This window comes from Pistacia vera, unplaced genomic scaffold (genome assembly GCF_008641045.1).
Source record: "Pistacia vera cultivar Batoury unplaced genomic scaffold, PisVer_v2 Contig570, whole genome shotgun sequence".
NCBI lineage: Eukaryota > Viridiplantae > Streptophyta > Magnoliopsida > Sapindales > Anacardiaceae > Pistacia > Pistacia vera.
Window position 1 is genome coordinate 35,775 of NW_022196413.1, and position 72,089 is coordinate 107,863.

The 72,089-nt window shown below is 36.9% G+C and overlaps 3 protein-coding genes across 4 annotated transcripts in view; 1 reads left to right on the top strand and 2 right to left on the bottom strand.

The window, feature by feature from the left end:
• Positions 1–21,568: 21,568 nt before the first annotated feature.
• LOC116108905 (peroxidase 7-like) lies at positions 21,569–28,767 on the bottom strand. The gene is made up of 2 exons (XM_031395151.1): positions 28,540–28,767; positions 21,569–22,093 (listed from the first exon to the last, which is right to left on the bottom strand). Exons 1-2 carry the CDS (start codon positions 28,765–28,767, stop codon positions 21,569–21,571), a joined length of 753 nt encoding a protein of 250 aa, XP_031251011.1.
• A 13,041-nt stretch (positions 28,768–41,808) lies between these two features.
• LOC116108977 lies at positions 41,809–52,381 on the bottom strand. 2 transcript variants are annotated; one of them, XM_031395214.1, is made up of 5 exons: positions 51,626–52,381; positions 50,202–50,947; positions 50,031–50,120; positions 42,403–43,134; positions 41,809–42,277 (listed from the first exon to the last, which is right to left on the bottom strand). In XM_031395214.1, the coding sequence occupies exons 1-5, from the start codon at positions 51,732–51,734 to the stop codon at positions 42,215–42,217; spliced, it is 1,740 nt and encodes a 579-aa protein (XP_031251074.1). In that variant the 5' UTR covers positions 51,735–52,381; the 3' UTR covers positions 41,809–42,214. The 2 variants fall into 2 exon arrangements, with proteins under 2 accessions (XP_031251074.1, XP_031251075.1); XM_031395215.1 differs by lacking the exons at positions 50,031–50,120; positions 50,202–50,947; positions 51,626–52,381 and adding exons at positions 46,323–46,412; positions 46,494–47,316.
• A 17,893-nt stretch (positions 52,382–70,274) lies between these two features.
• Positions 70,275–72,089, top strand: part of LOC116108974 (mitogen-activated protein kinase kinase kinase 1-like) — a 3,430-nt gene continuing 1,615 nt past the window's right edge. Inside the window, exons 1-2 of the mRNA XM_031395212.1 lie at positions 70,275–70,433; positions 70,612–70,674. Coding sequence (XP_031251072.1) covers positions 70,290–70,433; positions 70,612–70,674 — 207 coding nt within the window. The 5' untranslated portion in view covers positions 70,275–70,289. The remainder of the gene's footprint in view (positions 70,434–70,611; positions 70,675–72,089) is intronic.

Here is a 72,089-nt window from a genome sequence, read left to right on the forward strand (position 1 = left end):
AAAACAAATAAACAAAAACAAACAAAAATAGGTGCTCCGGCTCATTCTTCTTCTCCTTCTTCCTCACTCATCTTTATCTTCCTCGGAGTCCATCACTCATCTGAGTTCCAACGGCCCATTGGTATGTGAAGTGTCAACGTTGAGTCTAAAGCTATTCTCATCTCATGCATCTGAGTCTGCTCCACCACCAATCCTGACGTCTTTTCATATATTTCATTAAACCCATCATCTGCTACTCATCTCTTTCTTGTTGTACTGTGGAGATGGAAGAGGTGAGGGCCTGTTCGCTGCCTTTTTGCCTCCTGCTCTTGGTTGCGCAGCTTCACGTCACAGGTGCGTCCTGTAATATCTAAAGTCTAAACTGGGGTAGCATGAATACGGTGGCTCATCTCCTGAACCTAACTCCGCTTCTAAGGCATAAGGTTGTGATGAGATGTGGGAACCATACATTGTCGCCCTGTTTGGAAGCTGCTTAATGCTGTTCCAGATCATGTCTCTCACATCATGCTTTCCTGAGCAATTGAGTAAAGCAGTACTGCCTTCCGTCAGTAACTGTGCTGTAGTGCGATTCGGCACATTTGCACTGACAAAATATGGCCACAGTCAGAGCCATCGGTGTCAACTGAGTTCCCTTCAGAGTCTTCTTCGTTTCTTCGAATAGCCCAATCTGCATCTCGGTTTTGCAATGACCGAGAGATGACACTGTCATCAAACCTGTGATTTCTTAACTAACTACTCTCCGTGAGAATTTCAGTAGGTTATAGAACTCAATTGATCACCTTTCCGTAATGCCCATCCTCCCCTTACAAAACATGTATCTTCATGACACATGGGAGATGACATAGAACTCCCTTATGAGCGTTCTACAACCGGTTGTGCAGGAAGCAAAACATTCCCAACGTCTCCCTCTACTCCAATCCAAGGCACTGACTCCGTGCAATTGACCCGGAGGATAATTACCTTATCTTTTTGAATTGCCCCCCATACCGTACGGCTGTCATTAACAAAACGGTTTCAACATTCTTATCCTTTACCTTACTTTGATGTATGGTTGCTTAATTTTGGGAGCCATGTTCAGAATAAAATTCACTCAAAATTTTACCCAACAATTCAAACCAGTTGTTCCACACAACCAATTAACTCTTTTTTTCATTAAAAGCCACAACACTTCCAAAAAATCGGCTTTTACCCACAAAACTACAATTTTTTCAAATCACACAAAGCACCCACCATTTCAAAAACCCACATCCTCACAACACTTATGCACAAAACTACATCTTCTCTAACAAAATAATGCTCACACAACCCAAATTCCACAACTCAAACGCAACAAAAATTTTCAGATCTACAATTAAAAATTGAAATTGTGATCAAAAAGCTTTGGGTTGCGAGATCTTACCAATATGAAGCAATATTTGCCCCAATTGAACCAGAAACAAAATCCCGAACTGAAAGCCCAAAAATTTTGGATCCAAAATTTCGTGAAATTTTCGCTAAAACATGTTGTTGAAATGGGTGTTTGGTGTTAGGAGGCTATGGAGTAAGAATTGGTTTGGAAAAAGCAGGGGAAGCAAAAGATGAATTTTGAAAATGTCTCTCAAGTGAAAATTAAAAAAGTTGCATGAGAAAACGAAAAAGAAGGTGGGTATTTATAGAAGGATCGTTCTTCGCCAGCGGCGACGGTCTGCGGCATGAACCCTAAAAAAATACCCGGTTCACTGCGGCGAAGAAATATTCTTCGCCGGGGTGAAAACCCCCGGGATACAGGCTACTTCGCCTCGGCGAAATGCTTAGCCCATTTTCGAAAAAAAAAATTATCTGCTTTCACCACGGCGTCAGACAATAAACCTTCGCCAAAGGCGAAAACTTCCAGGAGCTAACTCACTTTTCGGTTTTTTGCCTGCGGCGAAGAATACTCTCACCCGACGAAAGTCGGAACATTTTTATACCTTCTTTGGCTGAAACTCACTGAAACACCAAAAACAACACACATTAAAACATACAAACTTAATGAAATCAAACAAATTCAAACAACCAAAATGAAAAAACAACAATTAAAGAAACTTGGGGTTGCCTCCCCCAAGAAGAGCTTGTTTATAGCGATAGCTCGACTCTCTCAATCTTCACATCAGCGCGGACTAACAAGGTACTCCTTCCCAGAAACCTGTGCCCTTGTATGGAAGCTTCAATTGTTTGATGATCTTTTCCACCAGTGGGCATGTTGAGAGTTTAACCACCATTTCATCCTTTGTAAAACTGTGTGCTTCGAATCTTCTACCTACCACTTGCCGTTTTCTTTCTTTACATTCACCCTTTGTATCTCAGAGACCGTCTCTATGGCTAATCCAAACTCAACTGCGGGGGCTCGTTTTTGTGCCTCAGCCCGTCCGTAATGGTCACTCAATTTCGACCTAATTCGGTTTGACAATGAGCTCTAATTTCACCTAGGATTTATTAGTGGAAGGGTTCAATTTTTGCTACCACACATCGATTATTAAATCACAACTCTCCTGGGGTGGAGTTTCATTGATTCAAGCGAATAAATGTTTTCTTCATCTTGCATACCTCCGGATCAATTTCCCTCTTGACGTCGATTTTAAGCTTTCCGGTGGCTCAGAGATGGTCGTCCAAGATAAGAGTGAATGCTCTTTTGTCTTCTTCCATATCTAACAAAAAGAAGTCGAAGGAAAAATAAACTTTGTACCACCTATCAAAACACAACCTCTACAATGCACCTTCGGAGGCTATTTATTGATCGATCTGCAAGTGCAAGCATAGGTTGCTCGGTTCTAAATTACCCAATCCTTAGTTCCTGAAAAAACAGAAAAAAGTGACATAAGACTAATGCTAGGCAAAGGTACATATAAAACTCAATCAAAGGCGATATCTCCTATAGTGCACGGGAGTGGTAAACTCCTGGATCTTGAGTTTTGGGGGAGTTCTCTGGAGAATGGCGCTGCACTCTTCCAGTAAACGCATCACCGTTCCTAATTTCTCAGCTTCATTTGTTAGATAAAATTTCTTAAGAAATTTTCATAGCTCGACATTCGTTGCAATGCATCAGCAAAGGAAATGTAATATGCAGTTTTTTAAAACATGAAGAAATTTAATAAACTGCTTATCCTGAGTTTCTTTTCTGAGTCTTTGAGGAAAGGTTAGGGTGTGTGTGTGATGCGCCAACTTAGGTGGAATCAGGGGAATGGCAATTTCTTTCCTTTTTTTTTCCCCTTATCTCTGGCTCTACTTATCGTGCCTAAACTGGGTGGTTTCTCTTAAGCTTCAAGTTCTTCAGCAAACTCTCTCATCAGATCTCATTTTTCTTTGATGAGGTTCCTTCTTTCCTTGAATTTCTCACCTCTCTTAAAAACTTCCACTTTCTCAACGACATTGCATTAACTGCTCGACGTGGGTTAGTTACTGTAGCTTGGTAAGGAACCACCTGCGGGTCTCTCATTAACTCTCGCAGTTGGCCCATTGACCATCAAGATTCGAAAATGGACGCCCTTGATTCTAGAATTCGTCTCGTTCCATTTCATGAATCCCGTTGTTCCTGCATAAATTCCCAAAATAATCTTCCCAACTTCATCACGCGTGGATCCCGGTTGATTATTCACCCCTATGGTGGTTATTGGAACTGTCTCAGTTCTCATGGTTATTTTGTGGTTCGATTTCCCAAAGCTAGATTTTGGATGGTGTCACTAACCCGGATGTATTATGTTGGAGTAGGGTGTTTGGTGCCTTTGATTCCTTGCACAAGTAGTTCACTGCTTCGGTATGAGTGAAGATGACAAGCAAATGTGTTCAAACTTGACACTGCTGCTTGCAGTTTCCTGCACAAAAATAACAAGTTAGTTGCGGTGCTGTATAGAGTGTACCTGCATAGATCCCACACGGTGTTTCTTGATGTAGTTAGTGAGCGTGGTTGTGGGCTCAAGAGGTGTTAGCTTTGAAAGGCATAATTTCATGAAGACCCGAAGATTTTCATTGGGTAACTGCTCTCATTTGTCTTTGATAATTGCTGTGTTTACTTGCTAACGAAAACCATCAAGCAACATCATAGGCTTTCTGGGTTCTTATTCTACACAAGCCCTCTGAAGTGCATCACCATGTCTTTGCACATTACACATCAATCCATTGTAGAAGTTTGCTGACTTGAAGCACAAACATGGCAACCATGGTGTGGACATTTCCTCATTAATCCTTGTATCTCTCCCAAGGCCGTCATTACATGACTGGAATCTCTTTGAAACTGATGTGATACTACATTTCTAAATTTTGAGGATTTAGATGAAGGAAAAGAGAACTTGGTAAGGTTCTATGCTAGATCATTGCCAAGTTGTTATAGTCACGGTGGTAATGACCATTGAACACCCCTTGGATTGATTCCCAATGACGAAGGGAAATAACCACAGCCTTAATAGCGTCATCTGATGAACTCCGTTCAGACTTGACAGGGTCACAATTCAAAGAATTGCAAGGTGTTGTTCGGATCATCCTTCAAATCCACCCTATTAAATCTAACCGACTGGGATCATTTGGTGATTGTCGGCTGCTCGACGGCGGTGTGTTGCTTGCACAGAGGTTCTAGACTACTCGACCCACTCCCATTCACTGTGGGGAACTAAATAATTCCCGCAGTGTCCGTAGTTTCCAGTCAGCCATTTCAACTATTCTTTGACTTCGACAATAAATCCTTCTCTTCTCTCTCTTCTCTGTTACGTCGATCTAACGGTTCTATCCAATCTCAAGATCAAACAAGAACCACTATGTAACGTCTTCTTGTTCTTCGCATAAACTGCAAACAACATAACTGAAGGAAAGTGCGATCACAAAACCAACTGAACAATAAAAAACAAAAATAAAAACTCCAATTAGCTAACTATAGACAGACTCACTGTTAATACAACACAAATCCCCTGGCAAACGGCGCCAAAACATTGTGCGTGTTCCTCAACAACATGCAATATGGTAGACAAGTATTACTAATCGAACTAACGTAATTAATGATGAGTGGAGTATCGTTCCCACAAGAATTGGTTAGCTAAGCACCTAAGTATCTATGTTTTCCAGGTGGAGAGCAACCGGAAATCTTTGGATTGATGGGATGCTATTTCTAGATAAACTGAACAATAAATCTTAAATAAAGTTATATTGAATGCAAGATGAAAAACACGGTAGTAACTAAAGTCAGGCAAAAGGTGTAGGGTTTTGACTGCATTCGGATGGTGGATGTGTAAACATACAAATTAAACCTTCGTACATTCATATGCTATGGTTGTAACCGAACTCACTGAGGTTTTAAACAACCTTTCAGGCTATGTTGTCCTATTCTTCCTTTTTAACCTTTGCCAAACAATTTGAAAGGTAACAAATCCAAACTCATTAAAGCATAAGAACCTACAATGATTTCATTAATTGCTTGAATTATCTCTAAGCATCCATACTATAATGGTGATTTACCAAGAGATACATGATCATAATTCTCCAATTCTCGGTTACATAAATAAAACATATAAAACTCAGAAGCAAAAACAACATAAAGCAGTCATATGCAACATTAACCATGATCAATAACTAACCCATAGAAATTCCGAATGACAATCAAAACCAACACAAAAGGGTTAGTTCAAGCTAATAACACTACAAGTAAGAAAAACGTAATAGTCAAGTCAAACATAATGAAAAGCAAGAGAGAGGACAAGACAAATCTCCCCAAATGATGAATACCCTGGTTCAAAATCCAATCTTCAACCCTTCTAATCGCCTAAATCTCTCCAAGCTTAATCAAAAACAATGTAAAACGTTCTAACCCTACTTCTGAGACCCTGGGCAAAATGTTAAGTGTGTCTTTTAGACCTTCGCCCCAAATTTCTCAAGACAAAACCCGCACCAAAGTAAACTTGGTGTGTTACAAAACTGGAAATACGACTGTCGTTCAAACACAACAAAATACATTTTTAATCAAATTAATCATACAAATCAATTAAACTGAAAACCCTAATCATGCCATCAACTAATCACATGATTCAAACATATAATTAAATACCATAATTTGATATAAGAGGCTCTGATACCACTGTTAAGATTTTAATCATGTTATGGGCAACAGAATTTAAATTTTTCTTTGATTAAAAACCCTAAGCCCAAAATCCTTGTAGCAGTTATGCTATTTACATGTTATAAACAATTAAATCGGACCAGGTTTGATTTAATACCTTCGTTTGACGGCTCCTTTTCTAGATTAAAGTCAATTTCGCTTTACTCCAAGTGTAGGAATGAACTTACGGTAATCCACACGAAGATAAGAAGTTCACTCAATTAATTTTACTAGAATTAATTGAATGATTCAAGAGAATTGAGGCTAAAGTTTTCAAAGAAAAATAATATCTCTCAATGGGAAAAATGGCTAGAGTTTTTGTGCTGTGAGCTATATTGAAAAAATAATTTTAGTTGTCTGTAATGCCCACATCAAGGTACGTAGCTTTATTTATGCCCTAATACCCTTAGTTGAATTTTGTTAAAGTTATCTTGAACAAGTGTGAAGAAATTCTTTAAAACGTTGTTAGGGGTAAAATGGTCATTCCACTCATAATTAGATGAAAGAGTGGGGAATGAAAAGAAGTTGAATAACATGGAGAAGATAATAAAAATGAGGCATTCTTGTCATTGACTAAGGGACATAGATGAAATTTTTTGAAAGTGTAAGGGTAAAATAGGAAACTATATATATTATTATGTAGTAATAAGAGTTCAAGAGTTGAAACCCTACCACTCCACCCATTGTTCACCCCAAATTCTCTCAAATTTCTTCACTAAATTTCCAAGAAAATTCGTAGGATTTTGGCTAGATTTTGATAGATTTTCAATTCTAAGCATTCAAAGGTAAGATTCTTGCACCAAGATGTGAGATTAAATTTTAAAGTTTTGAATTCTTATGGTTTTATATGCTTAGGGTTAAGAGGAAGGGGAATTCTACCAAAAGAGACATTATAGTGTTGGAATTGCTCAAATTCAAGGTAAAAGTAAATCCAACTTTAGCTTTGATTGGATAAACACTTGTGTAGAGAAATTTATTGTATGTTGTATGTGTGTTTGGATGATGAAAATTGTGGATTGAAATTGAGGTTGTTTGATTTGTGAATCTTATGGCCATGAGAAGTAATGTATTAGTATGTGTTGAGTAGATGAAATTTTGGGTGCAATATGAAAGAATGGATATGGCATGGTGGAGGATGAAATTCGACTAGGGTGATTTTTGGCCTTAGGGAGTTTTTGCTCCAATTTTGGTGGCTTGAGAAATATGTGGAAGTGTAACCAATTTCGGGTTTGTATGTGCATGTAAGTTGTTTGATGAAATGTCAAAGAAAGTGCATATATATGAGTATGTTAGATTATTACTTTGTTATGGAAATATTGTTGGTAGAGAATACTAGTTCCATAATGATATCTTTATATGCCACAATGCATTCTTACATTTGAGCATTTGCATTTAGAAAGAATAGCAAAGAATGAGCATATTTACATGCACATATACATGTATGAGAACATTAAAGAATAAAGAGAAAGAAATAAAAAAAAAAATTAATTGTAGAATCATTATCTAAAGAACATAATTAAAGAATACCTCAAATCTGAAATTTTATTTAAAGAAGTATAAAAAGAGAAGAGAATAGAAGGTTGTTGCAAACGGGAACCCGTGAGTGACAAAAAAGAAGAATAGTCCCGCATGCACGCAGTCTTTAGTGAGCGGCCTAAGAATAAGAAACAAGAATTTGTACAGTCCGTAAGAAGTGCATGTGGATGAGGACTGTACCCAAGAAAGAATTTGAGAATACAGTCACATGGCCAGAGTTCCAAATCCATGCCTCAACCAAGTTTGATCGGCAAAGAAAAGAATAGAAAAGAAAAGAAAAGAATAGAAAAGAAAAATAAAGAAAGAATATAATAGAATAGAAACGAAAGAAAGAAAAGAATAGAAAGAAAAAGAAAGAAAAGAATAGAAAAGAAAGAAGGAATAGAAAAGCAAGAAAAACAGAAAAGAAATAATAGAAACAGAAAAAGAAAGAAGAGAAACAGAAAAAGAAAAAAAAACAGAAAAGAAAATGCATTGCATAGAAAATGTTTGTGCATTTGTGCATAGGCATCATGCCATTTCTACTATCCCGAGTTAGTTTCCCTATTTGTGCTTACATCTCGGTAAGTGAGAAATTAGAATCGTAGAAAGAGCAAAGAAGAATCAAGAAGCTTGGTGTAAGGAAAGAAAATCCAGAATCTAAGTAACAAAGAAAGAATAGAAGTATTGTGGGTTTACTTGCTGAGCAATTAGTGCTCACTCCATTAATTTCATTGTTTTTGCAGGTAGTAGATAAGATGCGTTCGAATGGAATGTCAAGTAGCGGAGGAGAAAGGCAACACTGTCTGACTGTATTTTTGAGTTATAAGCCCTCTATTTTCATACTTATAAATAAATAAATAAATATATATATATATATATATATATATAATATTATATCTATAATATGTTTAGTGAGTTTTACTTATATTTTTCCAAAGAACTACTACTAGCTAGAAAGAATATTACATTGCCCTTTTTATAGTGCAACTAAAAACCCTATTCCTTCAAGGAATAGTGTAAAACCTATTCCTTAATTGGAATAGCCATCTATTCCTATTTGGAATAGATATTCCTCTTTCCCAAAAAAGTATTAATGGCATTTAGTAATTATTATTTATTAATTAATTATCTAATACATATACAGTAAAACCTCTCTGTAGTCATAATGGTGGGACTAACTAATTTTATTACTATGAGGAGGTTATAACTTAATAGAGATGTAGTTACAAAAATTTCTTATTTCAAAATTCATATTTTAGTAGTACAATATTAGGATTTCAATTCATGTTTTAATAGTATTAGGGTATCAATTGAGCGCTTCAATTGCCTACTTTTGAAATGGATAAAAGATTATGTCTTGAAACCAATAAAGATAAATGTCCTTGATGGAATTGTAAATGTAGTTGCTGCATGGTCAATTAATGTGAAGCCACAAACAATTGCCAATTGTTTTAAGCATTATAAAATTAAGACCCCCGATGTTGATGAATTGCAAGTTACAATTGAAGTGGATGAGGAGAATCAAAGAGTCATTGTAGAATCGAGTGTTCAGATTCGACAACTTCACCACATTAATCAAATAGATATTAATGTCTTCCTTAATCATCCAAATGAGCAACAAGTCATGTATGCTTTAACAGAAGAATAAATCATTGCAACAATTAGACAAGAAGAGAAAGGAAATAATTATGAGGATGATAGTACGAAAATACAAAAAGTTTCATACCAAGAAGCTCTAATCATGCTTTAGAAGCTAGAAATGTTTTGTCTTTATCAAGAAAATGTCCATGCTAGCGAGTAATGCACCCGCAAGTTAAAAGATGTCGAAACAACTCTAAAGCATAAATCATTGTCCCAAACAACTTTAGATAAATATTTTATTTCATCTTAAACCTTTAATGTAACATAGCATATATTTTTTTTACAATATACATAAATTATTACTATGTGGAGGCAACTTTCCTTAGGACAAGAATTAGAAAATTATAACTTATTACTACATAGAGTTTTTTCCTATATAGAGTATCACTATAAAAAGGTTTTACTCTCTGTGTATATGTATATTAATTCTAATAATAATTTTTTTTATAAATATATTTACACCAATATATATATAAATAAATATGTAACCTTACAAATTAAATTCCAATATAAAATTGGAAATGGGCAACAACCTTTCAACAAATTTAATTGTTACCAAAATACCTTTTTTATGACAAAACTGTCATTTTATTTAATCTTCTTTAAATTTTCTTCTAAGTGTATGACCCATAGGCTCCTTATCATATCGACAATGGGTAATATTGCAATTAACACCCTATTAATTGACTCATTATACACAGACTAAGATTGGCCTCTAACAAGGCATCATGGCCACCTAATAGATTCAGATTCAGTGAAATAGTTACCTATCAACGGTATGGTTACCATGCAATTCATTCCTTTCATCATCTATTATTTCATCAAGGTTTGAAGCACTAAAATAGTGCCAACTTCAAGTATGAATCACCTTGACATATTTGTATATGGTCATCAGACCAACAACCAAATAAGCAATAACTCGATTCCACAACGGCCATAGATTTAAGGTTGTTGCCTTTTACCAAATATCTCACCGAGATAATTTCTCTTGTACCCAGGAGTGATAAATCCTTTGTCGGCCCACGATAAACATAGTGTACTTCTCAATATAGCCAATCGCTACCATACTGATAATCCTAAATAGGATTACGTTTGGCTAACGTCAAACTACACCAATATTTACACACGACACTCAAGTGATCTCAAATCTAAGAATTACATGCACCACCACCTATTAGAGGACGCATTGCACAGACACTAGGATTATCATCTTTGTGGAATCCTCTATGGGCCAATCCAGTGAACTCGTGAATAACAAATACCCATGCGTCATACCAAGCTGTCACCAAACAACTTGGACTTGCGAGATCTGTCACTACCTTTTGGTAAGGCCGTTCAATACTATGATAGCTTTACTATATTATTTGTTCCCTCAGTCAGAATAACACTAGGGCTATGGACGTTTCTAGAATGGTCACCATATGTGCTCACAGAGATCTCACATTCATGGCTTATAACTGCTTGATTCCCTCACCACGGTTTCACCACTCTAAGGACATCTATTATTACATACATTATAAGATACGATTTACATAATATGAATAAAGCGTTTTACTAATAGAATAACACAATACATAGAGTCAATTTACAATATTTGATAGGCTCTAAGGCACCTACTCTAACATTATATATAAAGGTTTTCAACTTATCGGTTGTAATTATTGCCAATTGTTCAGCCTCCACCCATTTCGTGAAGTAGTTGACTGTGACCACCGCATATTTGACCTTGCCTTTTCCCTGGGGTAAAGGCCCGATCTGGTTGATTCCCCACATTGAGAAAGGCCACGGGCTTGACAGAGTGACGAGCTCCTGTAGAGGGCCCCAAAATAAGATGGCAAGTCACTAACATTTGTCACACTTTTGCGTAAAGTTCACGACTCTTCATAAATAGTCAGCTAATAGTACCCTTGTCTAAGGACTTTGTAAGCCAAAAACCAGCCTCCAGCGTAATTTTCGCATATACCTTCATGGATTTCTCTCTTAATGTAATATGCATCATTGTTGTTTATACATCGCAAAAGGGGTGTGTTGTATCCTTGTTTGTATAATTTTTCATTGATTAGGGTGTAGTGGGTTGACTTGGCACGAAGGTTCCTGGCCTCCGATTTATCTTCGGGCTAAGTCCCGTCCTTAAGGTAAGCTATGATAAGGTCCATCTAGGAAGTCTCTCATTCGACTGTCATCACCGTCTGATTTGATGCATTGATATTGGGAGATAGGAATCTAAAAGCGATGGAATCTTCACCGTTGTTTATCATTGAGGCCAAGCGAACTAAGGCATCAACCACGAATTCTACTTTTTGGGGACCTATTGGGCCAAATATAGTTTGAAGTTTTTGAGTTTTTCTTTTACTTTTTGCAAGTAGGGTATTGTTCTTTCCCCATTTTCCTAGTATTCACCAAGAATATGATGTACCACAAGCTGGAGGTCACTAAAGATATCGCTTGATTCCACCCCATTTCTCTAGCTAACCTTATATCGGCGAGCATGGATTTGTTATTCAATATGGTGAATCCAAATCTAACTTAGTCTAGAGTGTAGTCCCTATCCAGGGTAACGAGTAACAATCTCATGCCCAAACACTTCTCGTTCAACAAGCTATCGACATGTAGGCTCCAGGTTACTAAAACTTCCAACTTTTGCTCAATTGGTGGAGCATTTTTTTCATTGGATGATTCCAACGAGATTACCTTCTCCTCGGGTTGGTAGGAGAACTCCAAGATGAAATCCACCAATGCTTGCCCTTTAATAGTAGATGGATATACTTGAGGTTTGACTGGCTCAATTCAATGGCCCATTGGATCAATCTTCCTAAGGATTCTGGTTTTTGGAAAATCTAGCGCAGTGGGTAGTTTGTTAGGACTGAGATCGTATGAGCTTGGAAGTAAGGTTGTAGCTTTCGGGAAAGGTTAGGAGAGCTAATGCCAACTTTTCCATTTCGAGGTAACGTGTCTCTGTGTCGAGCATGCGTTTGCTCACATAGTATACCAGTCATTGGATTCTTCCTTCTTTGCAGACCAATGCTACACTAATGGCATATAAGGAAATGGATAAATACAATAAGAGCGGTTCACCTGGGATTGGTTTAAATAGTAAAAAAGGTTGTCCGAGATGGTCTTTTAGTTCTTGAAAAGTGTGCTCATACTCTTTTGTCCACTCAAATTTCTTGCTACCTTTGAGAACTTCAAAGAAAGGTAGGCATCTATCTATGGCTCAAGCGACGAACTTGCTGAGGGCCACAACTCATTTGGTTAAGTTTTGGACTTGCTTCGGCTTAACCAGGCTTTTCATACTTAGCAATGCTTGGATGTTTTCAAGATTTGCTTCTGTCCCGCACTAGTTCACCATGTAACCTAGGAATTTCCCTGAACCAACTCTGAAAGAACATTTCAAGGGGTGAGCTTCATCCGATATTTCCTAAGGATGCAAAACATTTCTCCGAGGTGCTCCACATGATCCTCTACCTTCTGCAACTCTACCAACATGTCGTCAATATATACCTCTANACTATGATAGCTTTACTATATTATTTGTTCACTCAGTCAGAATAACACTAGGGCTATGGACGTTTCTAGAATGGTCACCATATGTGCTCACAGAGATCTCACATTCATGGCTTATAACTGCTTGATTCCCTCACCACGGTTTCACCACTCTAAGGACATCTATTATTACATACATTATAAGATACGATTTACATAATATGAATAAAGCATTTTAATAATAGAATAACACAATACATAGAGTCAATTTACAATATTTGATAGGCTCTAAGGCACCTACTCTAACATTATATATAAAGGTTTTCAACTTAAAGGTTGTAATTATTGCCAATTGTTCAGCCTCCACCCATTTCGTGAAGTAGTTGACTGTGACCACCGCATATTTGACCTTGCCTTTTCCCTGGGGTAAAGGCCCGATCTGGTTGATTCCCCACATTGAGAAAGGCCACGGGCTTGACAGAGTGACGAGCTCCTGTAGAGGGCCCCAAAATAAGATGGCAAGTCACTAACATTTGTCACACTTTTGCGTAAAGTTCACGACTCTTCATAAATAGTCAGCTAATAGTACCCTTGTCTAAGGACTTTGTAAGCCAAAAACCAGCCTCCAGCGTAATTTTCGCATATACCTTCATGGATTTCTCTCTTAATGTAATATGCATCATTGTTGTTTATACATCGCAAAAGGGGTGTGTTGTATCCTTGTTTGTATAATTTTTCATTGATTAGGGTGTAGTGGGTTGACTTGGCACGAAGGTTCCTGGCCTCCGATTTATCTTCGGGCTAAGTCCCGTCCTTAAGGTAAGCTATGATAAGGTCCATCTAGGAAGTCTCTCATTCGACTGTCATCACCGTCTGATTTGATGCATTGATATTGGGAGATAGGAATCTAAAAGCGATGGAATCTTCACCGTTGTTTATCATTGAGGCCAAGCGAACTAAGGCATCAACCACGAATTCTACTTTTTGGGGACCTATTGGGCCAAATATAGTTTGAAGTTTTTGAGTTTTTCTTTTACTTTTTGCAAGTAGGGTATTGTTCTTTCCCCATTTTCCTAGTATTCACCAAGAATATGATGTACCACAAGCTGGAGGTCACTAAAGATATCGCTTGATTCCACCCCATTTCTCTAGCTAACCTTATATCGGCGAGCATGGATTTGTTATTCAATATGGTGAATCCAAATCTAACTTAGTCTAGAGTGTAGTCCCTATCCAGGGTAACGAGTAACAATCTCATGCCCAAACACTTCTCGTTCAACAAGCTATCGACATGTAGGCTCCAGGTTACTAAAACTTCCAACTTTTGCTCAATTGGTGGAGCATTTTTTTCATTGGATGATTCCAACGAGATTACCTTCTCCTCGGGTTGGTAGGAGAACTCCAAGATGAAATCCACCAATGCTTGCCCTTTAATAGTAGATGGATATACTTGAGGTTTGACTGGCTCAATTCAATGGCCCATTGGATCAATCTTCCTAAGGATTCTGGTTTTTGGAAAATCTAGCGCAGTGGGTAGTTTGTTAGGACTGAGATCGTATGAGCTTGGAAGTAAGGTTGTAGCTTTCGGGAAAGGTTAGGAGAGCTAATGCCAACTTTTCCATTTCGAGGTAACGTGTCTCTGTGTCGAGCATGCGTTTGCTCACATAGTATACCAGTCATTGGATTCTTCCTTCTTTGCAGACCAATGCTACACTAATGGCATATAAGGAAATGGATAAATACAATAAGAGCGGTTCACCTGGGATTGGTTTAAATAGTAAAAAAGGTTGTCCGAGATGGTCTTTTAGTTCTTGAAAAGTGTGCTCATACTCTTTTGTCCACTCAAATTTCTTGCTACCTTTGAGAACTTCAAAGAAAGGTAGGCATCTATCTATGGCTCAAGCGACGAACTTGCTGAGGGCCACAACTCATTTGGTTAAGTTTTGGACTTGCTTCGGCTTCACCAGGCTTTTCATACTTGGCAATGCTTGGATGTTTTCAAGATTTGCTTCTGTCCCGCACTAGTTCACCATGTAACCTAGGAATTTCCCTGAACCAACTCTAAAAGAACATTTCAAGGGGTGAGCTTCATCCGATATTTCCTAAGGATGCAAAACATTTCTCCAAGGTGCTCCACATGATCCTTTGCCTTCTGTAACTCTACCAACATGTCGTCAATATATACCTTCATCATTTTTCCGAAGAGGTCGACAAACATTTTATTTACCAGCCATTGATAGGTTGCCCTTACGTTTTTCAGGCCGAATGGCATAACTTTGTAACAATAAAGGCCTTAGTCTGTGATGAATAATGTATGTGGCTTGTCAAGCCCATACATCAGGATTTGGTTATACCCTGAGTAGGCATCCATGAAGCTGAGTAAAGCGTTCCCTACATTAGCATCTACCAACTGGTTGATCCGAGGAAGAGGGAAGTTGTCCTTCGGGCAAGCTTTATTCAGATCTATGAAGTTGATACATGTCCTCCACTTGTCGTTTGACTTCTTGACGAGCACGGGGTTGGCAAGCCACTCTGGGTATCTAACCTCTCTGATAAAATTTTATTTCAATGAGTCTGTCAACCTCTTCCTTAAGTGCATGGGACTGCTTCGCATCCATCGCCCTTCTCTTTTAATGGATTGGACAAGTTTTGGGGTCAATGTTGAGGAGATGACACATGACCTCGGAGTTTATCCTAATCATATCAATGTGTTCCCAAGCAAAATGTCAAGGTTTTTCCTCAAGAAGGCGACCATGAAGTACAATCGATCGCGCGTCTCTCCTTCATGGTTGCCTTTGATTCTAAGAGCATGGGAAAGGAACAACCGGTCCACGGGGATCTCATGCAATTCCTCGAGGGGGCTTATAGGAGGCTCATCCTTTTGCATGCATGGGTCAAGGGAGTCCCCGAATGATTCAAGTTGCATTGTAAAGCTAATGGCCCTTGTGATGAGGAGTCGTGTATCGTCATTGGGCGAATGAATTGTCATCAGCAGCAATGAATGCTACTGAAACAAATTTGAATCAGAATGTTCAAGGGTAGGGGCCCTCCTTCTAGTGCCAAAATGTTGTTGCGAGATTATGTGCCAACTAAAATGTCAATATGAAATTCCACACCAACCAAAGATACTCCATTGACCTAGGAGGGAATCGAGCAAGATGGATGCATGATTCTTGGGAATCAACAAAAGTAACTTGATCCATACAAGATGGTGGTTAAGGTTGAGATTTGCCTCTTGGAAAATGGTGTAGGAAGTGATCGTTTTTAAAGTGGTTCATCTAGAAAATGAATAAGGCCTACGTCCACTGATATATTATTAGGGTGTTTGATTTTTTATTATAGAGGGTGGATTTCTCCCCGATGAACAGAGAAGGTTTTTCTTTCTTCTTATGCTCTTGGAGCTGAAATCTAGGCCTCAAAGATTTAAATTCCTCTTTTCTTTAGATCTTTTCCCCTCTCCTCCTGTTATATAGCTGCTGAAGCTATTTATACAAGGTTTTTGTGAATGTTCTATTGATAGGTACATCAATTAGTTTACCCTATGTCGCATGGCGGTCAGAGGTTCACATGCCCCTACACTGTAGAGAATCATGATGTTCCCCTTGACCATAATTGCCTTTACAGGTTTCCTTGTAGCTCAACTGCATGGAGAGCAAATGGAGTTTTGCATGGTCGCATGTTGTTGATCGAGGTATGCAGCTTATACATGGTAAAATGATCTGTCCAAATGAGAACATATTTTTATGGGGTAGACCCCTTATGTCAAACGTTGTGCTCGCACATAGGTGCTAATCGTTTGGACTCTTGGTTGCTCGTTTTTGTCCTCGAGCTTGTTCGCTCCAAGCAAAGGGTATATTCCAAGCTTTTCTACTTATCTCGGGCTGTGGATATTTACTGCACAACAGAGTTAAACACCTAAAAGGTATTTTATAAAAAACATTAAAAAGGTGATAAAATTTCAATTGATTAAAAAAAAAACAATATATATACCTCTCTATAGTCATAATGGTGGGATCAAACTAATATATTACTATAAGGAGATTATAATTCAATTGAGCTGTAGTTACAAAAATTATTGTTTTCATTTCTTATTTTATAATTCATGTTTTAGTAGTATGTATTAGAATTTCAATTGATTATTTTAGTAGTCATTGCTGCAATTAGACAATAAGAGAAATGAAATAATCCTGAGAATGATAAAACGGAAATACAAAAAGTTTCATGCCTAGAAGCTCTAAACATGCTTGAGAAGCTATTAACATTTTGGCTTCAACGAAAAGGTTTCTAAGCTAGCAAGTAATGACATACCGACAAGTTAAAAGGTATTGTAACAACTCTAAAGCATAAATCATTGTCTCAAACAACTTTAAATAAATATTTTATTTCATCTTAAATTTTTAGTGTAACATAGCATTTTTTTTTTTTCAATAGACAGATAATTACTAGTACGTGGAGATAACTTTCTTAAGACGGGAATTAGAAAAATTATAATTTATTATAATATTGAGTTTATNATTTATATATATATATATATATATATATATAGTCATAATGGTGGGATCAAACTAAGATATTACTATAAGGAGATTATAATTCAATTGAGCTACAGTTACAAAAATTATTGTTTTAATTTCTTATTTTATAATTCATGTTTTACTAGTATGTATTAGAATTTCAATTGATTATTTTAGTAGTCATTGCTGCAATTAGACAATAAGAGAAATGAAATAATCATGAGAATGATAAAACGGAAATACAAAAAGTTTCATGCCTAGAAGCTCTAAACATGCTTGAGAAGCTATTAACATTTTGGCTTCAACGAAAAGGTTTCTAAGCTAGCGAGTAATTACATACCGACAAGTTAAAAGGTATTGTAACAACTCTAAAGCATAAATCATTATCTCAAACAACTTTAGATAAATATTTTATTTCATCTTAAATTTTTAGTGTAACATAGCATTTTTTGTTTTTCAATAGACAGATAATTACCAGTACGTGGAGATAACTTTCTTAAGACTGGAATTAGAAAAATTATAATTTATTATAATATTGAGTTTATTCTTATTTATAATCATCCCAAGTTGGGATTGAAATTTTGTATGACTATGTAGACATTATTCCTATATAAAGTATCACTATAGAGAGATTTTACTATATATATATATATATATATAGGTTAGAGTAGCTTTTCAAATAAAATACTATTGTTTTTTTAACAGTAAACTCCCAATAGGTTTCACAGAATCAATAAACACCTACTATTTTAATTAATACAACTTAGAAAGTGGTGAACACCAAAGCCCAATGAGTAGACCTGGCAAAATGGGTCCAGACCCACGGGTCGGCCCGTACCCAGGTAAAAAATATAGGGTATGGGTTTAATATGTTGGACCCGTTTAATTCCCACCCGTACCCGGCCCGACCCGACCTGTTTTTTGACGGGTTACATGGGTAAACTTGCGGGTACCCATTTTTTTAAAAGTTGAACCCTAAGTCCCTAACCCACTAAGGCACTAACGCCACCCAACTCTAAAACAAACTTTCTCTTCTCTCTCACGCCTCTGAATCTCTCATCACTGTCACTGATTCATTCTCTCAATCTCTTATCTCATCACTCTGTTCAGTGTTCACTTCAGTAGACTGTCATCACTCATCATTGTCATCATCAGTCATCACTCTCATCCGTGAACCGTGATCCCATTCCCAGACCCACCGTCGCTGATTGCCGTCATTCATCCTCGTCGGCTCGTCATCTCGTCTCTCTATCATCATCGTCATGATTGAAGGAGTTGGCTCTTGTTGTTGTTACCAGTGAGATCAGTGTAACATCTACTGAAAACTGTACAATGCATGCATAATAACAATAGAAAAGTTGGGCCCAAAGTTTTCTTTTCATTACAATTCATGTGTCTTTTATACATAAAGAGTACTGTTTACAAAAATGTATTTTAAAAGACAAAACAGGGGAAACAGTGTAGCTATTCCTCATTGCTTGCCGACGCCCCTCCGACCGCAACTCACCTATGAACCTGCATCCACAAAGGAAAATAACGGGGTGAGCACAAAATAATGCTCAGTAAGTAAAACTCTCTATCTGTCTGTCCCGTATGAATAACTCTTAATTCTTCCTTATGCTATCTTCATTCTATTTCTGTTTCTAATAACATCATGGCCTCATCTTACCGGAGGTACGGCCGGATGGCGTCACACAACACCATCTCACTCTCTATGACTATCGGGTGGAATTCACATAGTACCAAACCGTTCTTAGTGACTACGAGTGAGGATCACAAAGCACCAACTCGGTTCTTTCTAACTATCGGGTGGAGATCACCTAGCACCTACCCTTCCTCATGAATTTTGGGTAACGATCACCAAGCATTTACCGTCTTAGTCACTATCGGGTGATGGTCACAAAGCATCAACCGTTTCTACTAAATGTCGGATGATGATCACAAAGCATCAACCTAACTTTATCTATCACTAACGGGTAGCGGTCACAAACATCTACCATTTCTACTACTCATCGGGTGACGATCACAAAGCACGACCCATCACTCTAAGGCTATTCGGATGATGATCACCAAGCATCAATCGATTCATAACGGTCGGGTGATGATCACAAAGCATCATCCCAACTATACTACTCTTCTAATCATTCTATTGTAGCATTTTTCAATGCTCTCTACCCTTAGAGTAATTTTACCCACTAAGCTCTCTACTCAAGGGTAATTGCATAACCATTTCTTACACTTTCTTAGGTCACTTTTCCATGTACAACTAGTGCCTATGGATGGTTATCTTCACCAATGCACTTATGAGATGCCAACATGCAATGTTGCAAGAATTAAGGTTCATTACTCACACTCAAACCTCTATTAGGCATTTCATCAAACAACTCATGTGCACTATAAAACTCTATCATAGCCATGATTCTAAAACTTTTCTTAACCATCCAAAATGGGGAAAAAACCCCTTCACAAAGCCACAAAAAACTGCCATAGAAAACACTTCCAAAAGGGGATCCATAATACCCTTAAATTCCATCTCAACACCTTGCCAAACCAACAACCCATTTCTCAAATTTGCAAGGTAAACAATCACAAAGCATAGAAATCTCTATTTACCTTCATACAGCTATATTACAAGCACATCACATACATACATCATTTTATCAAAACCTAATCAAGAAATTCATAAATCTCAACTTGGGTTGGGTTTTACTTACCTTGTTAAGGAGAGACTTCACAAACTCTTCCTTTCACTTGCTTAGCTTGATTTCTCCTCAAATCTAACCAAAAGAATGAAAACCCTCACACACCAAAATGAACTAAAACTCAAAAATATCACAACTTAAGGAGAAATCCTTACCTTAGGAAGCCCTAGGTTGCTTTTCTACTCCAAATCACTTCAAAAAACCCCTTGAAAAACTTTGATCAAAAGAAAATAGAAGTTGAAAGGAGAAGAATGAAGAGTCACTGTTTGGAAGAAGAAGAAAGAGGGGTTCTGATTCTAATTCCTTTTAATGAAATATAAACACAACTCATTCCCATTTTGCCTTGTTCTACTTTGGGAATTCCATCCATATCCTTTGATTCATTACAAACTCACCCTATCTCAACCTATTCTCCATGAAATATCCTTACAATTAACTCCCCACTTTTCCTGCTAATTAGGGGTAGAAAGGTCAAATTGTCCTTAAGGAAGAAAATAACTAAAACTCAATCAACCTTTTCGGCTGTCGCCGCCGCGGCGAAGAAACCCTTGTCGCCGCGGCGAAACTTTCCAGGGAGATTCCCTTGGTTTCCACACATCTTCGCCGGGCGAAGCTTTTCTTCGCCCCGGCGAAGCACGGCCAGATGAACTTCTTCTGTTTTCAACCAAAATTCAGGGCAAACATTCACACAACACTCAATCAAACAATAATAACAAAACCAACCGATTAGGGCAAAAGAGGAAAACATAACAACGTACCTCAAGCGGGGCGTTACAATCAGCTACTGAGCTCGTTTAATGTTCGATGGGTCTCTAAAAGATGAAATCATGTGATTAAAAACATTATTTTTTAACATCTTTAGTGACCGAAGGTAGCGTCTTGATTGCTTATTGTTGCTTCTTCTATTTCTATCATTTGAATATTATACTAGGGTTTTTTTTTTTTGTTGCTTTAGAGCTAGTTGAAGAGAGTAGCAATTTCATGGATGAGGATGGTTTATCGAACACAAACCGAGAAATTTTTCTAGCTCAAGGGCCAACCCTTCCAATATTACAGAAGATTATATGTTGAGCAATAAGATTCAGAAAAATGGCGTTCTTGTATCACTTCACTTTATTTCTTGCTGACAGAAGTAGGATAGTTTAGTCTTATTTTAGGCAATTGAGTTTCAGAAAATGAACGATTTGTTCGTTAGTTTATTTGTTAGGTAGGTAATTGCTTGTTTGGTATCAAGTTCTGTAAAATTAGAGTCTTCTCTTGTTTGTTTTTTTATTGGTTTCGGGATTAATGTTGATGCTTTTGTATAGGATTTGAAGAGAGATCACTCAAGTCTTTCAGATCAAGTGAAGAACATGAATACTGATTATTTTCCTGGCCCTGGTGTTTTAGACAATCTTCAGAATCTCAGTGAGTATCAGATACTGATTTTGGCAATTTGTTCTCGCCTTTTTTTTCTTCTTTTGTTTTAGTGATTTTAATTGTTATTATGGTATTAGGTAATGAATATGAGCTTTTAAAAAGAAATACATGATGAGTCCTCTGAACGAAAGTGGTTTTACAATGAAGTGATTGAGTGGAAAGGCAATATTAGGGTCTTCTGCCGATGTAGACCTTTAAATCAAGCTGAAATTACTAATGGGTCCAGTTCTATTGTTGAATTTACTCTTCTCAAGAAATGAGTACAAATATTTTCTGTCAAGTGAAGGGTCAGAAGCTCCTTGAGTTCCATTGAAGTTGTAGAGCCTAGAGTGGATTGGAGAGCAAGAGCTTCTACCAATGGTGTGAGAGCCCGAGAGTACAACCAAGTCAAGGATGTTTAATCCTTTGCTTTCGAACAGATTAATCAAAGTTGTGATGTTTTCATTTCCTTGAGGAACCAGACGATTGGCTTCTCTATTTATGGAGATTCTTCCATCTTTTTGTCCAAATGGGACTTCCCAGAATGGACCTCCAGCTAGAAGCATGGCATCTTTAGCGACTACTGTGAGAATGGCTGCACATGAAACAATTTTGGGGCACTGTCTCTCAACTTCTGATTTGATATCATTGATCACTTTGTAACCTCTTAGATTCTTGCTGGCCTTCTTATTAGTTGCAGGTTTTGGAGGCACATTATTAGCCAACACAACTACAGAGAGCTGCAATTGAACAACAAGTATCAGAACAAAGAGAGAAATAGGATTCATTTTCATTGGCTAGCTAGAGTAGGAAGCATGAAGCTTTTTTGAAGATTACTGGGTGTCTTCTTATATATAAATTGTAGTTCGTTTACCTAATTAAACATAATTATATACAAGTTCTAGTATACTCCTGCATAAAAAATAATTCCAAGATAAAACTACGTGAGAGGCACTCTTAGATCAGAGTAGAAAGACAGACACGCAGACATGTAAAAGTTATTAGATCTACTTATAATTAAGTCAAATAATAGTTTATTAATTCTCAATTTCTATTACATTTGTTAATAAAATTATCTGAGGTAGGAGCATTAGAGGTTCTAGTGTCCACATCAATTCTTCTAAGTGTCAAAATTATGCTCTATAAATATTTTGGGGGTGTAACTGTCATAGTTGAAAACTGTTGGGGTGAAATTGTAAAAATTAAAATCTGGAGAGAGAAAAAACGGGTACTCGTGGGTCCACCCGTACCCGTATAGGGTACGGTATGGGTCCAATATCTTAGACCCGTATATCTTGACCCGTATTGGGCCCGTACCCGTTTGGACCCAACCTGTACCTGGCTATAATAGCTGCTTTCTACGCATATACTCATAAAATATACATAATAAAAACACATGTAAGATAACATAAATAGTTGGGCCCAAAATTTTTCATTTATTAAACATATACATTCGTTACAAAAAGTTAGTATCGTGTACAAAAACTATCAAAAACTATGTGGACAGTGTAGCCATTTCTCCTCGCTTGCCGACACCCATCTGACCGTGTCCTCACCTAGATCCTACAAAAACATAGAAAAACAACGGGGTGAGCACAAATAATGCTCAGTAAGTAAACCCTCTACTCATTTACCCCGTAACTCTATCACTCTAATTATTTCCTTACAATTCTCATTTACTCTCTCTTCTATGTTTTTCTCAGTTTTCTCTTTCTACTAACTCTCTTTTGTAAGTCATGACCCCATCTTACTAGAGGTACGGCCGGGACTCGCTCCCGCTCTCCGTGACTTTTACTCATTCTCAGCCGATCAGACTCGGTTAAGCATGGATTCGGAACCCTTGGCCATGTGAGTGTATAATCTCTCTCTCTCGGGTACTCTTAGTATAGCCCTCATCCGCATGCACTCTCACGGGCTATACCACTTTTCTCTCTCATACTCAAGCCGCTATCTCTTTTTGCAGCGTACATGCAGGAATACTCTACCCATTACTCACGGGTTCCCCATCGCACAACTTACTCTATTCTCTTTTTCTCTCTTTTCTTTTAGAAAAGCTCACACTCAAAGTCCTCTACTCTTTTTCTACTCTTTCTCTAATGCATAATTAATGCATATGGATGATTCATGCTCATTAATGCACTCATGAAATGCAATTATGCCATGTAGCAATAATTAAGGTTCTCTACTCTTACACATGCCTTTCTCAAGCATTTCATCATACAACTCATGTGCATATAAAACTCTACTTTAATTATAACTCTTCTCCTCTTTAACCTTCCCAAAATGGGAGAAAACTCTCTCATAAACTCTAAATTCCTGTCAATGAAAGAAACACTTCTATAGGGTTTACTCAACTTCAATCAAACTCAACTCAACACCATAAAATCTCAACACTTCTCATACTCAAATATATTCGATAATCATAAATAACTACTCATCTCATCTCATCTCAATTTCTCAACAAATATAATTCATACACATACATACACAAATCTCTACTCAAATGAATTCTTAAAACTTAGCTTGGGTTGGATTTACTTACCCTTGTGAGTAAATAACTTCTCTAGCACTTTTCCTTCCCTTTTGTAGCTTGTCCTCTCCCTACAACTTTAAACAATAACAATATAAGACTTCAACACAACTATAAGCAAATATACAGCTAAAGCAAGAATCCTTAACTTAGGATGCTTTAGATGAAATCTTTACTAAAAACTACCCAAAAACTCCCTAAAACTCCTTAGAAATCTTGGAAGATTGAGTGGAGAATTGAGAGAAATTAGGCAATGAGAATGGCGGTGGAGATGGTAAAGAATGAAGGGCTTTTCTACACTTAAACCCTTTTTAATTCAATTTACATACAAGCATTCCCATTTTGCCCTTACCCTTTCTTGGAAATTTCATCCTTCTCCTTTAATTCCTTGCAATCACACCCCCAACTCCAACACATTCTCCATAAAATTTTCTTACATTTCACTCTCCACTTGTCCTGCTAATTAGGGCTAGAAAAGTCATTTTACCCCTATGGAGAATTCTCTAGAAACCTCAAGAAATTTTTCTGCCGTCTCGTCGCCGCGGCGAAGAAAGTTCCGTCGCCCCGGCGAAAAATTACAGAGCCTACATCGCCGCGGTGAAGACTTTTCTTCGCCCTGGCAAAGACTGTAATTTAGAAATTCTCCAAGTTTCAACCAATTTCAGGGCAAACACTCCATCAACTCAACTCATACATTCAATCAAGGGCCAACCAACCAAAAATAACAACATACAAACTCAATTGAGGGTAGAACAATAAACATTCAAGCAATACAGCAAATCTTAACTACGTACCTCAAATGGGGCGTTACATCGGCCCACCCGCCCGTTTTTCCAGGTTTACCAATGAGAGATACAATTTCTCAAATAATATGCTAATTTGAATATTATAGAACTAGAAATTGCGTGTTTTTCATTTATCTTGAATATTATATTGCATTTCTATAATCACTTTTTCCCTAAAGATCACATGTATTACTTGCTTTTATTTTTATTTTTTGAATTTTTAGTATTAATATTTTTTTCTAAATTTCATATATCTTTAGTTTTTGGTTTCATAAATTTTGAAGAAATTTGGGCGTGTTTTCTTTGTGAATAAGATGGTAATGATACTGGAAAACAAAATAGGAGGATAAAAGTGTAACAAATATTTTTAACAAAGTATCTCGAAAGAAAGGAATTAAATGCGTCATATGTGAACAAAAATATCTTTAAATTTAAGTTAAATAATATTGTTATATTTTTTAATTAATAAACTGATTCAATGGATTATTATTTCAAAATTATTAATATCTTGTACTTCACAATAAATATTTTTAACTAAAAAACTCTATAAAAGTAAAAGCAAACAAAAAAAATAATAATATATAATAATACAGCAAATAAATTTATTAATATTAACCAATATATCAAGAAGTTAAAAATTATTATGACAAAATTACCCCTAAATTTTAAAACTAATGTTACTCTATAAAATAATTCCAACTATCTAGAAGAATGAAATTATACAAATTAAAATCATATTTTGTGGACATTTACCAGAAATAATTTTGTAGCAAACAAAGTTAGAGACATATTTTTTTTTTAATCACAAATTGTGATACAATTTTTAATTGAATTAAAACACTTTAGTTACTTATCCCAAAAAAAAAACAGAATCACTTTAATTAGTTGAATGAGTTGATGATAAAAGAACAAATGAAAACTTAATTTTATACGGTCTCCTGAGTTCGAGTTCTCATGAACTCTAATAGGGATAGGTACTGGAGCTCTTATCTAATTGATAGTTTGAGGATCTTGAAAAACTAGTTAAGATGCTAGTGAGCTGATGCCAATACCCCGGTCATAAAAAAAATAAAAAATAATAATTGCCTTGAAAATGATATAATTTAGATGCAATTTATAATCGGTCAAAAGCATTAATTTAAGAATCTCAAAAATTATATTATAAAAATTCTTGTTGACTGGAACATAATAAATGAAATTACCAGATGGCAAGTTTATTTGGTCACAAACAACGAGAGTTAATCTTCTCTAATGATGATGTCAATCAAGTTAACATGGAATCGATAACCAATCAATTCTAGGAGATTGTTAACATGGAATCGATAACCAATCAAGCTGAAGAGGATTCCATTTGCTGAACCATTCTGTCCATCGAAGTAATTGTTGATGCGGAACCTTTTTCTTGTTGAATCGGAGCATTTGATCAAAAGACTTCATATCTGTTTCAACCAAGAAATGATGTCCAACAAGATGGAATTCAAACCTTTCAATGACATTTTTTACTGCTAATACTTCCTTGAAAGTAGAATGATAATGTTGTTGATGTGGTTTGAATTATCCACTCTGGTATCCACACAAATGTCGTACTTTGTCATCATCTTGTTCAAAAAGTACTGCACCCCAATGAGTGTCACTAGCATCCATCTGAAGAATTCGTTTCCTAGAAGAAGGAATCTTCAATGGCTATGTATGGAAGGATTTGCGTTTAAGACTCTTGACTACATTGGTTTGCTTTTCAGACCACGAAGGAGAATTCTTCTTAAGTATCTGGGAAAGTGGAGAAGTGAGTTGAGAAATGTTAGGAATGAAACTGCGCATGTAATTGGCAATTCCCAAGAATTGTTGTATTTCTTTCTTGGTTGTTAGAACATCTGGGAATTTTTTCAACTCATTAGCAATATGAGGTTGAAGGTCATACTTACTGTCAACAATCACCATACCAAGAAAATTAATCTTTGTCTGCCCTAACTGCATTTTCTTCTCAGAAAGCATAATACCATAAGAGTGTATGATATCAGCAAATTTATGAAGAAGACGTATATGAGATTCCTCATCTTTTGAAAAGAGAAGAGTGTCATAATATAAATGAGACATGTATGAAGAAGGGGAGCAAAAATCTTCGTCATGGCTTTCTAAAACAAGGAAGGAGCGACCTTAAGGCCAAAAGGCATGATCGTCCATTGGTAATGTTGGTTGGGAATGCAAAAAGCAGTCTCATGATGATCATTAGGATGAATTCCAAGTTTCCAAAATCCAGCTTTGAGATCAAATTTGGAAAACATCTTTGCATTATGGAGATTTGCAAAGAGAACTTGTCTAGAAGGCAGAGGAAATTTATCATCACGAAGAAATAAATTCAATGACTGATAATTGATAACAAGTCTGAGTTTTTCTCTGGCTTGTTCAGCACGTTTATTGATATAAAAAGCTTCACATGCCCATTGGGAATCTGTGGGTTCAATCAATCCTTGAGATAAAAGTTGAGTACATTCTTGTTGGGCGGGGCTGAGATGTTCTGATGACATGCCAGAATGACTAGCTTTGGTAGGATTGATATCTTTGCTCTTGATGAATGGAAGATGGGTAAAGAAATCAGAAATTCTTCCATAATGGATTAGCACATTTAGTGAGAAAATCTGCATGAGAATCTGCACAAGAGCGAGAAATAAGCTGGGTTTTGATCTGCTCAATAGGATTGCCTTCAATCTGGAATAAGTTAGGCTGAGTGGTCCAAGATTGGAAAAACATCTTGTACCAAACACCATCAGGGAGGATTCTAAGTTTATTGAGTTTGGAATAAACATCAAAACGTAGAACCATAACTTTGACAGGTAAATCAGAACCAAGAACTTTATGAAAGTTAAAACATCCGGGAAAAAATTGGATTTTAATGGGTTTGCTAATCAGATGAGTAGTGAAAGTGTCACTATTAGTAGTGTAGAAAACTTCTTAATGAGATTTCCACTGAGAAGATGAGAGGATCTTAGGGTTGATTATAGTACGAGTAGCACTAGTATCAAAAAATGCTATGACTGAAATGGGATTGGAATATTTAGTAGGGAAGATCTGAACTTTTACTGTAGGTACGTGACATGAGAAGGCTAATGATGGAAGGGATTGTGGTATTTTTTGGATATGGTAGAAATAGTGACAATCATCTGAATCAGAGAACTTAGTATCAGTGGCTACAAACTGGAAAACAGTGTCTGAAGTGGGTTCATCATCCATTGAAAACTAGCTTTCAACATTATCATCAAAAAATCTATATCAGTGAGCTGAGAAGGCTGTTGCATCATTTTGGCTGATTGTTTGGGCTTGTTTGGACATTTTTTGGCAAAATGATCAAGACGGTTGCATAAATAACACCGATTAGATCGTTTGCCTCTATGTTTCTTTTTTCGAAGAAACTTACGGTACTTGAAACATCAAAATTTGTGCCTGGCAAGAGCACTAGGTGGAGAAAACTTTATGCGTCTGGAATGAAACTTCTTATTGGTAGGACAAAGACATGAGCATCTGATTTGCACTTGATCTGCAAGTCTAGTCTCTGACAAACCTTTGTCAGCTGCATAGAATGCTTCAGATAATCGACAAAAATTTTTTTTTGAGAATAGAGTTTTTCCAGAGCAAGAATGACAAACTGATAAATTTATCTAAGAGAAGTGGAACCAAGTTGTTTGTTTTGAGACTGCATAAGCTCAGTTGCTTCATGACTTAGGGATTCTGGAATAGACGCTAAAAAGGCTTGCTTCATGTTAGGATCATCCATACCCCTAAGAATATGATATCTTTTAACCATCTCTTTGTAATGTCTGTGAAGATCTTTCTTTTTTAGAGAACAGCACCGCATCTTAAAATATTCTTCTCTGACCTGGTCCTTATAAAGGTGAGGTAATCCACAAAATTCATCATAAAAGAGATACAGAGCTTGATTAATATTTGGCATTTGGATGAACAAAGTTTGTTTGTACTCCTTAAGACTAATCCGCCAATCACGGAGAATGTCACCAAATCTAGCTGTAAACTGCATAAGTATAGTAGAGACTTGGGCATTAGGTTTAAGCATCTCAGCTTGTAACCAAGCTTGAAATTCATACATCCGATTTCTCCATTTGTATGGAGGAAGATCATCAACAGTAAAAGCATGGAGCTTTGCTGAAGTTGTAAAAGAGTCACGCTCAGCCGTAGTATGATGGGATTGTCAATACCTAGGTAGAGAGTCTGGAATGGAATCATCACCTTCAAGCATCTCATCATCAAACTCAGAGACAACAGGTGGTTTTGAAGATTCGGGTTAAAGGGTAATCAATTGGGGATAAACATTAAGATGTTGATCAGAAGTATCACTTTCAGAATCAAAACTATTCTGAAAGTGATACTTCTTATCAACATCTTAATTTCTATGGATTTCATTTTAGGTCTTCCTAGAGTGCAAAGGGGTTATAATGCCATTTGGGTGATTGTAGATAGATTGAATAAATCTGCTCATTTCATTCCAGTTATAGACAAGATGTCTTCTAATCAGCTAGGCCGATTATACATCAAAGAAATAGTAAGATTACATGGAGTACCTAGTAGTATTGTCTCAGATAGGGATGTGAAATTTATGTCAGTATTCTGGAGTAGCATGCAGAAGGCATTGGGTACTAGGCTTAATTTCAGCACAGCCTATCATCCTCAGATGAATGGACAGACAGAAAGAACGAATCAAATATTGGAGGTTACGTTATGGGCTTGCTGTATGGATCACAAGTTGAATTGGTATGACATTCTCGCTCTAGTTGAATTAACTTATAACAATAGTTATCAAGCAACCATTAAAATGGCACCATATGAAGCCTTGTATGGAAGGAAATGTAGGTCACCATTGCATTGGGATGAATTGGGAGAAAAAGATGCATTAGCTCAAGCTTTCAGTCCAACAATGATACAAAAGATGATAGAAGATGTAAAGCTGATCCGAGAGAGAATGCAACAAGCACAAGATAGACAGAAGAGTTATGTAGATCCAAAGAGGAAGAATATAGAATTTCAAGCGGGAGATAAGGTATTTGTAAAAATCACTCCTTATAAGAAAGTGATGAGATTTGGAAGGAAAGGAAAGCTTGCTCCTAGATACATTGGTCCATTTGAAGTGTTAGAGAAAGTTGGCAAGATAGCGTATAGACTTGCATTACTAGTCAGTATGGACCAAATACATAATGTGTTCCATGTTTCCTTATTGCGAAAGTATATTCATGATCCTTCTCACATACTTCAAGCAGAAGAAGTGGAGCTAAAAGATGACCTAATTTACGAAGAATGTCCATTCAGATTCTGGATAGAAAAATTAAGGAACTCCAAAACAAGAATATATCGCTTGTTAAAGTATTGTGGAGAAATCATAATGTTGAAGAAGCAATATGGGAGGTCGAGCAAAACATGAAAGAAAAGTATCCAGATCTCTTCAATTAAATTTCGAGGATGAAATTCTTATAAGGAGGGGAGGATTTTAAACCCCCGCGTCAGCGTTCCAAAGCTATAAGGTATGTAATTCTACCCTTAAACGGATTTTATCAATAAAAGGGTAAAATGGTCATTTTGCATGCATTATGAGACGTGAATGTTGTAAAGTGTTAGGAATTGATGATACTGATAAGAAATATGGTTAAAGGGTCATGAAGGAGGTTAGTAAGGCTAAACGGCATAAACGGTTCCCAAAGGGTATAATGGTCTTTTCACAATAATTTATAGGAATCAAGTATCCATAAAAGTGTATTATGGGTAAATTAGTTAATTATCTTATGTATTTACTTGGTCACCAAGTAGAAAAGAGAAGTCAAATGGCATTAAAGGAGTGTAATAATAATGTTGTAGTAGAAATGACCAAAATGCCCTTATATGCAAAATTTATACCAAATGACCCATATATCTAACTTTTGATGGCCAATCCCATTTGGGAATTAAAAAAATGAAATATTTATAAGATCTTTTCTTGGTTAAGTTGGCCAACACTCTTAGAACACCAAACTCTCTTCTTCAAGTCTTATTTTCCTCCATTAAAGGCTTTAATTCAAGCTCTCTATCTCAAAATTTTCATAGGATTTCAAGTTGAATTTCGAAGGAGATCACCATCCACACTTAAAGAACTTCAATTTCAGGGTTTAAGGTGAGTTTTAAAACCCTAGTTTTTTCTGATTTTTAGGTAAAAGAGAAATTCATAAGTGGCTATGTGTGTAAGGTAGAAAGGGTTGGGTGAACCTTTGGAGCTAAGGAGGAGTGTCTTTGTGCTTTGAATACTAAGGTAAGGAAAAAAAATCTCCCTTATGACTACAATTGATAACACCTAGGGTTGATGAAACTTACATCTATTTATGTTAATTTGAGTGTGATGCTATGTTTTGGTTATTGATTGTTTAAATGGGTGTGTTGATTGGTGTATATGTGCATATGGAGGATGATTTTTCCAATTAAGAGGTTTGTAATTGGACGATGTTTTGGCACTTTTTGGTTTTGTAAAAAGGGAGGTTTTTATGGCCTTTTATACTTAGAATGATATGGCAAATACTATGAATGTGCAAATAAATGTGACATGGTTAAAAATGAATAGAATTCGGATTTGGCTTTTTAAGGCTTATATTGTACATGATTCACTAAATCAGTCATAACTGAAGTTATAAAGTCTGATTGAGCTGATTCTTGAGGTATTAAAAAGTTTAGAAATAGACCTAAAACTTTTATGTTTTAGCCAAAAATCAATTCGAATTGGAAGATGAGGAAAAAATTGCTTGAAAAGTGACGAACTGTATGGCATCTACCTCCTTAATAAAAAATCCCATCTTTTTTATAATTTCTAATAAACCATTGAATAATCTTACTGTTGAAATTCTTGTGTTGTATGAGAAATCGAATAAATTAAGTTAATGAATTTAATAGGAAAATATTCATGTCATGGAGTTTTGCTAAATTGATTGATGAATTGTGCAATTGGCCAAGGGTACATGTTAAATGAATGAATAGTATGATTGAGTGTGGGAGATGTTATCCCATATGTTTGCATTCATAATGGTAATGCATATAGCTTATTTAGTTGACTTATGAAAAAATTTATGAAATGTTAAAGAATGAATTCCATGAGTCTCTTGAGGTATAAACCAAGATCAGAGGAATGAAATCTTTATGGAAACCATGAGTTCTTTGAGGTGACGACTAAGAACAAGGTAATGGTTCAAATGAATCCGATAAGATAATAAAGATTAATGAAAACATCAAGTACAAAGACAAAAGAAATAGGCATGCCATGTTTATGAATATTGCATAAGTCATATATGTTCTATGTTATATTATGTATGGTTATGTTATGACTTATGTTTATAAGGAAAGTCCAAAGTGTATGACATGTTTTATAAACTTGATAATGTCAATGAATGAAGGTCATGTCTTGTAGGTAGCTAAGGTCCTGAGTAATATGCTTGTATAATGAACCTTAATAGTTTATAAATGGCCATATTCCCTTACTGAGCGATTAGCGCTCACCCCACAAAATTTTTTTAAAATGTTTTGTAGGTAAGGATTGAAGCTTGAAGCTAGGAGAGGTTACTGGGAAATGACATGCGCATGAAGGAATGCTTTTGCTATGTTTTGACTTTTTGTTGTAAAATAACATCAAATGGTTTTTGGTTTATGGATGTTGAAGTAAATATGTTTTAATAAACCTAGTATGACCATTTCCTTGTCAAATGAATGAAAAAGGATAAATGATATTATATACTTATGATAATAACTCCATAGGAAGCTAAATTTCTTGAATCATTTTATGGATATGAGATGTTTAATATCATGCTTTTAAAAAAAAAAAAAAAAAAAAACAAAGACAAAACAGACAAAAGTATAGGTTTTGAAACAAACTCATTTCCTAGGCGTGTCTTTTCTAGGTTCTCAATGGCCAAGGGATACTTAGGAAATACCCGGATAGGGAGGGGTTTTACACGGATGCTAGTGACACTCATTAGGGTGCAGTGCTTTTTGAACAAGATGATGACAAAGTACGACATTTGTGTGGATACCAGAGTGGACAATTCAAACCACATCAATAGCATTATCATTCTACTTTCAAGTATTAGCAATAAAAAATGTCATTGCAATGTTTGAATTCCATCTTGTTGGACATCACTTCTTTGTTGAAATAGATATGAAGTCTTTTGATCAAATGCTCCAATTCAACAAGAAAAAGGTTCTGCATCAACAATTACTTCGATGGGCAGAATGGTTTAACAAATATTCCTTCACCGTCCAGCACATCAAAGGTCACACCAACACCATTGCAGATTATTTATCAAGACCTAAAACTAAACAAGTCGGTTTCATGAACCCTAGATCCAAACCACTTCCTTGTTTCATGTTCCAACCATTAATCTAGTCCAGTTCCTGTTCATTATCTTCTTCACCGAACCATATTCCAGACGTACCTCTTGAATTCGATGACCTTGTTCGAACTCGTACCATTGATGAAAATTCTACCACCCTCATGTTTTCTTATCAGATCCAATGCATTGAAAAATGTGGACAATCCATGTATGATATGTGTTGGTATAAAGCAGAATGATGGTGTAAAACAATGTTTCCAAGTACTGTATCAATATCAAGTATTTTGGTTTAAGGGAGAATATTGAGTATAACACTTGACTCTTATACGATGACGTTTTGTTCTTCTTGTAGCTGCTATATAAGTGCAGCGTTCTTCTGCCTGTATAGTTAGACAGTTAATAAAAAGTTTTCTGCTCTTAAACTCTTTAGCTCTGTATTTCGTCTCTCTCAAATATTTCTCTGTTTTACATTTTTCATTCAAGTCCGCTCTAGAATCTTCATGGTATCAAAGCTATAAGACAAACGTTAATAGCTCAATTGAATCCTGGATCTTCCAATATTTCTTCAAAATCAGAAATGGAGCAAGCTGGATGTGCCAAAGCAAACAATTCAGCAATGCATGCCACACTTCCCACAATTTCAGTAAAGCTTGTGGAAAGAAATTACAGTCACTGGAAATCTCAAATCTTTCCAGCTCTAGCATCCCGTGAGCTTGACGGTTTCATTACAGGTGAGAAAATTTGTCCACCTATGTTTCAAGTTAGAAAATCTACTGAATCTGAGGAATTATTAAAAGAACCAAACCTTAAATTTTTCAGTTGGAAAAAGATAGACCAGTTCTTAGTAAGCTGGCTTTTATCGTCAATTTCTAAATCCATGTTTAGACACGTTGCTAAGTGTACCAGCTCTTATGAAATATGGAATACCTTGGAGCTACATTTTCAATCTTATTCTAAAGCTAGGACTCTGCATCTTAGAAACATGTTACAAACAACGAAGAAAGGTGACTTGAGTATCAATGAATATGTGCTTAAGATGAAAGAATTAGGAGATGAATTAGTGGATAGTGGTGTTAATCTTAGTGATAAGGAGCTTTTGTTGTATATTCTGGATGGTCTTGGACCAGAATATGATGTAGTAGTGGCGAGCCTAACTTATAATAGTAGCACTGCTAGTATTCAAAAAGCTCAATTCAGGCTTCACAAGCATGAAATGAGGTTAGAACGACAACATTATGCTATGGCAAACCTTCATGAGCATTTTAACTCAGCTCTTTTTGCATCAAAACAAGGAAATGGTAACTCATCTGCTGCTTATCCACTAAATAGTACACCTATTCACAAAGTACCAGTACAAAATCCTCCAGGTTCTACTCTCAGCTATGGCTATCAGAATAACATGAACTATGGTATTCCTACTCCTGGTATCATACATTCTGCAGTTGGTAATGTTGGCAATGTTGATCTTGAGAACAATAACGACCAAGGAACAACTTTTAACAGACCTGGTTATCTACCTAATACTTAACCTTTTAATTCTGGAGGTTTTCAGTTTAGCAACAACATGGTTAGAGGCAGAGGTAGAGGTCGGGGTTACTTTAAACCAAGGTTGATTTGCCAAGTGTGTGCAAACTAGGACACTCAGCCATACAGTGCTATCACAGATTCGATCAAGAGTATCAGGGCTTTGCTCCCTATAATCCTCAAACACAAGTCAATGCTAATGTCTACGTTTCACAAGCTCTTTCCTCAAATACTCCAGCTGAAGGACCTGGAGACCCTGCTCAAGCCTTATTTGCTAACCATTTCACACCAAACAACACTAATACCTTGGTTCCAACCAATTACTTTGGTGGATTCCATGACTACTCAGTTCCTGCAATGCCCAAGAATTCCTCTGGTCTTGGTTTTCAACACAATCCTTGTCCTGGTTTTCAACACAATTCTCCTGCAAATCCTTATGGTATTCATCTATCAACAACTGTGGATATTGCCTCTCTTACATCACCAATATCCTATCAAACCACTGCTACACCTCAGACTCTTCAAGACAAGGCTTGGTATATGGATTCTGGCGCCTCAAGTCATATGACAGCTGATGCATCAAATTTGATGCTCAAATCTGCCCATGGAGGAGACTCTAAAGTGCAGGTTGGTAATGGGGAATCTTTTCCCATTAATCATTCAAGTATGATGCTAATACATTCATATGATGCAAATAGATTGATTCACCTTAAGGATGTGTTGTGTGTGCCCAAAATTGCGAAAAATCTGCTTAGTATTTCCCAAATTACTAAGGATAATGGTGTGATTGTGGAGTTTCACTCTGATTGTTGTTTGGTAAAGGACAAACACAGTAAAGTTGTTCTACTTCAAGGCAGAATCAAGAATGGACTATATCAACTTGTGTTCACGCAAGCTGGTGGTTCACCCTCGGATTCTTCCTCTTGCTCACCTACTGCATTGTTGTCATCCACTTCTCTAGTCAATAAAGCTGCAACTGCTGATTCTCCTAATGCTCATCATGTTCCTAGACATATAAATAAGACTACTAATGCAGATATGTTCATGCTATGGCATGCAAGACTAGGTCATGTAAATGTGAAGACACTTCATATTGTTTTGAATAAGATGAATGTAAGACAATCCTTGACTGGAAATAAAGATTTTTTTTGTGAGGCATGTCAATATGGTAAATTGCAGTAATGTACATTTCCTATTTTAGATTCGGGCCAAAGTCCCTTTAGAGATAGTGTATTCAGATTTGTGGGGACCAGCTCCAGTTAATTCTAAAGAGGGATTCAGATATTACATCATTTTTGTGGTTAGTAGGTTTACTTGGATATACCCTCTGAAACTTAAATCTGAATCATATTCTACATTTGTACAATTCCATTGTTTTATAGAGAAACAACTAGGATATCAATTGAAGTGTAGGCAAACTGATTGGGGAAGAGAGTATAGGACATTTACTAGTTATCTACAGCTACATGGGATTATGTTTAGGCATTCATGTCCTTATTTACACCAACAGAATGGGCGAGTTGAGAGGAAGCAAAGGTGCATTACAGAGTTTGGTTTGTCTCTTCTAGCACATGCAGGAATGCCTTTAAAATATTGGTGGGCAGTTTTTAGCACAACAACCTACATTCTCAACAGATTACCTACCTCAGTCCTTAATTTCTCATCACCATACTTCACCTTGTTTCACCCGGAACCTGTTTACCCAGAGTTGAGAGTTTTCGGATACAGTTGCTATCCTTATCTAAGACCTTATCACAAACATAAGCTCACCTATCACACTGAAAAGTGTGCTTTCTTGGTTACAGCCTTTCTCATAAGGGATATCTTTGCCTTACATCTACTAGGAGAGTGTATATTGTGAAACAAGTCAAGTTCAATGAGGTGGATTTCCCTTTTAAAACTGATTCTGCTTTCTCTACAACTGCTGCTCTTGGTTCACTAACCACTTCTGCCGTTAGTGGTTCTACTGTGCCTTGGTATATACCAACAACATCTGCTGATGAAAAGTTATATACTAAATCTATTGAGTCTGCTTCAACATAGCCAACACAATATGATGCTCCAACTCAGCTGTTACATCTTGACATATCCAAGCCTTCACCAACTATTCTTATGACTGAACTGGACTCTAAGTTATCTACTGAATCTATTAAGTCTACTTCAACACAGCCAACACAATTTGATGCTCCAACTCAGCTGTTACATCCTGACATATCCAAGCCTTCACCAACTATTCTTATGACTGAACTGGACTCTAAGTTATCTACTGAATCTATTAAGTCTACTTCAACACAGCCAACACAATTTGATGCTCCAACTCAGCTGTTACATCCTGACATATCCAAGCCTTCACCAACTATTCTTATGACTGAACCGGATTCTCCAAGACCTGTTGGCTTATGTGATAATTCACCTGCAGATACTATCTCTATAGCTAAGTTCAACTCCTCTGAATCTGCCAAACAACTTCAATCTTTTGGTAACCTATCTCCTATATCCAATACACAATGTTAGTCTCATAATAGTATTCCTGGTACTGAATTGGAGGTGGTTCTACCTAATATCTCTACTGTAGCACAGAATACTCATCCCATGCTAACCCGATCCAAAACTGGCCATTCTAAACCAAATCCTGAGTACATTGCCTATCAAGCTGTTGTTACAAGTCCTATTATACTTTCAAAACCCAAGACTTTCACAGAGGCTTTACTAAGTCCTGAAAGGAAGCATGCTATGGACACTGAATATCAGGCTTTGTTAAGGAACAATACTTGGGAGTTTGTTCCTTATGAAGAAGGCATGAATGTGGTAGGATGCAAGTGGGTTTTCAAAACCAAACTACATTTAGATGGAACCTTGCAAAAATACAAAGCAAGGTTAGTTACTAAGGGCTTCCAACAGACCCCAATAGTGGATTATTTTGACACATTTTCACCAGTGGTAAAGGTAGCCACAATCAGGGTTATGCTATCATTGGCAGTGCATCATAATTGGCCCATTCAACAGTTGGATGTCAACAATGCTTTTCTGAATGGAGACCTGACAGAGAAGGTATTCATGCTACCTTCTGAAGGATACTCTAGTGGTGCAAGGAGTAAACACAACCCACAGCAGGTTTGTAGGCTAAATAAAGCCTTTTATGGACTTAAATAAACTCCTAGAGCTTGGTTTGATAAATTAAAATCTGCATTGGTTGATTGGGGTTTTGAAAATTCAGTTTCAGATGTTAGTTTATTCTTCTATAAGAAGGATTCTATTCTCGTGTACCTACTAGTATATGTAGATGATATTCTTGTAACAGGAAATGATACTCAACTTATCTCAACTCTAGTTGCTGACTTGGATAAAAAATTTGCTCTAAAGGCTCTAGGGGCAGTGCAATATTTTCTGGGATTTGAAGTTAAAAGGAATGCAGATGGTTTGCTCCTAACTCAGACCAAATATGCACAAGACCTTCTCACAAAAGCTGGAATGGCAGAATCCAAACCCTGCTCTACCCCTATGGCTACTGGTCTTAGACTTGGAAAAGAAGACAGTAACCTGTTTGATCAGCCTACCCTATATAAAAGCATCATTGGTGGCCTGCAATACTTAACCCTATCCAGACCAGATTTAGATTTTACGGTAAACAAGCTTAGCCAATTCCTACAGCAGCCTACTGAAGCTCATTGGACAGCTTGCAAAAGGATCCTAAGATATGTTAAAGGCACTCTACACCATGACATTCTTTTTACTAAAACACTGCCATTCAAATTAGAAGCTTTTGCTGATACCGATTGGGTTGGGGATGAAACTGACAGGAGATCAACCAGTGGCTACAGTGTTTTCTTAGGTGGTAATCTGGTTTAGTGGTCCTCTTGGAAACAAAAAGTAGTTGCATTGTCATCCATAAAGGCTGAGTATAGGTCACTTAGTCAGGCTGCTACGGAGCTGGTCTGGATTCAACATTTATTCTCAGAGTTGAGAATTCATATTAGTCACATTCCAATCATTTGGTGTGACAACATGAGTGTTGGAGCACTCTCTTCCAACCCTGTTTTTCACGCTCACACAAAGCACATAGAAATAGATGTGCATTTTGTTAGAGATTTGGTGACTAGGAAGCTGTTAAATGTTCAGTACATTGCCTCTGAATATCAAATTGCAGATCTATTAACAAAAGCTCTCCCCAACTCTAGATTTATCATGCTGCGGGACAACCTTACTGTAACATCTGAACTCCCTACTGATGAAACTGTTGAGTGTGCTAGTGATGATCAACATGAGTAACGGATAAATGTGTTCTGGTTCTGATTGGTGGCCATTTCCTGTGTTGAAATGTTGGTTGACTGAAATGTGATGAGTTGTTGGTCTAAAATGTGTTGAATTGTTGATTTGATTCTGCTAGAAAATGTGTTGAAATGTTCGTAGTCTGAAATGTGATGAGTTGTTGGTTTGCAATGTGTTGAGTTGGTGATTTGATTCTGCTGAAAATGTGTTGAAATGTTGGTAGGCTGAAATGTGATGAGTTGTTGGTCTAAAATGTGTTGAGTAGTTGGCCTGACTATGTTGGAAAATTCATGCAAATATGCTGGGCTGAAATGTGATGAGTTGTTGGTCTAAAATGTGTTGAGTAGTTGGCCTGACTGTGCTGGAAAATTCATGCAAATATGCAGAATAAGAAGCAAATATGCAGATTAGAATTAGAAGTAATTGAATGGTTAAATGTTCAGATTGGTGAAAAAAATGCAGAATAAGAATAGGTGACTATTAAAGGCTACTGCAAAGTAAGGCTGAACTTGGAAGTAGAATAAGGCTAAAGAGTGTCTAGCTTACGAGGGAATGTTGGTATAAGGCAGAATGATGGTGTAAGACAGTGTTTCCAAGTACTGTATCAATATCAAGTATTTTGGTTTAAGGGAGAATATTGAGTATAAAAGTGAGTGAGAAGGGTGTTTATGTAAAAGATCAAAGCTTGGGGTCTGTTTTGTAAAAGATTAACTCTTGACTATCATACGGTGACATTTTGTTCTTCTTGTACCTGCTATATAAGTGCAGCGTTCTTCTGTCTATATAGTTAGACAGTTAATAAAAAGTTTTCTGCTCTTTGAACTCTTTAGCTCTATATTTCATCTCTCTAAAATATTTCTCTATTTTACATTTTTTCGTTCAAGTCCGCTCTAGAATCTTCAACATGTTAGGTGTCCATCCAAATTACCCTTTTTCAAAAATCTTTTGTTTACCCCCAGGTCTTGATATCATATTTTCGAAAGAATTATTATGATTCTTTTGGTATATGTTACACCAGTACCACATTGCCATTCAATTCTCGGTCCATCATATGTTGAAAATAATTTCCCAATTCCAGTCATCCTCAACCTTTGAGTTACACTCTTTGATGACTTTTCTTAAATGGTTTAAAACCCTAGAAAAATAAAAGTTTGTGTTTGCTCATCAACTTGCCCAATACAAAGGTCCTATGTCTACCAAAATGGCATGGTCTATCATGTTTTTCCACGGACATCACTCCATCAAATCCGATGGCACAGCATCAAGTCACATTTCATCGGTCTTATTCGTATAATCTCATCTGTAATATGTTTGACCATCCTGTTGAGACTAGATCAATTCAAAAAAAAAAAAAATTTGAAAAAAAATCAAATAATTCCAGATGAAATATGACCATCCTTTCGTGATGATGATCCGTGGGAACTCTTTCCTCTAGACTACACTGAGAAATTACTTCAAGCCAAACAAACATGCATACATTCCATCATTGCTCAATTCAATGCCACTTCAGATTATCCAAAATGGTGGTATCCAGACTCACAACCAGATACTATGCAAGAAGAAGAGGTTCAATAATCTCATAATTACTATCTTCATAAATCCAAGCGACAATAGTACATGCATGCACCAAGTACCTCTGTAAAGCAAACATCTCAGTTTTTAGACATTTCTCTGGATACTCATCCAGATACATCTTCTCGACAAATCCCTGCTAACTGGATTCAATCAATGGGTGTCTTGATTTCCAGGATGAGGACTCGTGGCACGTTACAAACCTGACAGATGATTAAAGTTCTGCCTGTCTGAAAACAAAAAAGTTGTGTCCTTTATGTTATCTGTAAAATAGTCATGGACTACATGACAGTTTGCCAACTCAGTGTAATATCCTCCATATGAATTGTAAAAGCCAAGTATTGTAGGCAAATAAATGTAAAAAAAAAAAAAAGTCAAAAAGTCTACTCATGTATCAAATGGCTCATTTATGAGTCTTGAATGCAATGTGTTAATCTTCTCTATAAATAAAGGCTTTTCCTTCTAGTTGGAGGAGGAGCATTGTGAAAAAAAGTCTTGTATATTTCTCTTGCTCTTATATTATTCTCTTATCAAAAAATCTCTCACTTCTCCCTTACATATTTTCTTTTAAAAGCAAATTTGGCAGCACATGGAGAGTTATAATTTAGTGATCTCCATGTGAAATGAAATAATCCATTTTGACAAAATCTTAGGTTCATGGTCAAAATAAGCTAATTTTATTAGATTTTTTTTTTTTTAATTTTATATGTTTCAATAAATACTTTTATATGGGCCTTAACGTACACTATTGAACCCACACAAACTTTCTACATTCTTCACTTATAAATATGTTTTTATTTAACAATTTTAACCTTAATTTAAATTATTAAAAATCATATAATAATTTTTAAATATATTCAAACTCTATTTTATATCATTCTTTTATTTTTTTTTTTTACTTTAATTCTTAATCATAAAACTAAGTCTAATCTAAATCATTGAAACATTTTTTTTTTTTTTTTTTTTGGTTATTTCGAATAATTCTTTGTTTGATAAAAATATATTACTAAAGTTATGGAAAAAATAGTCTCATATGAATGTGAATTTGAAGAAGAAAAATTAAGCTTCAAATTTAAAATTGAAAAAATTGGGTATAAACAAAAGACCTAATGGAGAAATTGGGTAAACCCTAATTATGTTTTGAAATTCAGAAAAAATAGTGGAAAGAAAAACCCTAACTAATTTGATGGAATCTATTTATATAATATTTTCGACATCAAATATGGTTTAAAGAAACTTTTTATAAATAACTAAAAATTACTTCCGTCATTTAATTTATCTAGTAAACAAGATTTCTTAAAATCTTTTGTTATTAAAAACTATTAAGTACCCACTTTTATAAAGAGGTTTTTCATATTTCTATTTTCTAAGAGATTTTAAAGAGGATTTTTATAACATCAAATACATTTCATTTAAACAATCTCACAAGATTCTTAAAACCATCAAGAATATCGTAATGAAAAGGAATACCGTTCATATTCTTAAAACCTTTACTAAACAAAATAAACATAAATGGGGTGATGGAATCAATTGTCTATAAAAGAATAATGGCATTATTTTTCCAAATATAAACATCAAAACAAAACTAAACCTACCTTCTTTTCTTTTTCAGTAATTGTGCCCCCTCACAGAAAAAACTCAGAAGAGAAACCCCATCTTCTATTACTATTTATCCTCAACACCAAAACAAAACCTATTCCTATCCCCTCTTCTGCAAACCTTTGTACCTCTTTAAAAGAAATCGAAGAACCAAGAAAACAAACCACAATTTTCTTTCTTTCAATTCATAAAACCTCTCAGTGAGTCAAAGCACCGCCACTGCATCTATCCTGCGGGTTAAATGGCATGGTTGGCCAATATTCCGTGGAGAAGCTTCGAGGACGGTCTCAATTTCATGTACTGAAACCAAACAACAAAAAGAACTCAAAGTTACACAACCAGCTTGCTTTTACAAGATGTACAAGACAATAGAGACAATCACCCACCAAGGAGCACAAGTTGATAAAAAGAAGAAGAGGTATTACCTCCTTAACAAAAGTGCTTATCTCCTCCTCGGTGAGGCCTTCATCTTCACCAGCATTTTCCTCCCAACCAAGTGATCGCAAAAAGGCAGCCTCTTCCTCATCAGGATCAAGGACCATATCAGGGCTCAAATGTTTCTCTCCATTGCCAAGACGTACCTGAGATCCATCATAAGCATCACCATTTTGGGTTATTCCACCACTATTGTTGGTTGACAATGGGGAAGAATCCGCCGAAACCTGAAGAGGAACAGATTCACCAGCATCTTCTGTAACAATTTCACCAGATTTTTCTGACACGGATGAAGAATCTGGGACAGTAGAAGTTGAGTTTGTAGAAGATTTCTTCTTCAAGAGGTTGAAAAAATCATTCCTGCTCTGAGCTTGAGATGTTGGTCTCTTCTCAATGGTTGCACGGAGAGGACCAGAACTGCGTTCGGCACCCTTTTTTGGGCTGTTGCCTGAGCTCCTAAAGGGAACAGAACCAGAAGGCGATGAAGTGCCATGTGGACTAATCACTACTTTGCTTATGTTAGTGGGACTTAAACTATCCTTTGTGGTTGAAGAGACACTGTTCACTTCACGAGATGGTTTCAGGACACAAAGCCTGGCCTCGTTAAATGTTTTAGGACTATCACATCTTACAGGCCCCCCACGAATGTTATTGACAGTGTGCAATGGATGCTGCTGCTGCGGCACAACCTTGGCTTTTGATTTCTCAGAAGGGCTGACCACCTAAGGAGAAATTAAACAATAAGCCAACTAGCCAAGTGAAGTGTCTAATACACACAAATGATCAAAAATTAAAAGTTAATAAAACTCACTAAATAAGAATACATGTCTACAATCATTTATTTTGCTCTGTAGCCAAATCTAATTAATACTACAAGTGCTTCAACTAAAAAAAGGGAAAATGACTAAACACTTATACTATTTCAAAATTAGACATTCAGGTAATATTTAATAGAAGAACGTAATTTATGGTGATCACTATTATCTGGTGAAAAATTTCCGGGAACATAATTTTAAAATTTGATATGGAAAGCTACTCTCAGTCTTCTTCAGAGCACATTCAACCTTACTCATAGAGCTCCGAACCCATTATGCTATAGATTTGGCTACCTCACAATAAAGAAATAGGTGAATAGACGTTTCTTCATCATCTAACATGGAAGAAGATCTTCTATCTGATAAGGACAAATAGAAGCCAATCATAAACTTCCATGTGACCTTTCTCCTTCTTCTTCTTCTTGTTCTTCTTCTTCTTCTTCTTCTTGTTCACTTTTTTATTAAATTAAAAGGGCAGTAGAGGATGCAATTCAACACCAGCAATACTTAAGAGAGATTCTACAAGACTAAAATTAAACAAAAAGACAGTCCAAGTTGATAAACATGTAGAGAATCTAAGAAATCACAACCTTAAGATCACCCATCTTATATTTTCCCTTCAAAAAACTGCCTAGTCCACTTAACAAAAATGGCACAAAAAGGAGCACTTTTACAGGCTAGCTGTTTAGATTATCCACAAGTCTGCAACTCTGAGTAACATTCTTGGCAGAACCAAAATCATGACCTATCTCTCTCCAAGGAAGAGTCTTCAAACTCTGATTCCATAAATTAAAAAGAAATAATGTTCTAACACTAAGTTTTAACTAGATTCTCATTATACTCTTTGATTTTCCACCTGTATTAGCTAATGTAGGTTCATCTATGAACAGGTACATTGTCAAGAAATTGACAAACAACATATACTTTTACTACATGATAGTAATCGAAACAAATATTGACTCTAATATCATACAAACTTCCAACTTCATGAAAAATACTATCCTACTTCATCAGTTAACAAGGATAAATGGTTTTGCAAATTAATTCAAGGACACCACCAGTATAACCATGCCCTATGGATACACATGAAATATTTGTATATTTAATAAAGCATGAATAATAGGAATCATTCATTACTAAAGTTCTTTAGTTAAAAAATAGACAAACCAACTGCCTCCCCAACACTGATCAACAAATGCCATGCATTTAAAGATAGATAATTACCTTCACTACCATTTTTTATCACAGGCCTTATTTCAGATAGCACCATCTCCTCCGACTCTATGACCAAAAGAATGATTTCAAAATTGTTTAAGATCTAAATATTTTAATTTAACAAGTCAAGGGTTCGTATATAGGCATGAGGCACAAGATAGAAAATAAACACATGGAGCATAAAATATTTTCTCCCATCTTCACACAGAAAAGAGGCAATAAAATTAACACAATAATTTATGTAGCACCGGCACTTAAACCATAAAAAATTAATAGTTTCTTATTAAACCAAATTCATAAGCTACCGTTTCCAATAAAAACAAGCAATAATAAACTTATCAGAATAAAAAAAAGAAGTGATATATATTTTCAAAATCAGGAAAACACTTACGAAATGTTTGTCAAAGCAAACTATTTCCCAATGGAAATTTCTAAGTAAAACCTAAAACACATGAAAGCCAACTAACAGACATATCCATCATAAAAATGAGAAAGAGATTCTTCCATGATGAAACAAAAAATAAACACCCACAAAATATGTGCGTGGATCCAGCTGCCGGATCAAAGTTGTAAAGTTGTGAAGAGATTTAAAACACTTTTTCTCATCAATCTCTTCACAGGTTTACAAATTCGTTGTAGCAACTGGATCCACAGGGTAAGAAGCGGCTACCGTGCTATGCCAATAAGAGACGCGACCACCACATGATGTGAGAGTGAGGGTGGGGGAAGGGACCACCCGCTTAATCAACTCTCACAGGTGTCAACCACATACATGCTTGAGCAATGCGTGGCAGCCGCACCATGCCTAGCCATGTTGAAGTTTAGTTTTATATTTAGGAATCAAAATGTTTATAAGACACTTCAAAATGTTACTCTTAACACCAGGATAAACCATCAGTTACCAGGAAAGATGAAGCTACAATTAGCAAGAAGCTAATTGTCTTAATTACAAGACCAGCAATTGGACAACAACTTAGTGTTCCAAAATAGCTAATGGAAACTGGAGTTAAATGAAAGTTAATTAAAAATAAATCATCACTTCTTCTACATGATATGAAATTGTTTTGATATTGAGAAACAACTTATAATAGAGATTTCCGAATTGCAATTGACTAATTAAACCATAATCTTTAGATCGAGACACAATGTAACTTGCACTGAATCATACAAAATATAGGAGCGAAGTAATGGCCATATAGGTGTTTTATGTATTTAACATATCAGACATAAACAACATATAAAGTGAATAACAACAAGCATATTCATATTAGTGCTTTCCTTGATAAATTGGCGCACAACTTTGTTTATCCAAATAGGCATCACTGGTGAAGGACACTAGTATTGCACTTAACAATAGGCAGGGGTTTCCAAGCAAGATATAACATTTACTGCCAACGGAATTTATAGAGCACATGAAGTGATCCCACATCCATATTTTATAATTATCCACACAACCTTTCAATGTTTAATAGCACTAAAAATGATGATGATGACAATGAGAGTAATAAAAATAATGAGAACCATACAGACTGAAATGGCAGTAAGTATCAACCATTTGTGCCATTCACACTATCGGAAAAGAAGCATTAACAAATTCAGGATTCAAGATGTCTTGTCTACGCCCTAACTCCACATGCTATTTAAGGCTTACAAGAGGGAAACCTAAGAGGTAAAGGCAACTGTCAGCAATATTTTCCCTAGAATAAATTATCCAGCGAATTCAGGAAGTATGATTAAAGTATTCTCACTAAAATCCACCAAGAAGACCACCAAAAGTGCAATGGAAATCTTCAAAAATTTACAAGCAACAAAGTGGAAGACTACATAGATATACCCTAAACCGTGCATTTATAAATAATAAAAGACACTTCAGCTCTTACCAAAGTTTTAGGCATGGATGGAGTCATGGGAATTAGTTGCCTTGATTGCTTAATAGCCAACTCTTCAAGCCTCTGAGTTCCAACAGACAACTAGAAAACAGCATGACAACATGTTAGCATGAATATATATTCTAACAAATGCCTAAACATGCAGAAAGATATTAAAGTTACCTGGGGAAGCGTTTGAGCTCGAGGACCCTGAACCAATGTTTCAGCCATATTGAGCCCCGTTGAAGGGGCTGGAGACACAGAAACAGAGGTTACAGAAACATTTTGCTGCATAGATGTAGTACTCCTGCTTCCTATAATCACTGGTACCTCTGCTAGTGCAGAAGTCCAGACATCACCTCCAATAGTCTGTGCTGTCTGAATGGCAGTACTCAATCCAGGAGATGAGACTCTTCCAATTTCTGAGCCACCTTGTCTTTCTTCAACTCCAAGTGAGGGGAAATCCCGTTCAAATGCAGTTTTGTCCACATTGCTAATAACACTACTGCGGTTTAAAAAACCTTTGGCATTGTTGTAACTGCCTCTATTGGAATTGGTCAAGTCACCTGCCACCTTCCTTTGCCACATATCACCCTGTTTTCCAGTAACAATAGACTGCGAATGTTGTAATTTTTCTTTCTCAAACCTACTTGGTAAGATGCTACCCAGTGCGTCAGGAAGTTCATAGCACTGTCGATTCCCCAAACCTGATTTATCTGTATCACAATGATTGTTAATGTCCTTCTCCCAATCCCTATCATGGTAATTTCTACCAAAATTACTATATGATCGCAGGTGACTAGAACCGTTACTACTAGTACTCCAGCGAAAATAAGAAGTAGACCTATCAGAACCAACTGTGGGGCCTATATTGTAATCACTGCTCAGAGATGACCTATTCCTTGCATGTTTCGACACAAAATGATCGTCTATAATAGAGAAACATCGTTAGGATATTTTATCTGAATGTCAATCAGAAAGCTCAAATATATTCAATTTGATAGCTAAAATGTATGTGAAATGGAATGGAAAAATTAAATTTAAATTTTGTTTTCACTTCGAGAAACATCACTACCAGAAACATAACAGAGAAAATCAAGATTGTATCTCAGAGGAAGTTTCTCCACAAGAATAAAATTTAAAAGCGTGTTATTGATTAAAAAAAAAAAAAAAAAAAATTTGGGAATGTAGAGAATCTAAGAAATCACAACCTTAAGATCACCCATCTTATATTTTCCCTTCAAAAAACTGCCTAGTCCACTTAACAAAAATGGCACAAAAAGGAGCACTTTTACAGGCTAGCTGTCTAGATTATCCACGAGTCTGCAACTCTGAGTAACATTCTTGGCAGAACCAAAATCATGACCTATCTCTCTCCAAGGAAGAGTCTTCAAACTCTGATTCCATAAATTAAAAAGAAATAAGTAATGTTCTAACACTAAGTTTTAACTAGATTCTCATTATAACCTTTGATTTTCCACCTGTATTAGCTAATGTAGGTTCATCTATGAACAAGTACATTGTCAAGAAATTGACAAACAGCATATACTTTTACTACATCATAGTAATCTAAACAAATATTGACTCTAATATCATACAAACTTCCAAGTTCATGAAAAATACTATCCTACTTCATCAGTTAACAAGGATAAATGGTTTTGCAAATTAATTCAAGGACACCACCAGTATAACCATGCCCTATGGATACACATGAAATATTTGTATATTTAATAAAGCATGAATAATAGGAATCATTCATTACTAAAGTTCTTTAGTTAAAAAATAGACAAACCAACTGCCTCCCCAACACTGATCAACAAATGCCATGCATTTAAAGATAGATAATTACCTTCACTACCATTTTTTATCACAGGCCTTATTTCAGATAGCACCATCTCCTCCGACTCTATGACCAAAAGAATGATTTCAAAATTGTTTAAGATCTAAATATTTTAATTTAACAAGTCAAGGGTTCGTATATAGGCATGAGGCACAAGATAGAAAATAAACACATGGAGCATAAAATATTTTCTCCCATCTTCACACAGAAAAGAGGCAATAAAATTAACACAATAATTTATGTAGCACCGGCACTTAAACCATAAAAAATTAATAGTTTCTTATTAAACCAAATTCATAAGCTACCGTTTCCAATAAAAACAAGCAATAATAAACTTATCAGAATAAAAAAAAGAAGTGATATATATTTTCAAAATCAGGAAAACACTTACGAAATGTTTGTCAAAGCAAACTATTTCCCAATGGAAATTTCTAAGTAAAACCTAAAACACATGAAAGCCAACTAACAGACATATCCATCATAAAAATGAGAAAGAGATTCTTCCATGATGAAACAAAAAATAAACACCCACAAAATATGTGCGTGGATCCAGCTGCCGGATCAAAGTTGTAAAGTTGTGAAGAGATTTAAAACACTTTTTCTCATCAATCTCTTCACAGGTTTACAAATTCGTTGTAGCAACTGGATCCACAGGGTAAGAAGCGGCTACCGTGCTATGCCAATAAGAGACGCGACCACCACATGATGTGAGAGTGAGGGTGGGGGAAGGGACCACCCGCTTAATCAACTCTCACAGGTGTCAACCACATACATGCTTGAGCAATGCGTGGCAGCCGCACCATGCCTAGCCATGTTGAAGTTTAGTTTTATATTTAGGAATCAAAATGTTTATAAGACACTTCAAAATGTTACTCTTAACACCAGGATAAACCATCAGTTACCAGGAAAGATGAAGCTACAATTAGCAAGAAGCTAATTGTCTTAATTACAAGACCAGCAATTGGACAACAACTTAGTGTTCCAAAATAGCTAATGGAAACTGGAGTTAAATGAAAGTTAATTAAAAATAAATCATCACTTCTTCTACATGATATGAAATTGTTTTGATATTGAGAAACAACTTATAATAGAGATTTCCGAATTGCAATTGACTAATTAAACCATAATCTTTAGATCGAGACACAATGTAACTTGCACTGAATCATACAAAATATAGGAGCGAAGTAATGGCCATATAGGTGTTTTATGTATTTAACATATCAGACATAAACAACATATAAAGTGAATAACAACAAGCATATTCATATTAGTGCTTTCCTTGATAAATTGGCGCACAACTTTGTTTATCCAAATAGGCATCACTGGTGAAGGACACTAGTATTGCACTTAACAATAGGCAGGGGTTTCCAAGCAAGATATAACATTTACTGCCAACGGAATTTATAGAGCACATGAAGTGATCCCACATCCATATTTTATAATTATCCACACAACCTTTCAATGTTTAATAGCACTAAAAATGATGATGATGACAATGAGAGTAATAAAAATAATGAGAACCATACAGACTGAAATGGCAGTAAGTATCAACCATTTGTGCCATTCACACTATCGGAAAAGAAGCATTAACAAATTCAGGATTCAAGATGTCTTGTCTACGCCCTAACTCCACATGCTATTTAAGGCTTACAAGAGGGAAACCTAAGAGGTAAAGGCAACTGTCAGCAATATTTTCCCTAGAATAAATTATCCAGCGAATTCAGGAAGTATGATTAAAGTATTCTCACTAAAATCCACCAAGAAGACCACCAAAAGTGCAATGGAAATCTTCAAAAATTTACAAGCAACAAAGTGGAAGACTACATAGATATACCCTAAACCGTGCATTTATAAATAATAAAAGACACTTCAGCTCTTACCAAAGTTTTAGGCATGGATGGAGTCATGGGAATTAGTTGCCTTGATTGCTTAATAGCCAACTCTTCAAGCCTCTGAGTTCCAACAGACAACTAGAAAACAGCATGACAACATGTTAGCATGAATATATATTCTAACAAATGCCTAAACATGCAGAAAGATATTAAAGTTACCTGGGGAAGCGTTTGAGCTCGAGGACCCTGAACCAATGTTTCAGCCATATTGAGCCCCGTTGAAGGGGCTGGAGACACAGAAACAGAGGTTACAGAAACATTTTGCTGCATAGATGTAGTACTCCTGCTTCCTATAATCACTGGTACCTCTGCTAGTGCAGAAGTCCAGACATCACCTCCAATAGTCTGTGCTGTCTGAATGGCAGTACTCAATCCAGGAGATGAGACTCTTCCAATTTCTGAGCCACCTTGTCTTTCTTCAACTCCAAGTGAGGGGAAATCCCGTTCAAATGCAGTTTTGTCCACATTGCTAATAACACTACTGCGGTTTAAAAAACCTTTGGCATTGTTGTAACTGCCTCTATTGGAATTGGTCAAGTCACCTGCCACCTTCCTTTGCCACATATCACCCTGTTTTCCAGTAACAATAGACTGCGAATGTTGTAATTTTTCTTTCTCAAACCTACTTGGTAAGATGCTACCCAGTGCGTCAGGAAGTTCATAGCACTGTCGATTCCCCAAACCTGATTTATCTGTATCACAATGATTGTTAATGTCCTTCTCCCAATCCCTATCATGGTAATTTCTACCAAAATTACTATATGATCGCAGGTGACTAGAACCGTTACTACTAGTACTCCAGCGAAAATAAGAAGTAGACCTATCAGAACCAACTGTGGGGCCTATATTGTAATCACTGCTCAGAGATGACCTATTCCTTGCATGTTTCGACACAAAATGATCGTCTATAATAGAGAAACATCGTTAGGATATTTTATCTGAATGTCAATCAGAAAGCTCAAATATATTCAATTTGATAGCTAAAATGTATGTGAAATGGAATGGAAAAATTAAATTTAAATTTTGTTTTCACTTCGAGAAACATCACTACCAGAAACATAACAGAGAAAATCAAGATTGTATCTCAGAGGAAGTTTCTCCACAAGAATAAAATTTAAAAGCGTGTTATTGATTAAAAAAAAAAAAAAAAAAAATTTCCAAGATTACAGCTAAATCTACCACAAAAACGAAAAAAACTGGCTTTAACAGTTTCTGATAAGTTTTTGAATGTCCTTAACTCTATTTGTAGAAATTTTGCAAGAAAGTCAATACTCTGCACATTTTGAGAAATTTCAATGGTAACATATGGACATTAAAACAATAAAAGGAGAATTTTATTCCTCTCACGTGGCACGTGGTAAATTAAGCATCTACATAATGACACTCGCAGAATTCGAGATACTGTTTTAATAAACATCAATAAAACCCTTAAGGCTGGCAAAAGCCTTAACAAGACACCTGTAAACCATAAAACATCAAATAGAGGTTCGAATTTTCATCCATCATTTCCATCCCAAACTTCAACTGCAACCAAACATTAGGTAAACAATCCTATAGCCTATATGTCAAGTAAACAAGTTTACCTGAATACGAATTCTGTGACGCAAAATGGTGGCTTGCACTGCCACCACCAGTGACACTTCCGCTGTTTTTCAACCATTCTGGCACTAACGCAGGCTCACTTCTTTCCATCACGATTACTAAACATGATCACATAGAAGAAAACAAAAACAAATTCTTCTTCCACGTAAGTTCCTATATTCCCTCAAAAAGCAATCACTAAACAGCGACTTTCAGTTTCTTCAAAAACCCACCAAATTTCACCTTCAACACACTCTCCCTTTCTTAAAATCCCACTCACATCCACCCGCGAAATACAAAAACTATTTGGGTCAATCAAAAATTTTCAAACCAAAAATTTTCCAAAATGTTATGTACACTGAAAAAAATTAGGGTTTTATATGTTCTCTCCGTACAACTTTCACTTCTTAACACAACAAATTCTTGAGCCAACAACAACTTCAATCAATCAATCAGCCAACCAACCAGCCATTTAGCCAATCAATATCCAAAAACTAGAAAATTCCTCTGAGTCATGTCAACAAAAAGAACTTGAATTCAAAAGGGCTTCTCCGAAAAGCAATTTCGTTTAAAAAAAAAAACAAATGAATTCTGTTAGAAATGCTAATTCTAGGGTTCTTCAGCAAACAATGAAGACCCTCATCCCTGCTAAACCAAACTAATATAGTCTCAGAACACTCTTACCCTTACCCTTTCAATAATGAAGAACAAAACAATGCAATGCTACAACAACAACACAAACCCATTCTGCTAAACAACCAAACAACTCAAAACCTAAACAACTCTAACCCATATCACTGAAACAAGACTCCCCAAAAAATATAATTCTTCACAGAGAATATTTGGATGATAATTTCAAGCAATTGCGGAAACTAACCCTCAACTTTTGGATTAGAACCAACCCAAACCCAATAAAAGAGATGAAAGGCAATCGTACGCCTGTCAACGCCGGGTGTTTCAAGTACTATGAACTGTAATTCAGCGAATAAAAATGAGCGAAAATTAAAAATGAATAGAAAAATAGAGAAAACAGTGTGTGTATAGAATTTAAAAAGAAGAAAAATAAACCGTGTTGAGGACACAATTACTGAGATAGCGGCGTTAAGACGAAGATGAATAAACGAGATAGAAGGGAGTTTTATGGAAGAGAGGAGAAAGTGTTTTGGTTTTGGTTTTGTGTTTGGTTTTTCTTGTTTTCTTGGAGAAATAAGTGGGTTTGTTTTACAAATTTCAATCCACTTTCTTTCTTTCTTGTTGATTTTATTTGTGTTGTCTTCGAAAATCCCTAGCATGCGTATATGCATATACCACCCACCATCAATGTGGGTTACATGTACTTCGGGTCGGTTCGGATTTGCCATCGGGCTCTGGCTCGGGCTTTGGGCTTGGCCCCAAACAAAGAAACATCTTAACCAGCAATTAGGGATGTTAATAAGGCAGGTTGGACTAAGACATTCATGCTCATGCCCACCTCTTGTTACTATTTTGTTGTAGGCAGTTTATTTGTGGAGCATGCTGGAAGCTTGTGTTGGAATGGATTTGAGCCTTGTGTTGTGGAAAGACTTGCAAAAGGATATGTCGACACCCTTAGCTTTAGCATGTGCGTGAAATATAATGGAGTCATCGTATGATAGGATTTGTAGCAATGGATGTCATCATATGATAGGCTTTGTAGTAACGGATGTCATCATATGATAGGCTTTGTAGTAACGGATGTCATCTTATGATTGGCTTTATTAGAGCTGGGTAGGGACTGGACCCAAGTGGGCCTAGGTTTAGGCCCGGTTGGGACCGATCCCATTTGGGACCAGTCTTAAATGGGCCTGGGACTAGTCTCAGTCTCGGGCTCATGAAAACTTTTAGGGCCTAAATCGGTGCCTAGGACCGGTCTTAGGACAAGTCCTATGGGCTTGAAAATTTTATTTTACCCTTAACTTTTTGTATATTTAGGGGCTAAATCAAAATTATATAGGGGTTTATGTAACTTTTTAGGGGTGATTTGTAAATTTTTAATTCATTATTAGAAATATAAATGAATGGTTAATTATAATTAATAATTATTTATAAATTTACAGTGTTTTTAATTTAAACTTTAAAGAGATAATTTAATTAATTAATTTTAGCATGAATATAATATTCACACAATCACACTTCACAAATAAACAATTAAATAAATTTGCTTTCATTAAATTATTCATTTACATCATCAATATTTACATCGTTCAAATTTGTGTTCTTGGAGAGTTTGAGTAGTTCGGGATCTTTAAGGTGTTATTGTAGTCTTCTATCTGTATGAGTTCAATCCCGTAAACACATTATCACTTAACCATCCCATTAATTAAAGAGTATCTTCTGTCTCAACAGTCCGACCACTAATTGAGAATGTTGACTCAGATACAATTGTCGAAACTGGCACAAATAAAATGTCACGTGTCATTTAGGCTACTGTTAGGGCCAAAAATCGTCCTTGGCCCAAATAGGGAAAAAGGACCATTAACGAAGAAGGACCAAGCCCAGTCCTGCAAAGGCCCAAGCCGTAGTTCTCTTCTAAACATGAGGAACAAAACCGGCCCAAACTGAGCGGGCACAAGCCTCTCAAACCTGGCCCATGTCCTATGTCCACGGACAAATCCAAAGCCCACAACCCCCTCAGAATACTTTCCTATTCCTGATCACTTTCCTATTCGGAGTTACTCTCCCAATCAGAATCACCTTCCTATACGGACACTGGTAAGACAGCTTACCACAACCCTAATTCTCCTAGGGTTTGCATCAGAGTCATACTAGGACTCCTACTTCTACCAAGATTGGGAGACCCGACGATCACTGTATAAACAGAGGCCAGACCTCTCACACAGGACATCAACATTACACCTTTACACCCGAGACTCTTCACNACTAAGACATTCATGCTCATGCCCACCTCTTTTTACTATTTTGTTGTAGGCACTTATTTGTGGAGCATGCTAGAAGCTTGTGTTGGAATGGATTTGAGCCTTGTGTTGTGGAAAGACTTGCAAAAGGATATGTCGATACCCTTAGCTTTAGCATGTGCGTGAAATATAATGGAGTCATTGTATGATAGGATTTGTAGCAATGGATGTCATCATATGATAGGCTTTGTAGCAATGGATGTCATCTTATGATTGGTTTTATTAGAGCTGGGTAGGGACTGGACCCAATCGGGCCTAGGTTTAGGCCCGATTGGGACCGATCCCATTTGGGACCAGTCTTAAATAGGCTTGGGACTAGTCTCAGTCCCGGGCTCATGAAAACTTTTAGGGCCTAGATCAGTGCCTAGGACTGGTCTTAGGACAAGTCCTAGGGGCTTGAAAAATTTATTTTACCCTTAACTTTTTGTAATATTTAGGGGCTAAATCAAAATTATATAAGGGGTTTATGTAACTTTTTAGGGGTGATTTGTAAATTTTTAGTTAATTATTAGAAATATAAATGAATGGTTAATTATAATTAATAATTATTTATAAATTTACAATGTTTGTAATTTAAACTTTAAAGAGATAATTTAATTAATTAATTTTAACATAAATATAATATCCACACAATCACACTTCACAAATAAACAATTAAATAAATTTGCTTTTATTAAATTATTTATTTAAATCGTCAATATTTACATCGTTCAAATTTGTGTTCTTTGAGAGTTTGAGTAGTTCGGGATCTTTAAGGTGTTGTTTTAGTCTTCTATCTGTATGAGTTCAATCTCGTAAACACATTATCACTTAACCATCCCATTAATTAAAGAGCATCTTCTGTCTTCAACAATCCGGCTACTAATTGAGAATGTTGACTCAGATGCAATTGTCGAAACTGGCACAGATAAAATGTCACATGTCATTTAGGCTACAATGGGGAATCAACTTTGATTTTGGTTTCACCATTGAAGCACATCCATCTTATGTTTCTCCTTTTTCGTCATGTAGGACATGTCTATTTGTAGGTATTGATGTAGCTCATTTGGTCCATGTCTGTATGAGTTGGAGTGTAACGCCCCACTTGAGGTACGTTGTTATTGTTTCCTCTTTCGCCCTTAATCGAGTTGGTTTTCGTTATATTTGTTTGTTTGAGTGTTATTTGATTGTTGCCCTGAATTTTGGTTGAAAATAGAAGAATTTGAGTGTACCAAGCTTCGCCGGGGCGAAGAAGAGTCTTCGCCGCGGCGAAGATGTGTTGAGACCAAGGGCGAAACTCTCTGGATAGTTTCGCCGCGGCGACAAAGGTTTCTTCGCCGCGGCGACGGGCCGATTTTTTTAGTTGGTTGAGTTTTAGATATTTTCTTCCCCAAGGGCAATTTGACCTTTCTACCCCTAATTAGTAGGAAAAGTGGGGAGTGAATTGTAAGGATTTTTCATGGAGAGTATGTTGAGATGGGGGTGAGTTTGTAATGAATCAAAGGATATGGATGGAATTTCCAAAATAGAACAAGGGCAAAATGGGAATGAGTGTGTTAATATTTCATTAAAAGGAATTAGAATCAAAGAACCCCTCATTTCTTCTTCTCAAACGTGACTCTTCATTTCTTCTCCTCTCAATTTCTCTTTTCTTTTGGTTCAAGGAATTTCAAGGGTTTTGAAGTGATTTGGGGGTATAGAAAGCAACCTAAGGCTTCCTAAGGTAAGGATTTCTCCTTAAGTTGTGTGATATGTAGATTTTAGTTCATTTTGGTTTTTGAGGGTTTTCATTCTTTTGGTTAAGAGTAGAGAGAATAGTCAAGAAACCAAGTGGAAAGAAGATTTGGTGAAGTCTCTCCATAGCAAGTAAGTAAAACCCAACCCAAGTTGAGATTTATGAAATTTCTTGATTAGGGTTTTGATAGAAATGATGTATGTATGTGATATACATGTAATATGGCATGTATGAAGGATTAAATAGAAATTTCTATGCTTTGTGAATGTTATTACTTTGCAAATATGAGAAATGGGTTGTTGGTTTGGCAAGGTAGTTGAGATGGATTTGAAGGGGTGTTATGGAACCCTTTTTGGAAGTGTGTTATTTGGCAGGTTATTATGGCTTTGTGAAGGGGTTTTTCCCCATTTTGGATGGTTAGGAAAAGTTTTAGATTCATGGCTATGATAGAGTTTTATGGTGCACATGAGTTGTTTGATGAAATGCCTAATAGAGAATTGAGTGTGAGTAATGAACCTTAATTTTTGCAACATTGCATGTTGGCATTTCACAAGTGCATTAGTAGAGATGAATCATCCATGTGCATTGTTATATGCATTGACAAGTGACCTAAGAAAGAGTAGGGAACTTTGTGTATAGAAATACCCTATGAGTAGAGAGCTTAGTGGGTAAAATTACTCTAAGGGTAGAGAGCATTGAAAAATGCTACAATAGAATGAGTTAGAAGAGTAGTATAGTTGGGATGATGCTTTGTGATCATCACCCGACCGTTATGGGAATCGGATTGATGCTTTGTGAACATCATCCGAATAGCCCTTAGAGATGGGTCGATGCTTTGTGATCGTCACCCAATGAGTAATAGAAATGGGGTAGATGCTTTGTGATCACTATCCGATTAGTTATTAGATAAGTGGGTTGATGCTTTGTGATCATCATCCAACGGTTAGTAGAAGCGGGTTGATGCTTTGTGATCATCACCCGATAGTGACTAGAGACGGGTAAATGCTTGGTGATCGTTACCCAAAATTCATGAGGAACGGGTAGGTGCTAGGTGATCTCCACCCGATAGTTAGGAGGAACCGAGTTGGTGCTTTGTGATCCTCACTCGGTAGTCACTAAGAACGGGTTGGTACTGTGTGAATTCCACCCGATAGCCATAGAGAGTGAGATGGTGCTGTGTGAACGCCATCCGGCCGTACCTCCGGTAAGATGAGGCCATGATGTTATTAGAAACAGAAATAGAATCAGAATTAGAAAAGGAAAGAATTAAGAGTCACACACGGGGACAGACAGTTAGAGAGTTTTACTTACTGAGCATTATTTGTGCTCACCCCGTTATTTTCCTTTGTGGATGCAGGTTCTAGGTGTTGATGCGGTTGGAGGGGCGTCGGCGCGCGAGGAGCAATAGCTACACTGTTCCCCTATTTTGTCTTTTAAAATGCACTTTTGTAAACAGTAACCTTTGTGTATAAAAGACATGTGAATTGTAATGAAAAGAAACATTTTGGGCCCAATTTTCCATTGTTAATTGCATGCATTGTACTAGTTTTCAGTAGGTGTTACATGGAGCATCTGTCACGTTCCATATACGTCCACATGTTTAATCCTTGATAAATGTCTTCATCAGGGTCCTACTGGACATTCTACTTCCACTCTATCTACTCTGATATAAAGAAAAAAAGCTTTCCATTTTTTTGTTAAAGTCTATCAAATAAGAACTATAGTTATGTTCTAAATGATGGTCTATCTCAGTAATTACACAATTAACTACGTGTAATTTAAAATTAAGATCTACAATAAGGCCTAATCCATATAAAAATGAAATATCTAACCAATATTTCTGGAATTTTTTTTCCATTTTTGAAACAATTTCCATTAAAACTTCATTATATCTATATTTAGCAAAAGTTTTAGAAATTTGAAATAAAATATCTAACGCTAAATTAGTAGTAAGATAATAAATACCACTTAATGTATTAATGGAATCATAAAAAAATTTAAGAAATGAACAAAAAAGTTCGAAAAGCATCCAATCATCATAGCTGATGACTTCTTCCGGATAGTTCTTCCGGTTGACGAACTCAATAATTTGTATTGCGGTTGGCAAAACTTTTTCTAACATTAAGTATGTGGAGTTCCAATAGACAGACATGTCCATATATAACTTCTTTAGTCGAATCGACGGGTCTTTTTGCTTACAATATTTAATGTACTCCTGCCATCTTGTATTGCTACCGGCGATAAATCCGATAGTCGCACACACCCTCTCAATCCTCAAATTTATAGCTTATAAATCTGCTTTAACAATCAAATTGATGATGTGACAGATACATCTCTGGTGACAAAATCTACATTTACCATGTGGATCCAATTTCTTTTCAAATAAAGATATAGTCACGGTTTTTGTATGTCCGTTTCACTCGTACCTCTACTAACAAGGCTATATGTTTGACAAAATGCAGTTTTAATCATTTCAACAAAATAATGGTTTTCAGATAAAGAAATAGGAGAGTCTGTAACAACTATGTATCTTGTTATTGCCTCTTGTGCTTTGAGTGCATTGTATTGCCAGGTTGACAAAGTTGATAATTGTGGATTAAAATTAAGTTGAGTTTGAATTTTCTTACCAAATTTGGTTGAAGATGAACAAGACTATTGCATATATCAGGGGTGTTTCTTCTCCAAGTGCTGTAGCATCGTCGAAGTTCTATTCTTAATGTCGATGATCGTTGGACAAAAATTGCATACCCCACACGTCTCTTCCCCTAACCCATTTGACTTTGGCCATTTTGATTTGGTGAAGAATTGGCATACCCTGGACACAACCCTCTTTGACAGTCGAGTTGTGGAGTCGCAACTCGCTTGTGTTTGGCTAGACCTAGTCCTAACCATTTGTGATTGTGAAATTGCAGTTGTTGTCTCTAGAAAGGGTGAAAATAGATCGAACCTTTCCATTTCTTCAGTGGATGGAACGTAAAACTCATTTGGAGATGATCCTTTAAATGCATAATTCTGGAAATCTATTATGAATTTATAATAAAATAATAAATAATTAAAATGAAAGAAATTGAATAATAATATGAATAATAGATTAAATTGAAAAATGGAAAAAAATTGAATAATATAAATAATAATATGAATAATATTATTTTAGCCCTCATTTTTATTTTCTATTTAAAAAAGGAGTTTTTTTTTTGATATTTTCTAGGGGTCTTTTTGAAAAAGGGGGAAAGGGTTTGGGCCCGGGCCTTGGAGGAGGGATCGAACCATGGCTGGGCCCTCTTCCACGGTCTTGGTCTGGTTTTGGGACCGAACATTGTGAGGACCGACCCTAAACCTAGGTGGGCTTTTTGGGTCCAGTCTCAAATTCCTACCCCTAGGCTTTATAGAAACAAGTGTCATTTAATGATGGACTTTATAGCAATGAGTGTCATTGTATGATAGGCTTTATAGCAACAAGTATCATCGTATNCCGCGAAAAAACAGTGGGTTTTTCCAGCAACCAGAGGTCAACAAGGTGCAAAAAGATGTGGGGATTGTCGATCTTGCCCGGATGAGTCAGTATTGGCACTCCATTGCAATTCCCGATTGAAAAAACCCACTGAGAAGAAAATCCAGATGTGCAGTTTTCATCAACTTTGACAGACAAATCCCGACAACCAGGACCTCCAAACTGGGCAGTGACGGAACGACTAGAAAGAGGGTTGAACAAGCTTTCCAAAGATGGTTGGATCGCCGGATTCCGATGTCGGACGCCCCGGGAATAAGCCGGCAGCGACCACGAGTTGAGAGAAAAACACTTGAAAAAAATTCCAATACCCTAACAAATATATGCACGCTATACAATTACACATATACCCTTAACTACATATATGCATAGTTTTCAACACTCCCCCTCAAGCTGGAACATATATATCTATCATGCCCAGCTTGTTACAAATATAGGTTACCTTTTTACCAACTAGAGACTTCGTGAAGATGTCAGCAAGTTGTTCCCTTGTTCTAACATGATTAGTAGCAATTAGCTTTTGTTTGAGTTTCTCTCATATAAAGTGATAATCCACTTCTGTATGCTTAGTCTTCTCGTGAAAGATTGGATTGTTTACTATATGTATGGTTGCTTGGTTGTCACACCACAAGTCCATAGTCCCTGGATCACCAAACCCAATTTCTCTAAGAAGATGTCTTGTCCATATAAGCTCACAAATAACTTGTGCCATAGCCCGATACTCCGACTCTGCGCTTGGCCGAGCTACAACTGGTTGCTTCTTACTTTTCCAAGAAATAAGATTTCCTCCAACAAAAACACAAAACTCAATCACAGACCGTCTATCCACAGAGGATCCCACCCAATTTGCATCTGAAAAACCTTCTACCTTGTTATGACCATGGTCACTGTAAAGAATCTCACGTCTAGGGGCTACTTTTTGATACTTCAAAATATGGAGGATCACGTCCCAATGAGATGTCCTAGGAGATGACATAAATTGACTCACCACACTCACTGAAAAATCAAATATCTGGACAGGTTACTGTAAGATAGTTTAACTTTCCAACTATCTGTCTATATCTCTCTGGATCACCAAACATCTCTCCATCCTCAGCATTCAATCTCACATTAGGAACCATAGGAGTGTCACAAGGCTTAGCCTCAATTAGACCCATTTTGTTCAACAAATCTAACACATACTTGCGTTGAGAGAGAAAAATCCTTTTCTTACTCCGAGAAACTTCGACTCCCAAAAAATATCTTAAAATGCCCAAATCTTTTGTGTGAAATTTGGAAGCCAAAAAGTTTTTCAAACTCTGAATGCCAACATCATACTGCTAGTGATTACAATGTCATCAACATAAACAACCAAAAGAATGATGCCAGAATTAGATTGCTTATAAAAGATAGAATGATCATAAGCACTCTTTTGTAAACCAAACTGAGTCACCACTTTGCTAAACCTTCCAAACCAAACCCGTGGAGATTGCTTTAAGCCATATAAAGATTTTCTCAGTTTGCATACCTTTCCTGACTCCCCTTGAGCAACAAACCTCGGAGGTTGCTCCATGTAAACCTTTTCAAGAAGATCACCATGTAAAAAGACATTTTTTACATCAAGTTGGTGAAGAGGCCAACAATATGAAGTTGCAAGTGAGATGAATAGTTGAACAGAGGTCATTTTAGCCATTGGGGAGAATGTCTCAGAGTAATCAATACCATACGTTTGGGCATGACCCTTAGCAACCAACCGAGTTTTCAATCGAGCTATAGACCCATCAGGATTAGCCTCCCCTGTGAAAACCCATTTGCACCCAATGGCCTTTTTATTTTCAGGCAAATCCATTAGAGCCTATATATCATTATGTTTTAGAGCTAACATCTCTTCTTCCATAGCCCTTCACCACCCATCATGAGTAATTGCTTCAGACACAGAGCCGGGAATAGACACAGAGTCTAAAGAGGCAATAAAAGACTTGGAAGATGAAGACAAAGAGTGATAGGAAACAAATGAGGAGATAGGATAGGTACAAGAGTGCTTACCTTTACTGAGACATATAGTCTAAAGAGGCAATAAAAGACTTGGAAGATGAAGACAAAGAGTGTATCATTATGCTCTGATACCATGATAAAGTGGGCTTGAGTAGAACTCACTCCCAAAAGCTAGCTCAAGGGAGGAGGGAGCCCAATTGCTTATATACATCATAACAGCCCACTATTGGGACGATGTGGAACAAATTCAACTTCTAACAAATAAAAATCTAGTCCTAATCAAATATTAAAGAAACTCAAACAATGACAAACCTAAGAAACTTTGAAAATATTAATCCTAAAAACTATCCTATTCTTCCTACATCAAAGGAGCACATGAATGAGAGTACCTCTGAAAAACTGTCTGATGTACTCTCATAAAATCAGCTCAAACTAGGAGAGAAGTAGCACATTGATGGTTGTTGATTTTCCCAGTGAACTGTTGCTTCAACTCTTCCAATCTAGGGATGAGGAATGACACCTCAAGAATCAAATTTTCTGCTACTAAACTTCGTTTCTAGGGAAGGGGAAAGTATAGGAGCCATAAATAAATGAACCAACTTAAAAACTGAGAACAATAGAGCTGAGGCCCAACATCTAAAGCAAGTCATTTGTTCCACAATCCAATTAGGTTGGCCAAATTTTAAGCTAACTTCTTTACAAGTTCTGTAAACAATCAGTTTTGAACCTGTTACCAATGACATTGAATCTATTTATATCTTCTCTATTAACNCGAGATCTCGCCTCAGCTTCGTGTGATATGGCATCTTCCTGACTAGCTTTGTAAGGAACCTGCATGCTCTTTTGTGCCGGTTTGTGGCTTTGTGGTTGTGGTGAGCCTGCGTGCTCTTTTATGCCGGTTTGTGGCTTTGTGTTTGTGGTGAGCCTGCGTGCTCTTTATGCCGGTTTGTGGCTTTATTATTTATGGCATCTTCTTGCTTTGTGGGGAGCCTGCGTGCTCTCTTTTTGCTGTTCATGACTTTGTGGGTTTTCTCACAGGTTCTTGACTGAGAGTTATCAGTCATCCTCTTGGGGTATGCCCCTCGTATTTGTATATTTTTTGTCTTTTATACATACTTACCTTATCCAAAAAAAAAAACATATTTGTTAGGGTGTACTGTTGAGATAGTTGAATATAGAAATTGAAAAAGTTTAAACACTATTTAATAAGCCTACTGCTAATATGCTAGGTTTATAAACAAATATAATTATCAGTTTTGTCCCTACGGATTATGATGGACCCGATATCATCCAGAGTACACACGCAAGGGCAAAGGGGGCAAAAAGGGCATTTGATATGGGTAACAAGTGGCCTGGGTTGTTATAACAGATGGCCTGGGTTGTTATAATTGGTGGCCATTTGATATGGGTACAAGTGGCCTGGGTTGTTATAACAGGTGGCCTTATAGGTGGCCTAGGTTGTTAGATAGAATCTTGGGTGACAGAATAAAGGGACGAAGGAATGTGGTGATAGAGGCATTCTCTGATTTTTGGGTAAAAGGTTTAGGGAGGTTGCTGGCCCTCAAAGACCACCTGGGTGTTGCTTTCTTATCTCTTTTGTTGTCTTGTAAATTATGGGATCTTAATGAAAAGTCTTTTCTTCATTATTGTGCATTTAGTTGCTGTTATTTGGATGGTTTATGCGTATTGTGGGTCTGTTGTTGGTAGGCATTAGACTGGGTTTGAACAAAAGGGTATTCGTCATTGGTATCAGAGCTTAAACTCTTTGGGGTATGGTTAGCATTAGAATGGAAGGTAGAGTCGACAACATTGAGAGAGACATAACCAAACTTAATGAAACTGTTACCTCCATGAGAGAAATCCGGGTTGAAATGGAGAACTGGATGAGGCGTAAGGATAACGAAGACGAGGCTCGGCGAAGACAAGTGGCGTTGGAGCAAGCAGAACACTCGGGAATAAGGAACCAACCACCACCATCACCACCACCACCACCCTATGAGAATGAAACATATCGAGGACGAAGGCTAGAGTTACCGCTATTTTCAGGCGAAGATCCATACAGGTGTATATTCTGGGTCGAATGCTATTTTTTTATCAATCAAATAGCTGATGCAAACAAGGTTTTGGCTACGATGTTATGTATGAAGGGTAAAGCCTTGCATTGGTTCCAGTGGACAAAATTTAGGACACCTATGATAGCATGGTCGACGTTTAAAGTGGCACTTCTACAAAGGTTTAGCATCGTCCAAGAAGTCAATCCCTTGGAGATGATCATGTCGATGAAACAAGTAGGATCTGTGCTAGAATATCATTGTCGTTTCAAGGAAGTGGCAGCACTGACGGTGGGTGAGAGGGAAGAAGTGTTGACAGCGGGCTTCCTAAATGGGTTGGAAGCCGAAGATTAAAGCTGAGATTAAGTTGCAATAGCCCAACCTTTTGGACCAACTTGATTCCATGACCCAAGTTTCTCTCCTAGCCCAACGGGTGGACGGGAAATCAAGCTTTGGATGAGGCCAAAATTGGTTTGGGCCGAATGGGAAAAGTGGGGGGAATTCTTAGTGGGCCACACCAAAACTCAAATTTTTACAAGCCTGAAGACACTACTAAAACCCAAACCCAACCCAACAATATCCATAACCAAAGAAACCCACCAGCTTTATTTAGACGAACTTCCCCTGAAAAAATTTCAAGTACTGGGTCAACATCAACAGACAGTTCCCGTGTTAATACCTTTAAGCAGGATTTTCCCTACAGGAGGTTAACTGAAGCCGAAATTCAAAGGAAGAGAGAGAGAGGGATCTATGTTATCGCTGTGATGCTAAGTTTACGCCAGGCCATATATGTGGGGAGAGACAGTTCCAGGTATTGTTGGTAGAAGAACACGAAGGAGACGACAGGGAGGAATCTGATGAGGGAGCTGTGAATGAAGAAAACCTCACACCACACGAGACTGAACATTCGATTAGCTCAGTTGTGGGAATGGATGGGCCGAAGACGCTAAAGCTGAGAGGGAGCATTGGGGGAAAAGAGGTGATCGTTTTAGTCAACAGTGGAGCCTCCTATAACTTCATTCGTCGACAAGTGGCAACGGAGTTGAATATTCTAGTGACTCGTACTAAAGCTTTCGAGGTCAGAGTGGGCAATGGGTATCACATCAAATGTGATGGGGAATGTAAAGGGGTTGAGCTTAAATTGCAGAATATCACCATTCTTCAAAATTTCTTCCCATTTGAGATGAGTGGAGCTGATGTCATTTTGGGAGTGGCTTGGTTGGAATCCTTAGGGGAGACCATGATTAATTGGAAAACATTGGTAATGAAATTCAATTTGGCTGGTGAAGTGATTACTCTCAAAGGAGATCCATCCTTAAACAAGACCATGGTGTCACTTAAAGGGCTGCTGAAGACATTGCAATCGGAAGGTCTAGGGTATTAGATTGAGTTCAATAGTCTACAATCGCAATCAGAGGAGAAGAAAGTGGGGGATTTAAGGGTCCAGAAACTGTTACAACGTCATGAAGCCTTATTTGAAACAACCCCAGGACTTCCACCGGAAAGGATCCATGACCACGCCATCAAATTAGAGCCTGATAGTAAACCACTCAACATTCGACCGTATTGATATCCCTATTATCAAAAAAATGATATTGAGCACCTAGTCAAGGAGATGTTGGTAGCTGACATCATCAAGCCAAGCAAAAGTCCATTCTCAAGCCCGGTGTTATTGGTACGAAAAATGGATGGGGGTTGGCAACTTTGCGTTGACTATAGAGCCCTGAATAAGATAACAACTCCAGACAAGTTTCCCATTCCAACCGTCAACAAACTATTTGATGAATTGGGTAGAGCCAAGGCCTTCTCCAAACTTGATCTTAAATCCAGATACCACCAAATTAGAGTGAAGGAGAGTGAACTCATAAGACAGCCTTAAGAACGCACAATGGACACTATGAATTCCTTGTTATGCCATTTGGACTTTCAAACGCTCCTTCAACTTTCCAGGCTCTCATGAACGACATGTTCAAACCCCACTTACGGCAGTTCATTTTAGTCTTCTTCGACGACATCTTGGTTTACAGTACAAACTTAGAAGTTCATCTGGATCATTTGGAAACCACTTTTCAGATCTTAGAGCAGCATAAGTTGGTTGTTAATAAAAAGATATGCAAGTTTGCGCAGTCACAACTGGAGTACATCGAACATTTGATCTTGGCGTAGGGGGTGGCTATTGATCCTGCCAAAATAGAGTGTATTCAGGCATGGCCAGTTCCAAAGGACATCAAGGTGTTACAGGGATTTCTGGGGTTGACCAGTTATTATCAAAAATTTGTGCAGGGGTATGGGGCAAGGGCAAGGCCATTAACGGATCTCCTACACAAAAATGCATTCCAATGGAGTGAATCAGCACAGGCAGCCTTTGATGAACTCAAGCAACTCATGACTTCCCTTCCCACTCCCACAATGCCAGACTTTTCCAAGACCTTTATCATTGAAACCGATGCTTCTGACCAAGGATTGGGAGCTATTTTAATGCAAGAGGGCAGACCATTAGCGTTCATTAGTCAAGGATTGCCTCTTAAGTCTAGACTGAAGTTGGTTTATGAAAGGAAGCTTACGACAATAGTTATGGCAGTTCAGAAATGGAAACACTACCTGTTATTATTCGAACCGATCAGAACAGTCTTCACTATCTGAATGACCACAGGTTACAAGGGGAAAAGCAACAAAAATGGATTATCAAGCTTCTGGGATTGAATGATGAGATTTAATACAAGTCGGGCTTTGAAAATAGGGTTGCTGATGCCTTGTCCAAACGAGGTCTTATTGAGTGTAATGCGATTTCTACATGCTACTTCGGGAGTCGACAAGAGTGGGAAGAAGATGTTCAGGATGTAAAGCTACACAAAATTTTTCAAGATTTGATACTCGACCTGACCAGTCACCTGCATTTTTTATTAATAGGAAGCAAATTGTCCTATGGTGACCGAATAGTCCTTTCACGATCTTGCCCTCAGGTAACGCTCCTTCTCCAAGAATTTCATTCCTCACCAATAGGTCACTTTGGGTTTTTCCGCACATATAAACAATTGTCACAGGTAATCTATTGGGAAGGTATGAGGAAGGATATTCAATTGTTTGTTCGAGATTGCCTTACTTGTCAGCAAAACAAGAATGATTGCCTCAAACCAGCCGGATTACTTCAACCTCTACTTGTTCCCTCTCAAGTATGGGAGGATATTTCCATGAATTTTGTGGTGGGACTCCCGAGAGCTCAACGGGTTGATACTATCTTAGTGGTGATAGACAGTCTTACCAAGTATAGTCATTTCATCACACTACGCCACCCATTTTCAGCCAAAGAAGAGGCAACCCTTTTCCTCACTAATATAGTTAAGTTACATGGATTCCCTCGCACCATAGTATCAAACCAAGACAACCTATTTATGAGCGCATTTTGGGGTGAGTTGTTCAAATTGTCGAGTACCCAACTCCACATGAGTACGGCTTATCACCCTCAATCGGATGGGCAAACCGAAGTCACCAACTGCTGCCTCGAGACATACTTAAGGTGTTTTGTGAGTGACCAGCCCAAACAATGGCCTCAATGGCTTGCCTGGGCGGAGTATTGGTTCAATACCACATACAACAGATCGTCCGGGATGACGCCGTTCCGAGCACTTTATGGAAGAGATCCGCCAGTCCTACTCAAGTATTCTGAACACAGTTCGGTGGTGAACGTTGTGGATGAACTCTTGACTGAGTGAAACTTGACTTTGGAGGAGTTAAAGGGTAATCTGGAAAAGGCGCAACACTCGATGAAGATGTACGCAGATGGTAAGCGACGGGACCTTCAATTTGAGATAGGAGACTTGGTTTACTTGAAATTACAGCCATATAGGCTAAAATCCTTGGCACGGCAACCTAACGAGAAGCTTAGCCCTAGGTTTTATGGTCCCTCTGAAGTCATTGAAAGGATTAGACTAGTTGCTTACAGATTAAAGCTCCCACCTTCAACCCGAATTCATGGTGTCTTTCACATCTCACAACTGAAAAAAGTCTCTTCCCACCCCATATATGCACTACCTCTTCTAGAGTTTCTTGACGGGGACATGGTACTTAAGGTTGAACCTAAACAAGCACTGCGGAAACGTCGATTACTAAATGGGAGTTATGAGGTGCTGATCAAGTGGCGAAATCTCCCTCCTTGTGATAACACTTGGGAGGATTATAAGGCTATTTGCCAACAGTTCCCTTCCTTCCACCTTGAGGACAAGATGGCACTCCTTGGGGGGTGTATTGATGGACCCGATATCATCCAGAGGTACACACGCAAGGGCAAAGGGGGCAAAAAGGGCATTTGATATGGGTAACAGGTGGCGTGGGTTGTTATAACAGGTGGGCATTTGATATGGGTACAGGTGGCCTGGGTTGTTATAACACAGGTGGGCATTTGATATGGGTACAAGTGGCCTAGGTTGTTATAACAAGTGGCCTTACAGGTGGCCTAGGTTGTTAGATAGAATCTTGGGTGACAGAATAAAGGGACGAAGGAATGTGGTGATAGAGGCATTCTCTGATTTTTGGGTAAAAAGTTTAGGGAGGTTGCTGGCCCTCAAAGACCAGCTAGGTGTTGCTTTCTTATCTCTTTTGTTGTCTTGTAAATTCCGGGATCTTAACGAAAAGTCTTTTCTTCATTACTGTCCATTTAGTTACTGTTATTTTTGCTGTGGATGGTTAATGCGCATTGTGGTTGTTGGATTATTTCTGTTGTTGGTAGGCGTTAGAGTAGGTATGAATAGAAGGGTATTCATCAGATTATCTCTTCCTCTAATAGTTCTGGATTTCTCCCCTATCTCGTTGTTCTCCCTTATCTATCGTGCTTTATTCTCTCAATTTTGTATATCTTATTGATTTCTATATTATCTATCTTGTTTTCCTTCTGCTACTCTTATCAGTTTCTACAGCAGCCTAAATGACAAAGGCCAGGCCGGAGATCCTGAAGCATACCCTTATTCTACATCAGAAACCAAAAGTTTGATACTTACTCTCCACCAAACAACAGAGCCAGCAGCTTTTTCTTGTTGTGACTCATCAAATCGTTTACAAGCTGCATCTACAATGGCATCAATTCCATCGCTACCACAAGAAGTCACCACCTCTTCTAGCAAAAGGGTACCTGCGAGAAGCAACACTAATATGTTAAAAGAATGTGGCTAAATTTCAAGCAATCCAAAAAGAGAAAATCCCAACAAAAAATCCCTTGGATCAGTTAGAGAAATTGCTGAGGAGATTTCTGGTTGGAAGAAAGAATGTCTAGAAAAAGGTTCTAGGCTTTATGTATGGGAAAGAGAAAGGAAGCTAGATCAATCATAGACACCAGATGAGTTTATGAAGCGAATAAGGTGTGATTTTAATGATTCTGCTAGAATATTGGCATTGAGGTGGAAAATGAGTGAAGATTATTGCTCATGCAAGATATATCATGTCTCTAGATTGATTGACACATGTAATATTAGAACCCAAAATTAAGGAGAGTTACAAAAGAAACATTTATTGCATGGCCTCTTGACAGTCTCGGAGTTTGAGATTATTGACATACTTAGAACCAGCCAGTAGCACCAGTGTCTGGTTTTTCTATGGAACTATATGCACAATGTCTGAATTCCTATGGGNTTTTGCAATGAGTATAACTCACCATTTTTTCAAACCCTGTAAAAACTCTATACCCAAAATCTTCATAGTTGTATCCAGGTCCATCTCAAATTTAGTACTTTACCTCTACCTTGTTAATTTTGGACATGCTTTTTAGCAACAATAAGTGTAAAAATTAAACAAATGAAACATTGGGAAGTTGTTAAATTTTATGGTGTTAATTGTGCAATTTGTGTGCCTTTGACAATAACCATTTCTGTGAAAGGTAAAATTAACCTCTTTATTTGACTTTTTGTATGGCATTGAATTGCATGTTTGTGGAGCATGTTTGGTTTTCTCAAATTTCAGATTTTTTGTGTTAATTTATAGAAATTGAGGCGTCAAATGAAATTTGGTATCGAAACCTTTGAACGAGTACGAGACAACCTTGAATATATATATGGACCTACTCAAACGTTTAAGGTGACTGAAACAACTTAAGCCCAAGAGATACATTTCAAAGATTGAGTGATTAGAAAAGAGAGTATTTGAGAGGGTAATAGAAAATTTTTTATATTGGGGTCTTGGGTTTTGACATCTATCCCACCAAATTCTGCCTTCAACTTGTTAGTAGAATAATTTTTCTATCTTCAACTTCAGATGTAGGCTAAAAGGAACCATGAAAGTTGTCTGCTTTGTGTGATTGTCATTATTCTTCCTCATTAACTTATCCCTTATTTTTCTCTTACACCTATAACTATAGAAGCCGTTTTGTGGTAAATACAACCATCGTAATTGCTCCCTGATTTATTATGCTTAATCGTAACAAAAATCAAACAATCATTTTTATCTTATGTTAATCTGTACTGAAGTTTGGATGAATAATTCCGAAGGAGGTTTATTAATATGCCTTTTCATTTACATGTGATTTGTTGCACTATCTCATACTTGCTGGATTTTTTCAGTGATGGATTCTTTTTTGCTGTAAAGGAGGTTTCTCTGTTGGATCAAGGAAATCAGGGAAAACAGAGCATTCTCCAGCTTCAGCAGGTGAGAAGAATAGTTTTGTCATGTTTGAAGTTCCTTAACTAAATCCTGCTAATCATTTATTCTCATCAATTTGTCAAACTCATTTAGTTTTAGAGTTTGGTTTTGCCTCTTACAACTATTGTGTATTCTATTTAGCTGAATGAAATATTTTTATCTTATGCTCTGTTTATTGGCTCAGGAGATCTCTCTTTTAAGTTGGTTTGAACATGAAAACATAGTTCAGTACTTTGGCACAGACAAGGTATGCATCTTATTTCAACAATTGGTTTCTTTTTTTTTTATTTCTGCGAAACAATATTGACGTAGTGGAAGAGTTGTAGGGCAATTAGATCTTCAACAATTGGGGCTAGGATAGGGTTACTGTGGTTGGAACAATAGAAAATAACTAGGTTTAAAGAAAACCTTTGAATTAAAATTCTGAATTAAAGAAAAGATACAATAAATTATGTTGTCCTATTTATACTAGTTAGGACAAATCCAAATTCTAGACTGAAAACTATTCTTAATTTCTTATTAAATAGGAATCCTAAATAAAAAGGGAAAACTAAAAACTATTCCTAATTACTATTTTATTAAATACGAAAACTAATCCTAAATAATATTAATAATATATTCCCTGCATCATTCTCCCCTACTAGAAAAAAATTCTGCCTCGAATTTCTGCCACGAACATCTTCATCTTCAACTTGCTTTAATTGAAATTTTTCTAAGTTCATCTCCAAGTAATATGCTCGAAGAATTTTAAAATTTCCAATCTTAGTTATAATGTCCATCCAATCAGTCCAATTGTTCGAAACAAAATCTCCTTTAGCTTTATCTTGTTGGAGTGATCATGCACGTCTTCACAAAAATTGACGACAAAAGNTTCTTCCAACATGAGAATGAAAGATATCATAATGGCAACGGGGGATACAAGAGAGAATGGGGAGGACGAAGGCTGGAGTTATTGATATTTTCAAGCGGGATATTCTGGGTTGAACGCTATTTTTCGATCAATCAGATAGCTGATGAAAACAAGGTTTCGGCCACGGTGTTATGTATGGAGGGTGAAGCCTTGCACTGGTTCTAGTGGACAGAATTGAGGACACCTATGATAGCTTGGTCGACATTTAAAGTGGCACTTCTATAGAGGTTTAGTGGCGCCCAAGAAGTTAGTCCCTTGGAGATGATCATGTTGATGAAACAAGTAGGATCTGTGCTGGAATATCGCCATCGTTTCGAGGAAGTGGTAGCACTAACGGTGGGTGAGAGGGAAGAAGTGTTGACGGCGGCCTTCCTAAATGGGTTGAAGCCGGATATTAAAGCTGAGATTAAGTTGCAACAACCCAACCTATTGGGCCAACCTAATTCCTTGACCCAAGTTTCTCTCATAGCCTAACGGGTGGAAGAGAGAAATCAAGCTTTGGATGAGGCCAAATCTGGTTTGGGCCGAATGGAAAAAGTAGAGGGAATTCTTAGGGGGCCACGCCTATACTTAAATTTTTACAAGCCCGAAGACACTACTAAAACCCAAACCCATAACACCCAAACCCAACCCAACAATATCCATAACCAAAGAAACCCACCAGTTTCATTTAGATGAACTTCCCCTAAAAATATTTCAAGTACTGGGTCAACGCTAGCAAACAGTTCCCGTGTTAGTACCTTTAGCCGAGA

Coding starts and splice junctions, on each gene's coding strand:
- LOC116108905 (XM_031395151.1), bottom strand. CDS start 28,767: ATGTATGAATTTCAAGCTTGGTTACAAGCTGAGATGCTTAAACCTAAT. Junction 22,094..28,539: donor CTCACCTTTATAAGGACCAG/GTCAGAGAAGAA, acceptor GTTCAATTGCAG/CTCTCTGTAGTTGTGTTGGC.
- LOC116108977 (XM_031395214.1), bottom strand. CDS start 51,734: ATGGAAAGAAGTGAGCCTGCGTTAGTGCCAGAATGGTTGAAAAACAGC. Junction 50,948..51,625: donor GTCACAGAATTCGTATTCAG/GTAAACTTGTTT, acceptor TCTCTATTATAG/ACGATCATTTTGTGTCGAAA. Junction 50,121..50,201: donor GAGCTCAAACGCTTCCCCAG/GTAACTTTAATA, acceptor GCTGTTTTCTAG/TTGTCTGTTGGAACTCAGAG.